General features: G+C 36.4%; 4 protein-coding genes across 4 annotated transcripts; 2 read left to right on the top strand and 2 right to left on the bottom strand.

Annotated features, from left to right (window-relative positions):
* The first annotated feature begins 13,203 nt into the window (after positions 1-13,203).
* LOC119986844 lies at positions 13,204-19,782 on the top strand. Its single transcript, XM_038831538.1, has 7 exons — positions 13,204-13,359; positions 13,536-13,628; positions 13,711-13,926; positions 14,034-14,192; positions 18,851-18,904; positions 19,020-19,157; positions 19,411-19,782. Exons 1-7 carry the CDS (start codon positions 13,204-13,206, stop codon positions 19,780-19,782), a joined length of 1,188 nt encoding a protein of 395 aa, XP_038687466.1.
* A 2,573-nt stretch (positions 19,783-22,355) lies between these two features.
* Positions 22,356-24,025, bottom strand: LOC119986843 (RING-H2 finger protein ATL73-like). Its single transcript, XM_038831537.1, has 3 exons — positions 23,947-24,025; positions 23,267-23,462; positions 22,356-22,629 (listed from the first exon to the last, which is right to left on the bottom strand). Exons 1-3 carry the CDS (start codon positions 24,023-24,025, stop codon positions 22,356-22,358), a joined length of 549 nt encoding a protein of 182 aa, XP_038687465.1.
* Positions 24,026-44,155: 20,130 nt separating this feature from the next.
* On the top strand, positions 44,156-48,170 carry LOC119987334 (protein IQ-DOMAIN 14). The gene is made up of 4 exons (XM_038832213.1): positions 44,156-44,721; positions 46,230-46,433; positions 47,046-47,123; positions 47,201-48,170. Exons 1-4 carry the CDS (start codon positions 44,266-44,268, stop codon positions 47,936-47,938), a joined length of 1,476 nt encoding a protein of 491 aa, XP_038688141.1. The 5' UTR covers positions 44,156-44,265; the 3' UTR covers positions 47,939-48,170.
* A 139-nt stretch (positions 48,171-48,309) lies between these two features.
* Positions 48,310-53,009, bottom strand: LOC119987335 (RHOMBOID-like protein 2). The gene is made up of 5 exons (XM_038832214.1): positions 52,494-53,009; positions 50,133-50,296; positions 49,777-49,940; positions 49,170-49,420; positions 48,310-48,587 (listed from the first exon to the last, which is right to left on the bottom strand). The coding sequence occupies exons 1-5, from the start codon at positions 52,790-52,792 to the stop codon at positions 48,476-48,478; spliced, it is 990 nt and encodes a 329-aa protein (XP_038688142.1). The 5' UTR covers positions 52,793-53,009; the 3' UTR covers positions 48,310-48,475.
* Positions 53,010-56,807: the final 3,798 nt, after the last annotated feature.

Genomic DNA, 56,807 nt, shown 5'->3' with positions numbered 1-56,807 from the left:
TGAACAAAAAAATAGAAAAAAATATATATGGTTTGCAGAACGAAAAATAGAAAAAAAATATATGTGACATTGCTTACATAAGACTTGAACCTCGATACTAGAGCTATCAACTACAAAGTATACCACCGTTGAGCCAACTACAATTTTGTGCTAGGCTTGCGAAGCATATATGTATATGTAGTATATTTTTTTAAGAAATCCAGGGGGGGCACTTGCCCCCCTCAGGACCAACGTGGCTCCGTCCTTGATTATTGTGAATAAGTAATAAAAATAAAATATTTTCAAAAAATTTGTATTTATTCTTGAGGTGTATGCTTGTCTAAATGGTTTAGTATGCTATATTATACACAAATCATGGCACGGGAAAGAAGTTCAATGGAGGAGGAATGAGAACCACTGTATAAAACCCAAAACTAGTCACTGACTCTCAATACAGCTCTTCTCAATTAAAGATTGCAAATCTTGGAGACAATATAGAAGTTTGATGAACGATCAAAAAATTTTTTTCTTTCATTAGGAGAATAATTTTTTTATCATTATATAACCTAGTTCTTCATAGTTTATTTCAATATACACTTACTAACTAATTTAACTGGTCGAGAGTCTACTCAATGAGAAGATAGTTTAGACATAATTTGTTTGATTATTCATTATTCATTTTTCTTTTAAATAATTTTAAATGTTAGTTATAGTTAGAGTAATAGCGTTTGAATTAAATTCTTTTTTTTTTAAATTTTTTTAGAATAGATGGAGGTCTACTAAATTATTGTTGAATTCTTTCTTTCTATATTTATTAAGCATATTCTCTCATTATGTCATCTCACTATTACTAATATGTGGTTTCAATAATTTCTTTAGGTGAATCCTAGTCTTTACAAAGACAATCGTACTCGACTTTATATTTATACAAGAATAAGTAATCATCTTTCTCAAACAAAAAAAATCACTCATATATGTCATTTACGACTTTTAAGTACTTCCCATATCTAATACGTGTTTCTTTTCCCATTTTTGACGAATAGGCAGGTGCATCACGTTGTTTTAATACACATTGTCCTGGATTTGTGATTGTTAGAACAGATATGCCCCTTGATCAGATTCTTGAGCCATATGCTCAAAGGGGTAAAGACATATACGGAAAAACCCTCCTAATTTATCGGGTAAATATTTATTTATGATAAGAAATCGCAAGCTTTCACTACAAGAAATTGGCTTTTTTGTGTCGAAAATTAGTGACGAAAATATTTCCGTCACAAAAAATTTCATTAGTGACGGAATATCTCCAATTTTCCGTCGCCAAAGTCAATTTTAAATTATGACTATGTTGTGACGGATTTAGTGACGGAATGTTCTGTCACTAAATTTAACCGTCACAAATTCCATCACAAAATTTTAGCTCCATCACCCGCCAAAATTAGCGATAGATTAGTGACGGAAAAATATTTCATGACTAATTCTGCCACTAATAGGTTTGCATTTTTTAACAGATTCTCTGAGTGACAATTTTGCCACGGATGTAATTTATCGTCACTAAATTCAGTGGCTAAAAAAGCTTCTATCAGAACAGTGTGTTAGAGAGACAGTTTTTCTGTGATAGCTTTATTGTGACAGAAGTATTTTTCCCTCGCTAATTCCATCACTAATCTACTGGAAAAAAAAAATATTTTCACGTGATGTTAGAGACTAAGTTTTTGTGATGGATGATTATTATCCGTCGCTAAATTTAGTGACGAAAATATTTTCCGTCACTAAAGCCGTGGCTAAAGAAAAAAAGTTTTCTCAACTCAACATGGTTTAGACTGACAGACCTTTCTCTTTACCTCCATCACATTTGCTTCTTTCTCTCTCATTTCTCTACTTTCTCTTCCTTGCTACCTCTTTGTACTTGTTCCATTCACATTTGGTTTTATATTCATCATGGAAGTGTTTGAGTCTCGTATATGGATGTACAATAGAGTTGGACCCAATCGAGTTGAAATTACTGAAGAGTTCTTGAATGGGGCTGAGGATTTCATTGATTATGCATGTCGGAATAGTTTAGAATCTCATAATACAAAAACAATAAGGTGTCCATGTGTTAGGTGCAAATGTATAAAATATCAAGGGTTGGATGATATAAGGATGCACTTATACTAAAAAGGTTTTCAGCCCAGATATCACTACTGGACTAGTTATGGTGAAGAAATGCCAAATATTCCCCATGCGGCGGCTATCGATGTACAAGCAAATGCTACAAAGCAGTGATCAAGACAATTTCAATCCATACGAACAGATGGTAATGGACGCTGCTGAATTGTCTGTTGGTGAAGAGCTCTTATAAAAAGATAATTACAACCCACCATTCGTGCCAGAACCACCTAATCTCGAAGCGCAAAGTTTCTTTGACATGTTGACTACTGCCCAAGCTCCACTGTGGGATGGATGCGAGTCACACTCGGAGTTGTCAGCTGTAATGAGGCTTTTAAGCATTAAAGCTGACTATAATATACCGTAGGGTTGTTTTGATGATGTCGTTCATCTTATGAAAGAGACTACGCCTGCAGATAATAGGATGCCTATAACTTTTTATCAAGCCAAGAAGTCGGTCTCTAAACTTGGACTTGGGTATCAGAGAATCAATTGTTGTACAAATGATTGTATGATATACTATAAGGACGACGCAAATTTGACGCACTGCAAATTTTATGAGACAGACCGTTATAAACCTCAAAGAACTGGACATGGAAATTTCAAGGAGATTCTGATTAAACGTATGTGGTACCTACCACTAATTTCCAGGCTTCAAAGGCTATTTAGTTCAATAGTTACGGCAAAAGAGATGAGGTGACATTATGAGCATCAAAGAGAGTCCGACATCATGTGTCATCCATCTGATAGAGAAGCATGAAAATATTTTGACTGAACATATAGAGATTTCGCTTTAGACCCACATAACATAAGATTGGGTTTGTGTGCAGATGGTTTCACTCTTTTCAGACAATCTGGGAAGAACTACTTATGTTGGCCTATCATTTTGACTCCTTATAACTTACCACCTCTGATGTGCATGAAAAGGGAGTTTATGTTCCTGACAATAATCATTCTGGGTTCTCAAAATCCGAAGAGCATAATCGATGTCTATCTTCAACCCCTTATTGATGAGCTAAATCAATTGTGGTGTGAAGGTGTCATAACATATGATGTGTACATGAAATAAATGTTGTTATGAGGGTTGCATTCATGTGGACTATCAACGACTTTTTTGCCTATGGTATACTATCTGGATGGATTACTTAGGGGAAGTTAGCATGTCCTTACTGCATGGAGTGTTCAAAGGCGTTTACGTTGAAAAATGGTAGGAAAAATTCATGGTTTGAATGTCATAGACAGTTTTTGCCTACGATACATCCGTTTAGGTGAAACAAGGATGCATTTTTCAAGAATCAATTGGAGAAGTCACAACCACCTTCACGTTTGTATGGCAAAGCAGTCTTGGCACGAGTTTGGAACTTTCCAAAGATTACTGAGACATGGCCATTATCCTTGTCGGGAAATGGCCAAGAACATAATTGGACAAAAAGGAGCATCTTTTGGGATCTGCCTTATTGGTGCAACAATATCATGCATATTGAGAAGGACGTGTTTGATAACGTTTTCAATACTTATATGGGTGTTAAGGGAAAAACAAAGGATAATGCTAATTCCGGTTGGATCTTTCACATTATTGTAAAAGCAGAGCTTTAGAGTTGGTGGAGTATGAAAACGGTAAATCCTTCAAACCAAAAACACAGTTTTGCCTCAACATGGAGCAAAAAATGGCGGTTTATTCTTGGGTTTCCAATTTGAAGCTGCGAGACGGTTATGCATCAAACCTATAAAGGTGCGTAGACATGAGGGAAGGAAAGATGTTTGGGATGAAAAGTCATGACTGTCATGTTTTCATACTACTTTCGATTGCATTTCGAGCGTTGCCCGAGCTGATTTGGGCTCCCCTTACTAAGTTGAGTCACTTTTTTAGAGATATATGTTCAACTATGCTACAAGATAATCAATTGAGCATAATGGAAGAAAACATTCCTATGATCCTTTACAAATTTGAGCGTATATTTCCCCCGTCTTTCTTTGACTCCATGGAACATCTCCTTGTACATCTACCGTTGGAAGCAAGGATGGGTGGGTCAGTACAATACAGATGGATGTATCCTTTTAAAAGGTATTCTTTACTTAATATTCTTGTTAATATCTTAAATTATTTAATTGATTTAACGACACGTTAAATTTTTGCAATAGGTGTTAAAAATAAAGCTCATGTGAAAGGATATATTTGTGAAGAAAATATAGTCGAAGAGACATCAACGTTCGCTTCATATTATTTTGAACCACACATGAGCACTCGATGAACCAGAGTCCCAAGAAATGATGATTTGGGTACATTCAACCAAGAATTCCCTAGAATTTCTATATTCAATCAAACTGGTCGTCTTACTGGTGAAGCTGGTAGGTGCTACCTCACTGATAGAGAATATAATCCCATTGTATGTGTTTCTGAATTGTGACATTGTCCAACCTTTTATAAAGTAAACTATTACCTTTTTATGATGCTATTATAGAGTAATCATATTCGATGTAAATTATGGATGTCATTTGTATATGTGCTGCAGCCTGTATATAGATTTCGTGAGAGCAATATCACCTACAATGAGAGATGATGCAGTCAACTATCAGGCTGTCGGTTGCTCCCCGTCACAGCAAATTCCGTCGAGCGTTCCTATGGTTGACCAAACATTTATACGACCATATCTTGGTTCAAGATAAGTGCATTTTTCCTTTTTATTATTTTATATACATTAATTATAGAAACATTTACTTCACCAATATTTTCTCATTATTTATTTTGTAGATTCTAGCCTTCTGACGTTCACAGGGTGATGACTACGATCATTAAGAGCAAGTTCAATTATTACACGAACACATGGAAGGATATTCCTGATGAGATCAAGGGTATTTATTTTCAAGAGTTCAAAATGTAAATATAAGTATCTTACAAAATTTTTCAATTGTTCCACAAGCATTGGTTTTCTGTTTACTAGTTCAATAGTAATGAACTATGAACTACTCAAGTAGCTCATCACTCAATTGCACGTGTTTTGATTTACTTGAAAATGTTCTTTTAAAATTGCCCATATTTCATTTGGAAACAATGTCCAAGTAAAGTTGCCCAAGACCATGGTTTGGTGTCTTTATGCTTATTTGTTAACTTTGTTCAGCATATATATGATTTGTTGTTAACTTCTAATGTTGAGATGTACTCTGTTGTTAATGGAAATATGTTAACTCCATTTAATTTGGGCTTTCTCATCTCCTAAATACTATATTAGAATTGTTTTTTTTATTCCAAATGTTAACATATATACATATTTGGAGACATTTTTTTTACTGGTCTCTTCTATTGTTTTACAAAAGATATAACTTGGATACATATGGATATTTCTTAACAAATATGCATATATATTAGTTAACATGTATCACAATTATTTTTTACAGAAGAGACATAGGTGGGACCCCACCGATGATCATGCGGTAATGTAAGCATGGATAAAAAGAATGGAGGATTAATACGGGGAATGATGAAGAAGGTTCGACAAAAGAATGATATAGGTGATGGATTAAAAAGGAAGTTCAAGATAGTTTGAAAAGCTTCGGGCGCAACCAACTTATATGGCGAAAAGGGAGAAGACAAAGAAAAATCGAGCGTCTGAAACTGGAGGGTGCACTAATACTGGTGACTCTATTCCACATCGAAACTATTTTAAGAAATTTGTAAATTTTATAATTTTGTTGTCAGTTTTACATTTTCAATTGCTTATTGCCTTTAAGATCAAAATTTACTTCTCTTTTCTAACTTAAATTGTAGCAAGTAGAATATGGTCGAGATCCCAAAAAGGCTGAGGTCTTTCGTTGTACCCATCTGAAAAGGGCTACTCATGAATTCTTTGACCGCCGAACATCCACTACATACGTAAGTAATACAAATGTTATTAAATTTGAAAATTAATATGATATTTAAATCATTATGATATTTGACATTATATCTTTTTTAATTTTGATACAGGATGATCACATAAAGTTGAAGGAAGTCTAATCCATTCAAGTATCGACCACTAGAGAGTCACCTTTTGAGCTGCTTGATGATGACTCCTTGTTCTTTAAGGCGACTAAAGGGATCAATAAGAAAGGTCATGCCTACGATTATTGAGACGATGTTCGTTGTCTGCGCTTTTCATCTTCCCATAGCACATCATTTGGATCGCATCCTCAATATTCACAGCAAGAGATAGAGGAGCGTGTGGCTCGGATGAACTTCGAGTTACATGATCAATTGACAGAGGAGATCACTACCTTGCGATAGCAGTTGCAAGAACAAGCGATGAGAGAGGTTGAGCGAGACCAAATGATGGAGGCTATACTTGCTCGGTTTAATATGCAATGCTTCGATTTTAATCTTAGTCGTGATGAGGGTGAGGGTGGGGTGAGGAGGAGGAGGATGATGATTAGACTTGTGTTGTAATAATTTGACAACAAATTTCTATAATTTATTTTGTTTCAGAAATTTCTATAATTTATTTTTGTTTGGAATATTTTTTAATCGTAGAATATAAGTATCTTAATTTAATTATGACATTTATAATAATTAGAAATTTTAAATAATTGAGAAAAATAAATATAAATTAAAATACATTAGTGATATAAATGATATATTAGTGATGGATTATTCTGTTGCAAAAGTCGTGACACGTCAGTGATGGAATATTCCCTCACTAATATAAATTTCTTTTTTTTTTTGATTTTTTTGTCGTGATAATTCCGTCACTAATATCCGTCGCAAATTAACCATCACAAAAGAAGTCGCAACTTTGTCACAAATTTTCCATCAAAAACCGTGGCTAAACTTTAGCGACGAGGGTTTTTGTGACGGAAATACTGCTGTCACAAAAGCATGTTGCCACAGAATTAACTTCGTTTGTGATGGAAATTTCCTAAAAAATAGCATTTTCTGGTAGTAGTGTTTTGACTCATGTAAATTTTAAGTTCTTAAATCACTCAACTCTTTTCAAGTATGTTGATAAGATGCAAAATGTCGATGTTGATAATTGAACTATGGTATCTTAACTAACATGATTTATCTCAAAGAACCTAAACCATTGAAGGGTTAAATTAAGCTCAATAATCTTTTGTGTTTTTTTTTGTCTATTTTATATTCTAATTCATCTTTTATGATAGGATCCTCCAAATGGAAACTGGTCGCTTGATGTTGGACCGAATATGACTCAAGTTGGATTTTAGCCGAAGCATATGTTCATAGGGTTGGCAGATCTTGCAAACTATGTAGAATGGGGAGGGAAAGCATACAGTCCTCCAACAATTCCTAGTCCTCCAATGGGCGCAGGGGCGGTGTTGTATATGGATGTATACGAAGATTCATTTGCCAAAGATATAACCACTATAAAGGAAGCTTCCGAAATTGTTGATGCTACAGAGACCTCAACTTTTGCAGATATCAAAGAATAAAGTTATAGATAAAGGATTTTATAATACATAATTTAGGCATCTTATCATTAATGGTGGCGATGGTACTTATGTTGGGAACTATATAGGATTTCTATAAGATGTATTTGTCTCTGTTCAGATTGCTCTTTATTCTAATAAAACTTAGGCTCCAAACTCCAGCGCTTTAAATTCCTTCAGTAGTGTTTCTGCTTGAGTATTATGACTTCTACATACTTCTAGTGCTCCTAAGCTTTCCAATCTTGTAAGCCAACCACATCGCACAAATTCCTAAAGTCTCAGTCCCCACCGACAAATGTAATTGGGAAAAGATACTCCCTGCCTGAAAGCAATTTATTGTAAGCTAGCTTCACTAACACCTCTTTGATATACATTATTAAGTGTGTTCAATCTCTAACAAATTAAACTATCTTTAACATGGCCTTTACTCTGTCTACTTCTGCTTACGATACTAATAGCTTTTGCCAATTATATATAGTGATGTATGTATCATTAGCTATGCTAGTTTGTAAAGAAAAGGGAAAAAATTTGCGATGACCTACAATGGTTTTAATTTGTATTGTGATGACCTACAATCTACGGTAGTCATTTTAGGTACAATGGTTTTAATTTGTGAGTTAGCATCTTGCAATCCTTTACAAATAGAATACATTTTTTTCAATGAAGATTAGAGTTTAACTTCTTATATAAAACTTACTAAGGAGTATAAAAATTATTATTATATTATTTTATATTTATTTTAAAATTTAGTAAAATCTTACGATTTTACAATTCGATCTTGCGGGCTTTCAATCAATCTTAGGTAAGATCCCAAATATGGGCCTCCTTGGACCCTCAACATGTGTGGCCTACTGGGCCATCACCAAATCCAAATATAGCCACCTAGGGGTTTGCAATTTGATTGCCAGCAATATGGGAGGAGTAGAGATACGACACTTCTCTTCCTTCCCATATGTAGATCAAAATTTTTAAATTTGTTTTGTGATGAATAAGGTCTCTTGTTGGATTTCTTCATCGGTTTGGATCTAGATCTCCTCCAACTATCATGGTTTACTGATCATATGTTTTCAAATGTGGTCCAACGACACAAATCTACGGTGTAAAGTAATGGTACTCTTAAATATGATGGAGATCGATTTCTCCAACGTCAAATCTAGATGAAGGGGAAGTCAAGGCACTTGATCCAGATCATTTGTGTTTGTTTATTTTATGTTTTGTTTAGTTTAGCCTATTTGGGTTCACTCAAGACAATGTTATCCGATTCTTCTCGATGTAGTTTGGATTCATCTTGGTGTTATTTTTTCATTGTTCTAGGGTTCGTTTTTTTTTCCTACGTTTGGGTATGTAATTTTATAGGTTGCTAATGTAGTGTTATGTATAACTTTTTATTTTATAAATGACTTGTTGGGGCACCTTTTCCTTAAAAAAAGGTAGAAGTTACTACTTCCATGTGCTGGTAAAAACAAAAATAGGTGTTAAAGTAGGAATCAGACCAAATGTCTCTCTAAGATTTTCATTACTATTAGCCCGTTTGGTAAACAATATTGCACCATCATTTATTGTTTGGCTCAACGAAACAACAATTTCAGAGCTCGAAACAAAGACAGTTTTGGGACCATTATGAAACAATTCTCAAATTGTTCAAAAGTGGACAATTATGAGACCATTCTGATATAATTATACATTTCTTTCTTAATTTATCCTCACTCTTTTATTGAACCAACCATATTACCCTTATTGCTTTTTGGGCTCCACTACTAAAGAAAAATGGAATCAAGTAGTTGCTCTCTACACGTGAGGTAGAAGAGTCTTTGTATTTCTCAAGAATTGTTATTACAGTACAATTACTTATTTAATATAATGAGATAAGAGCTCTTTATATGTGTGTACATCTACAGTGAACGTTGGAGACTAACGTTACAAAGTTAACGGTCATATTGAGACTAACGTTACAAAGTTAACGGTAATATTGACTTAGAAGCTTGAGAAGTGTGACAGTCAGAGTATGTCTTCTACTAGGACTGATTTGTCTTCTATGATTGGTTGTCATTTTCATGCTCTTCACTTACCAATGTTGCTTTGTCGTTACTGCTATTAACTACTACACCCAATTCTTCACCATCGCGACCTCCGTATCCGGTGCAGCTTCCGCCGTGGTTCTTCCTCACATATCAAATCGAGTGTTTCTTCCTCACAGAGCAAACAGAGTATGGAGTTGAGAATTCGATTAAGGCAGTAAAATACTATGAACATCATCAGTAGCAAGATAGACATGGTAAAAGACGATGCAACCAGACCCATTTTGGGAGATAATTTTGATTTGGATGAAGAATTAATCAATTGATGGAGTGAAGTTCTGGTTGATATTTGAAGGCCAGTGAAATTTGTTGATTGTTGACGGGAATACTTGATTGCTAGCAAGAGATTGGATTTATTAAAAAAATATGTAAATAAATTATAAGATTAATCTTAAAATAAATTTATTAATAAAATAATTTAAATAATCTTACAATAAAATAAATATGTAAGGAATTATTGTTATTATTTGATTTTAATATGTAATATATTTTATTTGAGGTAAAATGCAAAATACCCCTATATGTAATTTGTCACAACAATATATGTTATCAACAAAAGTACAACCAAACACCTACCAGCATTTCAGGAACTATATCTGCTATCATTTATTACCACCATTTATCTTGATGTGTTTCGTTTATCTATTGGGTGGAGAAAATTTCCACATGATTTGCTATTTTGCATTGGTTTTTACCTACTGCAATCAGGACTTTTGACCTTTCCTTCAAAAAAAATTCAATATACAATGAAATCACTTTTTTATAAAAAAAAATATTTTTAATTAAACATGTAAGATACAATGAATCACATTTTCTTTTAATTTTTTATAGATTTTTACGAAAGAAATTGTTTTAAATCAAACATTCAATTTTTAAATTTTTTGTGAAAAACAAAAATGCCACATGTTAATTATATTAACATGAAGACGATGTGGATGTACCACATGGGTAACAAACAGGAGATATAATCTCATATAACAATCATGTCTTATGGTGGTGTGTAGTTAGCACGTCCACCCCAAAAACCAAACAACAATAAGACTCCAACCACAACAACTCATTCCTCAACCACAATTCAGTCCATTCATACATACAATCAACCATACATCATAATGCATGAATTTTCAATAAATTTTTGATGCATCCAAAACGAATCAAAACTAATTTAGAAAATTATTTGTTTTCTAAAAATATTATCTAAGACACTACAAAGAGTTTAAATCAAATTAAACATATTTATTGGAATTTTTTTAAAAAAAACTTTGTAAAACCCCTACATACTAGGAAAGCAATCAAAATCAACAAAACAACATGCAAGTTGCACACGAGTCCAGATAGCTACAATAGATTGCTAATAATTCCTAATGTACATGGCATTAACAAATTTAGCAGGCAACAAATAATAAGGAAATTAATATCCCATAATTTATACTAAAATGAAAGGCTTGATATTAGAGGTCAAAGATATCAAACCCCTACCTCAATATCAATACAAAACAAAATATGTGTCTACTACATCAACTATGTCATCTCGATCACCTATACATATATATCGATACAACGAGTTATTAAGTTGTCCAAAAATTATTAAGCTGTAAAAAATAATTTTGCCAGTCTATTTATTCATTTGGCATGTACGGGCTTACTTATTTATTAGGTGAATTACACTGGTCAAATTGGTCAGAGTCAACTATGGTCAACACTTCTAAAAAGCTGGTCAAACCTTTACAAAATTCCGTTCAAACTATTCCATTTGACCAAAATGGGCCATTTTAAAAAATGACTTAAAATACAATCTTGGGTCAAACTTTGTGAAGTGGTTTAAAAATCCAATTTGGGCTTAAAATCTTTATTGGGTCAGCATTTATTAAGTGGCCATATGGGCCAAAAATCAAAATTGGCCTAGGCCTCTCACGGTCCAACAAACCAACAAAGTGGGTCATTTAATAAGATCAAAATTTTTTCGCCATTTTTCAAAGGCCAAAATCAAATGGATTATGCTCTACTCAAGGCCATCCTATCAATGACCTAGGGCTCGGCATCGGGCCGGGCCGGGCCCATAAAGATCGGGCTTCGGGCTGGGGTCTCGGGCCGAGCTCGGGCTTCGGGTCTTGATTTTTTTTTACTTTTTTAAAAAAATACATATTACTTACAATTGATTAATATCATAATTGTACTTTAATTTTTATACAATTGAACAATATTTTATAGAGGGTGAAATATATACGTATTATGTATATATATATATACACATATATATTATATATTATATATCCATATATATATATATATAGATATATGTATGTATACGTATGTGTATATATATATATATATACATATATGTATACGTATATATATACATATACACTGTCTGTGTATGTGTGTATATATGCATATATATATGTGTGTGTGTGTATATATATATATATGTATGTATATATATAATATATGTACATATATACATATTATATATATATATATAAATAAATAATGTCGGGCTCGGGCTCGGGCTCGGGCCGGGCCAAAATTAGCCCGAGGTGTTGGGCTTCAAAAATGGAGCCCAGGCCAGCGGGCCAAATGGTGACCCCTTGAATGGCCTAAAGCTCAAATTTTTAGTTAAAGTAAATTTTTGGTCACTAAAAGATATTTAAAATTTCATTTTGATCACCCAAAGATCAAACTTTTCAAGTGAGTCACCCAAAAATTATTTTTGCTACACTTTGACACTCGGACAGATATTGGAGATTTAGTGCAATCAATTGTCCTACGTGTCACTTTGACTGTTAATTTCAACTTTTTTTCTTATGTGGCGTAACAAAATCCAAAATGGAAATAACTATTTAAATTTGTTTATCCAAATGGCAAAATCAAACCGCCAAAATGTGTGCAGCAAATGAACTTGTTGTATTTGGCGAAACATACGCTGAATCATATATGTGCTAAGGGTTTTTTTTCAAGTGAGGATAAAACATTTGTAATTTTTGTTCACATAGTGGATTATTTTGAAGATTTGTCACTTGATAGACTCGAGGTTTTCTCTCAGTTGGGTTTCCTCTTTAAGTTTATTCATGCACACCTAATTTCAGAAATGTAACTGAAGACGGTTTTTAGCATTAATAAAAATGAATTGAAGGAGTAGGGAAAATACAAAAAGAAACATATGAAAATCATTTAAACAATTTGTAATAATTAAATTACCAATATATAAATATTTTCAATATATAGTACTAAATTAAGAAACATAGAAAAATCATTTTATAATATTTAAATGTAATTCCTTAAAAAAGAAAAAGAATTAAGCATAAAGGAGAAAGAATAAAAATTTTAATTAGTATTTATTATAATACCTAATAATTATTGATGCGCTTTCTCAGTTAATAAGGGAAGGGAAAAGTTTTTTGTTCTTATTGGCATTTTAAGGATTTGATTCTATAATTAATTAATTCAAAAAAGAAAATAAATTAAATTCATAAGCACCATGGCTAATTTTTCCTTAGTTGACTATACCTAACCTACATAAGTGAGATTAAAAATATGTATATAAATACACACTCATAAGTGAGGTTGTGCATAGTTCAATATGGCGGCCTCAAAGTTTGCTCTACTATTATTGTTTGTGTGGTGTTTTTCTGAGTTTCATATTGGAGTCGGAGTACAAAACTTATCAAGAGAAGAAGGTATTGAATTGAAGAAGCAACTCAAACTTTTGAATAAGCCTGCTGTCACAACTATCAAGGTGAAAATACTTCTTTTTTTTATATTTATTTATTTTCGAGTCTTGAAGAATTAGTTTAAAGGTTAGCATTGCATACATAATTCAGAAAGCTATTCAAATATGAAATTAACACATGATTGAGTGATTCATTGTGAAGTTGACGGTTGAATTGATAGAATGTAATTGTATATACACAGACAATATATGGAGAAAAATATGATTGTGTCGATTTCTACAAACAGCCGGCTTTTGATCATCCTGCATTGACAAACCATAATTTTCATCCTGAGGTATGCTTGCAATCCTTATTTTCTTGACGAAAGAAATTCAAAAGTTCAATATATATTTTGAAGTTGATCAATTATATTGCAGATGAGACCGAACCAATATCCTAAGGGGAGAATATATGAAGATTCCTTTACGACTCATCAACCATTCATTAATATATGGCAAAACGGTCAAGGATGTCCAACCGGTACTGTTCCTATCAAGAGAATAACTAGAGATGATTTCATCAAAATCCAATTGGTCAGAGAAATATATGCTGAAACATATGAGCCCCTCACAATTCAAGAACCAGGCACACATGTTGCGCCACATAATATGTGGATTATTGTGAATAAATAATAAAATATAAAATATTTTCAAAAACTTTATATTTATTCTTGAGGTGTATGATTGGCTTCATGGTTTAGTATGCTATATTATACACAAATCGTGGCACGGGAAAGAAGTTCAATGGAGGAGGAATGGGAACCACTGTATACAACCCACAACCAGTCACTGGCTCTCAATACAGCTCTTCTCAATTAAAGGTTGCAAATCGTGGAGACAGTATAGAAGTTGGATGGACGGTAAATAATTTTTTTTTCTTTCATTAGGAGGATAATTTTTTATCATTATTTAAACTAGTTCTTCACGCTTTATTTCAATATACGCTTACTAACTAATTTAACTAGTCGAGAGTCTCTTGAAAAAAAAAAAAAAAACTGGTCGAGAGTCTGCTCAATGAGAAGATAGTTTAGACATAATTTGTTTGATTATTTATTATTCATTTTTCTTTTAAATAATTTTAAGTGTTAGCTATAGTTAGAGTAATAACGTGTGAATCAAATTCTTTTTTTAAATTTTTAGAATAGAGATGTAGGTCTACTAAATTACTGTTGAATTGTTTCTTTTTAGATTTACTAAGCATATTCCATTACTACATTTTGCTAATTAGAATTTTAATTTCACTAATTTTAAACATTTACTTTTAATTTTTAGGGTTTTATTGAAAAATGACCCTTGCTAATATACATTTTTCAAATATAACCCTTCTTTTTAAAACACTTAAATCTGACCCTTTCAGTCAAGGAAAAGACAGAGATACCCTTTCACGTCTTTTTATGCATTTCCCTCTCACTTGCAACCCTAAAAATGTTTTCCCTCCTAAAACTACTTCCCTCTCTCTGTGAAACCTCTCTCTCTCCTTCAAACCCAGTAAAATCACCCCATCTATACCTCTTTTCCTTCAAACTTTGTCACATATCTAGTGAAATCCATATGCCCAAACTCAAATCTTCAAGGTTGAAGTGTCGCGACGTCAAATCTCCGTAACCTGTCATAGCGATGTCGCTCACAATGCCAACAAGCCTAAAGTCAGCAATGCAAGCTTCGTCTTCGTTCCCGTTGAACATAGAAGTGCTCACCGTCGTCGATAAGTGTCACGCCCTTCGTACAAAATATTTCGTTGATAAATGCCTGTTTTTTTCGTTGAGAACTATATTTGTTTTCGTTGATGTGAGACAAATTTTTCGTTGGAAACTTCGTTTGTTTTCGTTTAACTCAGACAATTTTTTCGTTGATAGTATCACGATTTAAATGAAGGGGGTTTCTCAACCAAGGACTTTAACCATGGCCAGATGCATAGCACAGAACATGGTTCGACCAGTCAAAATGAATGGGATGGTTATTACTTAAGTTTTGCTAAATGCTTAAATGGAATATTGAGGGATGTTCGAAACTTACCTATTACAAAGTTGATGGATCATCTGCAGTCTTTATTACAACGATGGTTTCATGAGATACGATCAATCATTGTTGAAATGAAAGACGAACTGATTAACTATTATGATAAAGTTTCAGAAGAAAGAAGGGATAGGTATATAATGTAATTTATTTTTCGTTGATAACGTTGAGAATTTTAGTTGATGATCTATTTATTTTGTTGGGAATTTTGTTATTTTGGTTGACAAACTTTTTTGTTGATAATTATCATTTTCGTTTACTACTTAAGTTTTTTCGTTTATAGTTAGTTTAATAGTATTTTCGTCGACAAATGATTTAGCTTACGTTATAATTTTGTTTACTACTATAATTTTATCGTTGATAATTAAAGTTTTTATTAAATTGACAGGGTTAGAGTCATGACTGTGGATCTATTTAACAAGTATCCATGGGGTATTTTGTCCTACAAGAAAACAATTCAGTCCCTGAACAATTGTGTTGTTGGTAGATCTGAGAAATTTAAGGAGAAGAAAAATGATTATAAGTGGTACAATCTCTTGAGTTTTCCTTGGGCTTTTCAATTGTTGGCTTATGAGGTTAGTCCCAGTATTGCTGAACATTTTCCCAATGGTCTTGATGTTAAAATGATGCCCATAATGTTGAAGTGGTCATCAACAAAGGCACCAAAATCCAAGACAATCAATGATTTATTGGAAGACGAGGAGGTAAATATATTTTTTCTCGTTGATAGTGAAAATGTTTACGTTGTTAATGAGAATGTTTACGTTGACAATATAGATGTTTACGTTGCTAATGTAAATTTTTACGTTGCTAATGTAAATTTTTACGTTGATAATTACCATATTTACGTTGATAATATATTATATTTTAGTTGATAAGTGTATTATTAGGTTGATAATGATTTACAATATAGTTTATTAATTTATATGATTTTTTTCATCTTCAGGTACATGTCATTGAAATAGTTCCCACACATTCAGAGTGTGACCAGAATTATACTACTAATATAGATGAGAATGTTGAATTCATAGTGAACATGGCAAAGAAATTTAAGTAATCCAAGAATAAGCCCGAAGTTGAACCTGATGTCACTTCAGCTAAAAAGTTGGATGATACAATTGATATTTTCGTAAGGCTCAGTTCAATTGAGCAGAAAATTTTGGCCCTCAAATCGACTCAGAATACATACAAAAAGGAAGAGAAGAAGAGTGTAGAGGAGATTGTTGAAAAAAAAGAAGAAAAAAAGAAAATGAGGATGAAAAGAATGAAGAGATTATTTATATTGATGATCAGAAAAATGATATTATATTTAACTGTATTTAATTTATATAACTCTAATTATTTAATTTCTATGTATGATATATTATATTTATCAACGAAAACAATTATAGTAATAAACGTTACAAACAATAGTTATCAACGAAAAATTAGGGACCCTAAGAAATAACTATCAACGAAAACAGTTACAATAATAAACCTTATATATAATAGTTATAAATGAAAAATTAGTGACCCTAACAAATAACTATCAACGAAAACAATTACAGTAATCAACGTTACAAATAATAGTTATCAACGAAAAATTAGTGACCCTCACAAATAACTATCAACGAAAACAGATACAATAATAAACCTTACATTTAATAGTTATCAATGAAAAATTAGTAACCCTAACAAATAACTATCAACATAAACAATTACAGTAATCAACGTTACAAATAATAGTTATCAACCATAATTCTCATGGTCCTGACGTGTTAGGGTGTAAAACAATGGGCTCACTACAAGTTTGATGGTTGTGACAATCTTGTTTGCAATGACTGCATTTTTTTTTTATATTTGCTCACCGGAATATGATATTCAACGTTTCCTTGGTCTCCCACTTTTCTCCTGGTTGCTGGTGGTAGCAGAGCTCTCACTTCCTCAATCAACACATTAGTGTCTGTGTTCAAAATAGGGTTGATTGGTTCTGCGTATGTTAGTAGAAACATATCAGTACGGTAATAAGGCGACCACAAGGAAATTGTTGGTAATTTCCGAACTTTACATGCTGCAAATGCGTGGACGCAAGTTATCTGATCAAGATCAAAAACTCTGCAGGAGCAAGTCTTACTGGCCAAATCCACTTGTCCTCCAACATCACGGTCTTTCACAAGAAAAATATTTATACTAATAGGCTCCACAGTCATGACTCTAGCCCTGTCAATTTAACAAAAACTTTAATTATCAACGATAAAATTATAGTAGTAAACAAAATTATAACGTAAACTAAATCATTTGTCGACGAAAATACTATTAAATTAACTATAAACGAAAAAACTTAAGTAGTAAACGAAAATGATAATTATCAACAAAAAAGTTTGTCAACCAAAATAACAAAATTCCCAACAAAATAAATAGATCATCAACTAAAATTCTCAACGTTATCAACGAAAAATAAATTACGTTATATACCTATCCCTTCTTTCTTCTGAAACTTTATCATAATAGTTAATCAGTTCACCTTTCATTTCAACAATGATTGATCGTCTCTCATGAAACCATCGTTGTAATAAAGGCTGCAGATGATCCATCAACTTTGTAATAGGTAAGTTTCGAACATCCCTCAATATTCCATTTAAGCATTTAGCAAAACTTAAGTAATAACCATCCCATTCATTTTGATTGGTCGAACAATGTTCTGTGCTATGCATCTAGCCATGGTTAAAGTCTTTGGTTGAGAAAAATCCTTCATTTAAATCGTGATATTATCAACGAAAAAATTGTCTAAGTTAAACGAAAACAAATGAAGTTTCCAAAGAAAAATTTGTCTTACATCAACGAAAACAAATATAGTTCTCAACGAAAAAAACAGGCATTTATCAACGAAATATTTTGTACGAAGGGTGGGACACTTATCACGACGGTGAGCACTTCTATGTTCAACGGGAACGAAGACGGAGCTTGCATTGCTGACTTTAGGCTTGTTGGCATTGTGGGCGACATCGCTATGACAGCTTACGGAGATTTGACGTTGCGACACTTCAACCTTGAAGATTTGAGTTTGGGCATATGGATTTCACTAGATCTGTGACAAAGTTTGAAGGAAAGAGGTATAGATGGGGCGGTTTTACTGGGTTTGAAGGAGAGAGAGATTTCATAGAGAGAGGGAAGTAGTTTTAGGAGGGAAAACATTTTTAGGGTTGCAAGTGAGAGAGAAATGTATAAAAAGACGTGAAAGGGTATCTCTGTCTTTTCCTTGACTGAAAGGGTCAAATTTAAGTGTTTTAAAAAGAATGGTTGTATTTGAAAAATGTTTATTAGCAGGGGTCATTTTTCAATAAAACCCTAATTTTTATTTGATGCCACCTGTTTAATTTACGAGTTCTAGATTATTTTCTTTATAACTAGTCGTGTAGATAAGACAGGTATAAAATTATAACAAAAAAAGGTGATAAAGTACATATTTCTCTCATTATGTCATCTCACTATTACTAATTTGTGGTTTCAATAATTTCTTTAGGTGAATCCTAGTCTTTACAAAGACAATCGTACTCGACTTTTTATTTATACAAGAGTAAGTAATCATCTTTCTCGAACAAAAATTTTTTTTTCACTCATATATGTCATTTATGACTTTTAAGTACTTCCCATATCTAATATATGTTTTTTTTTTCCATTCTTGACGATAGGCAGGTGCATCACGTTGTTTTAATACACGTTGTCCTGGATTTGTAATTGTTAGAACAGATCTACCCCTTGATATGATTCTTGAGCCATATTCTCGAGTGGGTCACAACATATACGGGAAAACACTCCAAATTCAGCGGGTAAATATTTTTTGATGACAAAAAGTTGCGAGTTTTTGACTTATGTATATCTTAGGTTCTTAAATCACTCTACTCTTTTCAAGTATCGTGATAAGTTGCAAGGTGCCGTTGTTGAGAATTGAACTCGGTGTCTTAACTAGCAAGATTTATCTCAAATAACCTAACCACCATTGGGCGGTTATATTATGTTCAACAATCTTTTGTGTTTTTTTTTGTCTATTTTGTAATATATTTCATCTTTTAATTATGATAGGATCCTCCAAATGGGAATTGGTGGCTTCAAGTTGGACCAAATATGACTCAAGTTGGATTTTGGCCGAAGAACATTTTCACAGGATTGGCAGATCTCGCAACTTATATAGAATGGGGAGCAAAAGCATACAGTCCTCCAACAATTCCTAGTCCTCCAATGGGGTCAGGGGAACCGATGATTACTGGGGATGTAACAAGAGATGCATTTGCCAAAGATATAACTACTATAAATGAAGCTTCCCAAATTGTTGATGCTACAGAGACCTCAACCTTTGAAGATATCAAAGAATATGAAGTTTTAGATGAGGGAATTACTACAGAATATCGACATCTTATATATTATGGTGGCGAGGGTACTTACGTTGGGAAATAGGTAGGATTTCTATGAGATTTATTGTTTGTGTTCGAATTGCTCTTTAGAATTCTATTAAATAAAGCTAGTACTCCTGTAGTTTACATCTTATATATTATGGTGGAGAGGGTACTTACTAGCGGTGGCTTGGTTGGTAATCGATTGGGTTACACAATATGTGTGCCTAAGGTTCAATTTTAATAAGAAGCAAATTTCTTAATGTATTTCAAAAAAAAAAACAAGTTTACATATATTCCTTTCAAACATGCCTTACGTGTTTTCGCCCATGCTTGCATGTATTAAACATGTGCGCAAGAGCTATTGGCCTATTGGTACTATTGTATAGTATATTTTTTATGCAATACAATGTTTGGTTTGTTATAGACATAGGCGGAGCCAGGATTTTATATGAGGGGGCCTAATGGTTGATGGGGTTCGGGGGCAGTGCCCCCGAAATTTTGTTAGGGCTATTTAATGAAAAATTACCCAATTTCTCATTGTTTATAGTATAATCAATGAGAAAAACGTATCACTGAATGCATAAAAACCGTGTACTTATAATAAAAACATAATCACCACACGATCAACAGTCTACATATGATATTTTGTGATACATATCAGAATTCTACTTTTTAATCAAATATAACATTTGTCCTTATGTTAAAAATATTGAGAATTTGCAACAGTATATTCAAATTATATAACAAATATGGGGTGTGGACTTAATATATGGTATACTTTGTATTAATAACATATATATTAAATAGTCCTTTTTATAAATATACTAAATGGTCTTAAGTATAAAATATAAGAAATGAAATTAAAATGTTTGTTTTCTTATCAAAAAAATAAACGAAAATCTAATTTGAGTAGCTGTGTAAGATATTCTTAATTGATAAGAACGAACTTAAAGAAGAAAACACAACAATTATAATAAAAAAAAAAAAAAAAAGAGAGAACAAAGCGACGTCGTCTTATGTGACATCGCCTCTGTCGGTGTCTTTTGATCATCGCCGTTCCGCAGATGCATGAATTGTCTCTCCTCTTCCTCTCTATCTGCACACCTCTTTGATTCTCTTTCACAATCTCCTTTGTCCGTTCCATTGCTTTTGCTGTCTTTTAATCCTCGCTGTTTCGCAGATGCATGCATCTTCTCTCCTCTTCCTCCCCATCTGCACGCCTCTTTGATTCCCTTTCATTTTCTTCAGAAGCTGTTTGTCATTCTATTGCTTCCAGTTATTCATGTGGTTAGTAGCTGAATTTCGAATCGCTTCGCTTCTCTCTTAGAGTGATGTATTGTGCCAAACTTTGTCATTTAATGTATTACCTCTTATTTTAAGTGCTCCCGCAGTACAAAATTAAAACGTATTGGAGATGTTTTAATATTAATACAGTATGCACCATATAAGAGCCTCATTTTGTATAAAGTTATATGCCCTCCTCCATATTGTGACCACAAGCTATCACCATATTACTCTTGAACCTTCCGTACTACCAAGAATTCAAAACCATATTCATTTCCAAGTTCTCACACAGTCTGTTTACAAGATAAATTGCAATCTCAATCACGTCGAAAGGTAGGTGATCGCGGGAGCACCTAGGAGTTCGGAGTATCTCTCGTGGTTCTTCCACGTATAGTTGTAGGTATTTAGCTGCAATACATGTTAACAACACTATCTTGCAGTGCCATATACTATTTTTGTAGAACGAAGCATAAAATATTATCCCCTTCCAAGCATAAAAGCTTTTGCAAAGCGAAGAGAAGTCTAGAACCGACAATATAATAGATAACATAAATTCTCAATGAATCACCAGTGCAAAAGAATCCCATATTTATAGCTAATCACTAATGCTGTCAAAAATGTAATTTAGGATCCAAAGTATCTATCTAGTTCATTAATCTGAATGAAAATCTTTGGAAATAACCACACGAGTATCACTTTTAGACTTGTATCAACATTCTCTTACACTTATCTAAGATGCAAAAAGTCGAACGCGCATAAAATGTAAGCAAAGTAACAGAACAAATATGAAATTCAATCTTCTGTCTCCTGTGGAGGTAGATTTCTTAACCTTATAAACTTCACCAATAATGGTGATTGAATTCTAGGATGCAGAAAGTCGGACGTGCATAAATTGTAAGCAAAGTATCAGAACAACTATGAAATTCGATCTTCAGTCTCTTCTGGAGGTAGATTTCTTAAGCAATCAAGTACTTCATCTGCTTACATGATGGATGCTTGATCTTAAACGACTTATATAATAGCATTCATAAAAGCTCAGCCATTGAAGGAGAGAACAGTTCGATAGCAAACTCAGTACATGATTCTTAGATTTCAAATCTACTGATACAGAACCACCCTTGCGCACTTATTCGCGAAAAAAAATGGGGAAAATGTGGTAAAGATGGAGATCAGTTTTTAGTTCACTCGCAATTAAAAATCGGAAAATGTGGTAAAGATGGAATATTAATAAAGCTAATTCCAAGAAAAATTTCACTCGCAATTAAAAATTGGGACAATATATAGCAACTGTAATAATTTGAAAATTTATTTACATTCCGATTCAAATAAACCTAAACCTACTAAATATGTCTAAGTCGTACTAGCACGACATATGGGACATCCTGTCCCCCAAGTCAACCACTCATCCATGCAGCGATAATGGAACACATGATCACACTGAAGAGCGACTAACTCCTCTCCCTCTATGAAATCATTGAGGCATATGATGCATGTATCATACCTCATGTCAGAAAGATATCTGACACGAGGGAGTGATATAATGGCTCGCCCAGCCATCTCTATAACCGGTGCAACAGCAACAGGTGGGACTACCTGATACTGCTGTGGAACGTCCCTTCTCACGCTATAGAAATAATACAAAACCAACAAAATCAATCGAGTTAGTATCAAAAGACAACCAAAAATAATACCCAACTCGAGCTCTGATGTCCATGAATGTGAAACGAATAGCTCGGTGGCAGGCATCACGATCACGATACTAAACTAAGATAATAATTAAACCTGCATATAACATGTAAAATATAAAATTTAAGTTAGCAAGGTTTCTACAAATCAAAATTAAGAAAATAATTTTAAAAAATTTCAACTACTCATTAAAAATCAATATCAAATGGAAAAGTTGTTTTTATGCTTTTTTTTTTTGTTTGGTCACTCAGCATTGGCATACATGCAGAGCATAGTGAGCTAATTTTTTACTCACTTTTTTTGATAAGCACCACATATATTATAGAAGAAAACGTAAGCAAAGGAACAACAGGGTATCTAACGGATGGCCTGGGGCAAACAAAACAGCAGCAGAAAGAAATTAAATCCAACAAGATAGACTAATACAGGGGAGTGAAATAGGACTCTCCATCTATCAGCCAGAAAACAAAATCAGAACTTCTTCCAACTCCTGCTTTAGCTCATAATAAATCTGCCACTTGATTGCCGTCTCTTAGAATGTGATTTATCTCCACCCTTGGCAGCTGGAGTTTAACACTTTAACCCTCTCTATTGCATTTCGAATTTGAGTAAGCTTCCAAGGCACCTCACTCTCCCTTGCAGCCCATGCAAACACATTTTTTGAGTCCGTCTCTATAATTACATGGCTTTGAGCTAAAGTCCGGAATGCAGTGGACAATTGTATCGCCTTATCCAAAGCCCGAAACTCCGCCTCATTAGACTCACACACACCTATATTGCATGAGAAGAGACATAGATATTCACCTTCTGAGTTCCTTAAAACTCCCCCAATGCCAGCTGGACCTGGCTTCCCCACCGCTGACCCATCCACATTCCATTTAAATTTGCCTTGAGGAGGGAGGCACCATGATGAGAGAGCCCTTGACTTCTTTACTACCCGCAAGTTACAATCTTTCACAATGAGAGAAGAGGTGCTCAGTTGATAGCAAGAGTATGGGACTTATGGCAATAAGTATTTTATCCGTAGATGAAATCGAACAAAAATCACTGTCAAAACCAAACCCTAGTCAACTTGCTTATCTCTGAAAACAACGTCATTCCTTTCCTTCCATATTGACCACACCACTACAAAGAAAAGAATGCTCCAAATCTTCCTTTGTGAACCCCTTTTACTAAACTCTGCCACAGCTCAAATAAGTTAAAAATATCTCCAGAGATGCACCATGATAATCCCCACCAATTCATAACAAAATACCATACAGAAGAGGGACCAACACACTGGCAGAAAAGATGGCTTGCTGATTCTGAAGCTGCTGAGCAAAAAGGGCATACATTCTCATTCCTCTGAATAATTCCTTTGTCTGCCAACCTTTCCCTAGTGTTTATCTTCTTGAGAAGTAGTAACCATGTAAATAATTCCGCTTTTGGTGGAACAAAGCTCATCTAGTCCTTTGAACATATGATGCTTGCATCTGAGGGGGAGGCTAGACTGGGAGATATAGTCAGATGATAATATAATGAATTGACTGTAAACTCCCCTTTGGTAGTGAATTTCCTACAATTCTATCACACATGTTAGGATTTAAAATAACATAGGTCACTTGCTGGGTAAGCTCCCGCAATATTCTCTCTTCCCAAGTAAATAGCCTTATCCTCCAATGAAATTTTCACCCCCAATAAGCATTCATCCAAGCAACCATTTCCTCTATTGTGACGGTTTGCTGCAAGGACACAATGAACTGTCTTGAGAATGCATTACAGAGTGGTATGTCCCCTATCAAAATATCTAGCCAAAATCTGGTTGATCTACCATTACCTACAGAGCTTCCTATCTTCTTAGTGGGGAGTTGAGATTTGCAACCAGATTGTGAATAACATCTTTCTAGAGCATAGATGGAGAAGAAGCAATAGGGAGTAATGATTACTGACTCCTGCTGTAATTTCGTTCTATAACCAATTTCCACAAAGACCCATTCTCAGTCATAAATCTCCACACCCATTTAAACAGAAGTGCTTGATTCTTAATACATATATCAGAAATTCCAACCCCCCTGCCTCTTAGGTTTGAGAACCTGCTGCCAGTATACACAATGGATCCTCCTTTTGTACTCACTTTTTCCGAATATAAAATAAATTCATGGCATGATCACTAAGGAGGAGAGGGCACTACAGTCAAGGGACATCAATAGTCTCTATAAAGGAACCACAATTACATGTATTTGAATTTAAAAATTAAAATGTCAATGAACAAAGCCGCTAGCCTATGATGCAATAGATGACAACACACTCAGGAGACCATCATCTCTGTAACAGAAATCAAAATAATAAAATAACTAAAGTTTCTATAGAACAAATAGAGCGAACCAACCTTTGGGTTTAGAAATTGGATTCAGTCAGCGTCACTACTTCCTTTTGATTATGTCGTGATGCTTTCGTTTCCTGTGAACGCTTCCAAAGGCGAGCTGTTCGAGTTTCCAGCTTCTTCCCCCTTTCGACGCCTACCAAACGACCATCAAGCAGCTCGCCCTACCAAAGATTCACTCCGCCCGGAGACTAGGAAAGAAATGGGCGACGACCAGTACATAGCAGTTGTATCTGTGAATCTCTTCCCGGTTCCCATTTTGAGCCTCCTCTTACTACCTACTCTGCAGTCTGCAGGTCTCTATTTCTGGCAAATGATGCAGCCGTGTAATGGCACGATTTTACCAAAAGGTTTTAGAGATCGTACTTATTTTTAACTAAATGGGCTTTATCACTTTATGAGCGAAGGATAATGGCTTATGGAGAAATAAATAATGGGTTAATAGACAAATGGGCCTATAATTATGGTCCTATGGGCTTATGATTGTGGACAAATTGAATGGGACCCATCGATTACAATTTTCAATTTACAACTCACTACTCAAAATTACATAATTAGTCTCCAATCTCCACCCTCCAACCACTCCACTCCTTCCCTAGTTAGTAACTGAGCAAAAATATACATTTGTCCATCAACTATGATTTCATTTTTGTCCCAATTGGCATGATTTTTACATCTGCCATTCTACTTGGTTTAAATTTTACACATGTTATCTCACAAAATCACCAAAATACGTCAGTCTTCAAAATTTCCAAACTATTTTGTTATATAGTTTAAGCATTAAAAGTGTTATATATTAATAGTTTAGGGATAATATCGTTCATGTTTGTCAAAATTTGCCAACTACGATTACTCCGATATGCCAACTAGATGTCACATTAGATTTTTCCGGCTACTCTCTTACTTGAAGGATGAAATAGCTTCCTTTCAATAGTTGAAGAACGAAGTTAAGAGCAAAAAATGTTTAAGGACGAAAATGAAACTAGTAGAATACTTGAGGGACCAAATGTTATATTTTGTCATGGGCCTAACTATGCACTAGAAAACCGGCTTACTAGTGATAGGTTTGCCCAATCTTATAAAGCATTCACCCTCCCCACACTTGCCCGATGTGGGACTCATGACAAACCCCACCCCTTCAAGACCAACGCCCACGTTGGTCGAGCACCATGGCGGCCTGCACTCTGTGGGGGGCTTTCACTGGGCTAGGGCCTCACCCGTACCAGATCCACAGGTAGCCCTTTCCATGGCCATTTCAGGATCCCTGGGCCTGGCCCAAAGGGCCGGTTAAGTGTGGTTTGGCTCCGATACCAAATTGTCATGGGCCTAACTATGCACTAGAAAACCGGCTTACTAGTGATAGGTTTGCCCAATCTTATAAAGCATTCACCCTCCCCACACTTGCCCGATGTGGGACTCATGACAAACCCCACCCCTTCAAGACCAACGCCCACGTTGGTCGAGCACCATGGCGGCCTGCACTCTGTGGGGGGCTTTCACTGGGCTAGGGCCTCACCCGTACCAGATCCACAGGTAGCCCTTTCCATGGCCTTTCCAGGGTCCCTGGGCCTGGCCCAAACGGCCGGTTAAGTGTGGTTTGGCTCCGATACCAATTGTCATGGGCCTAACTATGCACTAGAAAACCGACTTACTAGTGATAGGTTTGCCCAATCTTATAAAGCACTCACCCGCAAGTTACAATCTTTCACAGTGAGAGAAGAGGTGCTCAGTTGATAGCAAGAGTATGGGACTTGTGGCAATAAGTATTTTATCCATAGATGAAATCGAACAAAAATCACTGCCAAAACCAAACCCTAGTCAACTTGCTTATCTCTGAAAACAACGTCATTCCTTTCCTTCCATATTGACCACACCACTACAAAGAAAAGAATGCTCCAAATCTTCCTTTGTGAACCCCTTTTACTAAACTCTGCCACAGCTCAAATAAGTTAAAAATATCTCCAGAGATGCACCATGATAATCCCCACCAATTCAAAACAAAATACCATAAAGAAGAGGGACCAACACACTGGCAGAAAAGATGGCTTGCTGATTCTGAAGCTGCTGAGCAAAAAGGGCATACATTCTCATTCCTCTGAATAATTCCTTTGTCTGCCAACCTTTCCCTAGTGTTTATCTTCTTGAGAAGTAGTAACCATGTAAATAATTCCGCTTTTGGTGGAACAAAGCTCATCTAGTCCTTTGAACATATGATGCTAGCATCTGAGGGGAAGGCTAGACTGGGAGATATAGTCAGATGATTATATAATGAATTGACTGTAAACTCCCCTTTGGTAGTGAATTTCCTACAATTCTATCACACATGTTAGGATTTAAAATAACATAGGTCACTTGCTGGGTAAGCTCCCGCAATATTCTCTCTTCCCAAGTAAATAGCCTTATCCTCCAATGAAATTTTCACCCCCAATAAGCATTCATCCAAGCAACCATTTCCTCTATTGTGACGGTTTGCTAAAAGGACACAATGAACTGTCTTGAGAATGCATTACAGAGTGGTATGTCCCCTATCAAAATATCTAGCCAAAATCTGGTTGATCTACCATTACCTACAGAGCTTCCTATCTTCTCAGTGGGGAGTTGAGATTTGCAACCAGATTGTGAATAACATCTTTCTAGAGCATAGATGGAGAAGAAGCAATAGGGAGTAATGATTACTGACTCCTGCTGTAATTTCGTTCTATAACCAATTTCCACAAAGACCCATTCTCAGTCATAAATCTCCACACCCATTTAAACAGAAGTGCTTGATTCTTAATACATATATCAGAAATTCCAACCCCCCCTGCCTCTTAGGTTTGAGAACCTACTGCCAGTATACACAACGGATCCTCCTTTTGTACTCACTTTTTCCGAATATAAAATAAATTCATGGCATGATCACTAAGGAGGAGAGGGCACTACAGTCAAGGGACATCAATAGTCTCTATAAAGGAACCACAATTACATGTATTTGAATTTAAAAATTAAAATGTCAATGAACAAAGCCGCTAGCCTATGATGCAATAGATGACAACACACTCAGGAGACCATCATCTCTGTAACAGAAATCAAAATAATAAAATAACTAAAGTTTCTATAGAACAAATAGAGCGAACCAACCTTTGGGTTTAGAAATTGGATTCAGTCAGCGTCACTACTTCCTTTTGATTATGTCGTGATGCTTTCGTTTCCTGTGAACGCTTCCAAGGGCGAGCTGTTCGAGTTTCCAGCTTCTTCCCCCTTTCGACGCCTACCAAACGACCATCAAGCAGCTCGCCCTACCAAAGATTCACTCCGCCCGGAGACTAGGAAAGAAATGGGCGACGACTAGTACATAGCAGTTGTATCTGTGAATCTCTTCCCGGTTCCCATTTTGAGCCTCCTCTTACGACCTACTCTGCAGTCTGCAGGTCTCTATTTCTGGCAAATGATGCAGCCGTGTAATGGCACGATTTTACCAAAAGGTTTTAGAGATCGTACTTATTTTTAACTAAATGGGCTTTATCACTTTATGAGCGAGGGATAATGGCTTATGGAGAAATAAATAATGGGTTAATAGACAAATGGGCCTATAATTATGGTCCTATGGGCTTATGATTGTGGACAAATTGAATGGGACCCATCGATTACAATTTACAATTTACAATTTACAACGCATTACTAAAAATTACTTAATTAGTCTCCAATCTCCACCCTCCAGCCACTCCACTCCTTTCATAGTTAGCAACTGAGCAAAAATATACATTTGTCCATCAACTATCATTGATTTCATTTTTGTCCCAATTGGCATGATTATTACACCTGTCATTCTACTTGGTTTAAATTTTACACATGTTATCTCACAAAATCACCAAAATACGTAACTCTTCAAAATTTCCAAACTATTTTGTTATATAGTTTAAGCATTAAAAGTGTTATATATTAATAGTTTAGGGATAATATCGTTCATGTTTGTCAAAATTTGCCAACTACGATTACTCCGATATGCCAACTAGATGTCACATTAGATTTTTCCGGCTACTCTCTTACTTGAAGGATGAAATAGCTTCCTTTCAATAGTTGAAGAACGAAGTTAAGAGCAAAAAATGTTTAAGGACGAAAATGAAACTAGTAGAATACTTGAGGGACCAAATGTTATATTTTGTCATTAGTAACCTATGTATGTAACCTAGGTCAAATCACTCGCCATGACCATAAGCCCATCACGCTCTCTTTGCTCTCCAACAAATTGCAAATCTCTATAGTTCAAAGTGATGTACATGAAATCACCATTGTAAAGTAGTCTTATCGAGCATTGTTCCCAACGAGCAACTTGAACCATTCTTCTGTGATTTAGACCAGCAACTGGAGCCATACTTCCATCCTGACGACGATGACGAGCAACACTTGATTTTAGCAACATTATGTGAATTATTGTGGATGTATATCATGTATTGTGATGACCTACAGTCTACGGTAGTCATTTTAGGTACATTGTTTTTAATTTGTGAGTTAGCATCTTGCAATCCTTTTCAAATAAGAAAGTACATAAACATAATATATTTTTTTCAATGAAGATTAGAGTTCAACTTCTTATATAAAACTTACTAGGAAGTATAAATATTATTATTGTATTATTTTATAATTATTTTAAAATTTTTGTAAAATCTTACGATTTTACGATTCTATCTTTCCGACCTTCCACTGATCTTAGGTCAGATCCCAATTTTGATAACCTTGATCAATACCTCCAATCCAACAAAGATCACGCCTCATGATAGTGTATAGCTAGCAAGACCACCGCAAAAACCAGACAACAACAACAAAATTATCACAACCATCTGTCTCACATGACTTCCCATCCGAGACAACATCCCATCAAACTCCTCAATCACAATCCATCTTACAACTCCGCAACAACTCATCAACCGTCAATAATCACAAGCCATAATGATGAATGGATTTTTCTATAAATTTCTCATGTATTCAAAACAATTCGAAAACTGATTTAGAAAATAATATATTTATATATTTTTCTAAAAATATTAAACAATGCTCTACAAAGAACTTTATTCAAACTCAAACACTTTAATTTGAGTTAAATCATTTTTTAAATATTTTCATGTAAGAAATTAAAACTTGAAAGAAATTTAATACAAAATAATTTTATTTAAATTTTTTACCGACCCAATTTCTAAATTTGCGCATCTACACTACATATCAAACAAAATTTAATCAAAATCATAGAATTGTGAATCTATGACTAGGAACACGAAGCAATTCAGTAGACAAATAAGCAAGCACTTGACACGCAAGGAAGAAGAACCACTACATACTATGAAAGGAATCAAATCCAACAACACAAGATACAAACGCTATACGAGTACAAACAAATACGAAAGAATACTAATAATTCCTAATGTAGATGACATTAAGGGCTTTAGTGAGCAAAATAAGGGGAATAATATCTCATAAATTATACCAAAATAGAAGGTCATGTATTAAAAGTCAAAGAGATCAGAACTCCTACCTCGATAGCAATACTGCAAAATAAAAATACGCGCCTACAATGTCTCTACGGTCTCCTAAAAATACACCGGCATATAAAAATTATTAAATTGTCTAATATAATTTCCCACTAATCTAATTATTTAATTGGCCTACTGAGCTTTGAGAGCACTTATTTATTAGGTCAAACTTCAAATTCTGATCAAACCTTTTTATTTTACAAAAAGAGTCAGGCCCAAATAAAACTAGATTTTAAAATATTGGGCCAAAGGAGTTGAGACTAAGATTTATTCAAGCCTTAAACGCGCGCCAACTCTTTAGGCTTTTGAAAAAAAAAATGACTACGTTTGATAGAGCGATTAGGAAGATTTTCAATAGGTGTGTTTGGCGGGATGTTGGTTGGAGCGGGCCCGCTTTCTCAGCTCGCCCCACCAAATGGATCATATAAGCTAGGTGGTATCGCTCGCATAAGCTGGGCGATACCGCCCAACAAAAACAAACTCCGAATGGGAGATTGTTTAAAAACTTGTAGCTTTTGGCGTGGGTCAGCTACAATTTTTATTTTTTTATTCTTTTTTTTAGCGTAGTACCTACATTCATGAAGTCAAATTTTTTATTTTTTATTTAAAAATCGTACGACTCACCTGCTTTACATTTAAATAATATTTATATGAAATCAATTAAATTCTTAGTAAACTACAAAACATATCATTAAAGTAAATTAATAATTTTTGTAATAAATTAGTAATTCTTATAATGAATTAATTATCCATTATGAATAAATATTAAAGTAAATTAATAAATATTATAAATAATAAATTAATATTTATTCATTTATAGTTGTAATAACTTATATTTTTATAATAAATTATTTTTATTCATTAATAATAATTAATACAATCAAAAAAAATTTACATAACTTAACCGCTAACAATAGTAAAAGTTTCACCAAATAGCTCACAGTTTATTTCAAAACTTTAAGTTCATCTTTTTTCCACAGCTTAACCCCTAGCGTTGAAAATCAACACAGCCGCTTTACAATACTAGCACAATACTAGCACAAAAACTATGGAAAAAGTTGAGCTTTAAGCTGTGTAATATGTTATGAAGTGTTTGACGAATTAAAAGCTGACACTAGCAGAAAAGCTGTGAAATTAAAGTATTATTTTAAATTTGGTAATATTTGATTTTATGATTTTTATAATAAATTTTGTTATTGAAGTTAATCTTAAATTTTATTTAATAAATATAATCTATTATTAAAATTTAATTTTAAGTATAAATTATTAAAATTAATTTTAAGTATAAATTATAGTAAAAATATTTTTTGAAATAATAATATAAAATATTTTTTAATTAAATTACTTGTATTAAAAAATGTTAAGATAACAAATATTTAGTAAGAAAATGTTTAAGTAATCATATGAAAGTTAGTTTCTTTGATAAAGTTATTGAATTCATTTGCATTACGTGGGACCATGTTGGTTTATTTTTAAAGAAAATAAACAATTGATAAAGTTTGCAATTATTACGTGCGACTCACGTCAGTTTTTTTGGAAAAAAAAATTAAACATGTGTTTTCGCATAAGAGAAGCTCCATATGCATGTGTGTGTTTGGTAGAGCGGTTGTGTTGATTTTTAATGTTGGCGGTTAAGCTGTGGTAAAAAAAACTGAGTTTAAAGCTTTAAAATAAGTCGTGAGATGTTTGATAAAGTTGTGTAAAATATATTTTATTTGTATTATTATTTGGTAAACATTATAATTACTTTAATTTAATATTTAAATAATAATTTAATATGTATAATATAAATGAAAAAAATGTTTAAATAAAGATTATTTAAATAATTTAAATAATATGAATATATAAATTAATTATTATAAATGAATAAATAAGATTTATTATAAATATCAATCATAATAATTCTAAATGATTAAATAAAAAGTACTAATAATTTAATTATAATATTATTAATCGATAAATATAAATTATTCTTAATTTATATTTGTTATTAATTTACTTTGATATTTATTAAGAATTAAATAAAATAATAATACAATTTACAATTTCTTAAGAGTTTAATTTATTTCATATATATTATTTAAATGTAAAGTTGGTGAATCCACCATTTTAAAAATAAAAATGAAAAGGTAAGCTTTTGTCGGTTAAAGTAGGTGGATCTCACCGTTTTAAACATTAAAAAATGAAAATGTAATAAACTTTTACAAGTGGCGACCCATGTGAAACCCACATAAAAAATATTTTTTTAAAAAAAGAGAGGAGTTAACTATTTTTTTTTTTTTTTGAGTACAAGTACAAACACAATATACGACACACCACCAGATCAAGCCTATGAAAGTACAGGTGTCAACAGGCCCCACGCAGGAGGCACAAATCAAGCCCACGCAGGGGCAAACTATCAAGCCCACGTAGCCCTGTTTTATAATGATAACATCCAATAGTATTCATTAACACTATGTTCGGTAAAGCGGGCTCATTGTGCAGCCCGCTTCCCCAAACATAGCCCTGCTTCTCATATGTCAACCGAACTCACGGTGGTGTTTGGCACAACGGATCGCTAACGAATTGGCTTTTCATTCCGCTATGTCAAACAGGTAAGCCTTTTTAATGGCCCAAGGCTTACAGTGAGCGTCACCGTAAGCCTTGAGGCTCAAACCATCAAACACAAGTGACTAAAGAATATCATAAATAGCTGTCTCGCATTGGCCATCAAACACAAGCGACTAAGAACATCATAAACAGGATCTATACAAGGAAAAACCAAGACCTAGAGCATCTTAGCATATTTATGGGGAGAATACCGGCCACACAAAAAACAAAACAAAAGTATCGAAGCAGAAAGTATATGCAAACAGTTAATCGAACAGCTATAGTAAACAAAGATCATCAGGAGCAGGAGAAGCCAAAGGTTTCCTCGCCAGAATATCATACCTAGAGAGCTTGGAGCCGTCAAAACTAGAGAGCTTGGCTGAAGAAGGGAACTGTGAAACGCCGGGAGGATCTTTGGCCGTGGAAGAGAAGGGATGATCTTTGGTGGTGGTGATTCAGATGGAAGGCATCGGAGGGGGTTTGCAGATGAGGAGGAGAAAGTATGATTTTTTGACCTGACAGAGTAGATGTAAAAGGACCATGAAGATAATTCGAGAAAGAAAAGTGTGTATAGTTCTTTTGGATTAATAGCTTGTGTTTTTTTCTTAATTTTGTTAATTGTGTTATCGGGTGGAAATTTGTGTCCGATAATGACCTAGTAACTAACATTGTTTCCCATTTAAGTATATGTATTAGCCCACTTGACTCTTCAGTCATTTGGTATTTCCTTCCATGGCAGCATTGTGTTTGCACTCTGCAATGAGTTATATACTAGTTCTGCTAAGTTTTGACATGTAACTTTGTCATAACTTCATGTTACGGGTGCAAAGATAGTAAGTGGGACCATATTAGTTAATCTTGCTCTTACTAGCAAGCAGCAGCATGTGCATTACATAATGATAAGACGTGTACATTCCATGACTTAATTTTGTGTTTTTACAAGAGTCAACAGCATTTTGCATTTGAAACCTGACTTGCTTGTCCCTTTATCCCTTCTGGATCATATTTGATAAGATCGGAGATTCAGCTCTCTGCTTGGGTTTGCTGGCCTTATTTATCGATCAATTAGCAGGTTAGTAGGTTCTCCCAAGGGCATAGTTCTCTGTTTTGAGGCTTTGACTTTCTTTGATGTCTCAATTTTATCTTCCATGTCATGTAGATATGCGGTTCTCAATTCTTCCTCTTCCGTGGGTATGTTGGGGTTTCCCTCCTCAGCCCTGCGATGCACAATCTTTGGATTTGGAGGGTACAACTCACTGATGCTTGTCTAATTTAGACCAAGAAGAACTGATTATCCTAGATCATAACCTATTTAATACAATTTGCAGGGCACTGGCAATGCAAACTTCTACTTTGCAACTGCAATGGCCTATGCATGCTTTCAGGTTCTTGCTTGTACTGTGTTATTTTTAAACAAATTTATGATATACCGTGTCTTACATAGCCTGTAAAAAATTTATGAAATATCCTGCTATTAGGGCATCTTAGTGAACCAAACTAAGCTAGTGCTGTCAACACGTTCTCGCCATCATAATTTGATATTCTTTTGGCCCATCACAAGCATAGGTGATGAGAAATTATTTTTGAACTGCTATTGGTATTTGTCAATTTGCTATATTACACTGTCCATTAACCTAGGCTTAAATGTCAACAGATTTTTGACTAGCAATTAAAATATATTGATGATTTTGATTTGAAAGTTTTTTTTTTTGTTGGCAAATTTGGGGCATGCCATTGAGTCTTTGAAGCAAACACTGAGGAGGAGGGATTAACAACTCTAGGTTATACAGGAATCAGAGGATATTTTACTGACTAGAACACAATATTACAAGAACAGTAACCAGTTTCTGGAAATCACTTCCAGAGGAGGGAGAATCACACTCCCGAATTTTGGACTATAGCTAGTTTCAGTGCGAACAGTACCCAGAGGAAAAAAAGGACATAAAGAAAGTTGTCTTCATCAACCAAAAGTGTCCCCTCTTTCTTAGCTTCCACCCTTTAAGGCAAACTAAGATGAGACAAGGGACAGGGCATAAACTTGGGCCCTTAAACATTATACTTCAGTGGCCCCAACTGTTGGGCCTGGAACTACCTCTTGCCCTGCACCACTTGCACCAATTCTCTCCCAATTTGAAGAAGACGCCCCTGGCGATAAGTTGGCAAGGAATTGTTCGAGTAAGCCTGGGCACAAAGAGTGTAGTTGGGAATCAATCATTCATGTCGCTTCCGTCAATGGTTTGTCACGCCATAAAACAAGGAACTTGTCATACCCACCACAACGAGTAGAGACAAATTGGTGATCCAAGATTTCCGCCGGAAGCTCAGCTTGGGTCTACGGAGGTGGTAAATATGGTGCCGACAACGTTTGGACGGTGAGGGGTGGACTGAGGGTAAGGTCCTCAATATTAAAATAGAACTAATCTTCAACGTGTCCGGCAGGTCGATTAAGTAAGCATTAGGGCCCAATTTCTTCATAATATGGTAAGGCCCTGCCTTACGTGCATGGAGCTTATGGTATACACCAGAAGGAAAGCGCTCAAGCCACAATCTGACTAGAACCCACTCACCCACTTGGAAGTCCTCTTGGCGTCGATGAAGGTCCTTGTGTTGTTTGTATTTATCATTATTCAAGATGATATTTCGCTTAACTTCCGCATGAACTGACTTGATATGGTCTGCGAATTCCAAAGCCAGTTCGCTAGGACGAAGCGTGCTAGGAAGAGAATGGAGGTCCATGGGAGTTTTGGGTTGGAGACCATAAGCAGCTTCAACAGGGGAACAACCAATAGTGCGGTTGGTTGAGCTATTAAAAGCAAATTCGGCCACAGGAAGAATACTGTCCCACGAATTGCCTTGATCATGGATCAAACATCTCAAGAGGTTGCCCGAACTACAATTAACGACCTTCGTTTGTCCATCGGTCTGCGGATGGAACGCACTTGAATATTTCAGCGTGGTACCCAACTTGATTCATAAAGTCTTCCAAAAGTAGCTCACGAACTTGCTATCTCTTTCAGAAACTAAGCTCAAGGGGAGCCCGTGTAATCGAATGATCTCTCTGAGAAACAAAGAAGCAATGCGAGAGGCATCATGGGTGCGATTACAAGCTACGAAGTGTGCCATTTTAGAGAAACGATCCACTACCACCATAATAGAATCATGGCCTACGGCTGTCCGAGGTAAGCCCAACACGAAATCCAAGCTCAAGTGTTCCCATGGGCGGTCGGGTACCTGTAGGGGTATATAAAGTTCGGTGTTGTGCTTGCCACCTTTATTCAACTGGCAGGTGCGACACTGCTTCACAATCTTAGAGACATCACGCCGCATATGGGGCCAAAAGAAACGATCCCCCACTAAAGAAAGAGTCTTATCAATCCCAAAATGACCTGCTAATCCCCCCTCATGTAACTCCAGGATAAGAAACTCACGAATAGACCCCGCAAGGACACAAAGCCGTAACCCTCGAAACAAAAATCCACGTTGGAATATATAGTCACCCATGGGTGATGTTCCCCCATCTTGAAGAATTCTCCAAGGTTCTGCAAAGTCAGGATCAGTTTCATATTGATGAGGAAAGGCCTCAAATCCAGTAACAATGGCTTCAAAAATAGCAAGTATATGTGCTCGACGACTCAGCGCGTCAGCGACCCTATTGTCTTTGCCGACCTTGTGTTTAATCACGAAGTTGAATTGCTGCAAGAAATCAAACCAGCGGGCATGCCGGGCATTGAGTTTCCTTTGAGACTGAAGGTGGCGCAAGGAGTCGTGATCGGTGAACAAGATAAACTCACGATAAACTAGATAATGTTTCCAGTGCTTGATTGTTTGGATCAGGGCATATAACTCAACATCATATGTAGAATAGCGCCGGCGACACTCGTTGAGCTTCTCACTAAAGAAAGCAATCGGGTGCCCACCTTGGCTAAGCACTCCCCCAATACCGATGTGTGAGGCATCGCAAGACACTTCAAAAACTTGATCAAAGTCAGGGACCTGAAGAATGGGTGTTTGGGTCATCAATTTCTTAATAACACTGAAGGCTTCATTGGCGACTTCGGTCCATTGAAAAGTGTCAGACTTGAGACATTCAGTTAATGGTGCCACAAGAGAGCTGAATCCCCTTATGAATCGACGATAGAAAGTAATTAAACCATGGAAACTCCGAACATCAGAAATACTCGCTGGAATAGGCCACTCAAGAATGGCACGAGTTTTATCTGGATCCGCCTCAACCCCATGGTTAGAAATAATGTAACCCAAGAATGACACACGCTGTTGGAGGAAAAAGCATTTCTTGCGATTGACAAACAATGCCTGATCCTGCAAAATTTGGAACACAAGCCGCAGATGCAAAAGGTGATCAGCAGTAGTCTTACTAAAAACAAGTATATCATCAAAATAAATGACGATAAATTTTCCTATATATGCCCGGAATGTGTGGTTCATTAGCCTCATGAAAGTGCTAGGAGCGTCGGATAACCCGAATGGCATCACAAGCCACTCATAGAGTCCATCACGGATTTTGAACGCGATCTTCCATTCATCGCTGGGTCGAATTCGCACTTGATGGTACCCCTTTTTGAGGTCAATATTCGAAAAAATCTTTGCTCCGCAGAGCTGATCAATGAGGTCATCAAGCCGCGGAATTGCGAATCGATACTTGATAGTGAGTTTGTTGATAGCCCGACTATCCACACACATTCTCCAAGTCCCGTCTTTCTTGGGTGTAAGAAGAGCTAGGACAGCGCAAGGGCTACTGCTTTCTCGAATGAAACCTTTACACAAAAGTTCCTCTACTTGCCTCCGTAGCTCAGCATGTTCTTTGGGGCTCATTCTGTAAGCAGGCAGGTTTGGCAAGCTGGACCCAGGCACAAGATCAATGGCATGTTGAATGGTTCGCATGGGGGGTAAATTATTTGGGAGATCGTCCGGCATCAAGGACTCAAATTCTTGTAGAAGCTTGACCAAGTCGGCATTAGGAATCGTTTCAACAGAAGTTTGGGTATTGGCCCCATGACCCACTATTAATAAACACAGTTGGGACTCATTACAAGCTTCCTCAAATTGGGGTAAAGTCAAGAGTTGAGGTTGAACTGACAGCTGGGTCGTGGAGCTCAGTGGCTTCATCGGACGTAGAACAATCTTCTTACCGCTGTCTAAGAAAGTATAGGTATTAGCCCTCCCATGATATGTTACATCACGATCATACAGCCATGGCCGGCCCAGGAGAAGTTGGCATGCTGTCATAGGGAGAACATCACACTGAACCTCATCTTTAAACTTGCCCAACGAAAAGTTAATCACACATTGGAATTTAACGGGTATGGGGGTGTCATTCACCCAACTAACGCGGTATGGTCGTGGATGAGCAATCATAGCTAACTTCATTCTCTTCACAAGGCCTTCATCAACCACATTCATGCCACTTCCATTGTCAATGATCACATTAATTGCCCCCTTGGCAAACTCCACTCGAGTATGGAAAATATTAGTTCGCAACCAACTAGTGTCACTGTCCTCCTGCATTGTACTCGTGAGAATTCCCCGAATGACACAACTAGGAAGAGTAGATGCCTCTAGCTCCTATTCTTCTTCAGTTTGTTCAAGCACTAATGGGTCTGGTTCCTCCACTTCCTCAGGAGGCAGACGGAGCAAATCACTTTCGCACACTAATGCCACCTTTTGGTTCTTAGTTGGACACAACACAGCATAATGCCCCCGACCATTACATTTATAGCACCGGGGACCCGAAGAATCCATTACCTTCTCAATGGGTTTACCCGAGGCGGAGGTGCGTAATGGACCAGTGGCAGGATTTTCTGGCCTACTCCGCATGTTTCGAACATCACCAGGCCTAGAATCCAGCACGTTGAAATGTGATTTGTATGAAGAAGACTTCAGTTGGGTCTCTATCTCCTTCGCAATCTGGTGGGTCTCTTCCAAAGTGTTGATGGACAATTGCATGGACAGCATATGACGCTTGATCTCATCATTGAGGCCGTTAATGAAACGAGTTAACGTTTGCTCTTCATCTTCGGTAACACCACTACGCACACTGAGATCATGAAACTGGTGCGCATACTCGTCCACAGTGGAACGGTCTTGTCATAGGTTAAGCAAAGCACGGAATTTTAATGCCCTGTAATTCTTAAGTAAATATTTCTTGCTCAAACGGCCCTTCATAACCTCCCAATTGGTGATAGGAGGTTGTTGATTTTGGTAAAGCTGCTCTTGGACATTCATCCACCAGACTTTGGCCGCCCCCTTCAATTTTGCTTTCACCAGCTGGACCTTAGCCCACTTCGGAACATGATACCATTGGAGATACTCCTCAACAGTAGTCAACCAGTCTGTAAATTCATTGGGCTCGACATTGTCGGAGAAGTCGGCCACCTCTAGTTTTACCCGACGAGACACATCAGCGTGAGGGTCGTAATTTTTAGGGAAACTGACGGAATCAACATGATCCCTGCCTTGGTAAACAGGGTTGAAAACACCTCCTTAGGAAGGGATGGAAGTATCCCGAGGGTACTCTGGTTGAAGGTGAGTTGGAGGTTGGGGATAAATATGATGTGGAGGGGTTTAAGGGTGCCGGTAGGGGAGGCGATATTGGAGGGGAGGTGGATACTGTTGTAAGGGCGGTGGGTAGGGTTGGAGAGGGGGTGGGTACGACTGTATGGGAGGTGGTTCAGGATAGCATGGAGCGGTTATGGGGGGTCGCGGAAACTGGGAATGAAAGTGTGGTGGTGGGGGTCGAGGAAGGTGGTTGGTGGGACCCATATTGGCAGGGGCAAACGGTGGAGGTGGAGGTGGAGGTGGAGGTGGGGGAGGGGGTGTATTGACAGCCAGAGGATCTTCTGGATCTGCCAAGCCTGCTGGACTAGAGGCTCTGCTCCCTTGATATGGGGTAGTACTTGTCTCAGGAAGAACATTGGCACCCTCCGGTAGAGTGGGATCTGGGGCAACTCCCTCAGGACCATTGAGATCCGCTGGAAAAACATGCTCCCAGAGTGTGTCCAGTTTGTCCGACATTAAATCCAGACGTTGGACCATCGATTCCATGAGTTACTCCAAGCGGGATTCTGGGGCCCCATATTGTCGACCGCCGCGTGTAGTACTCATAGCAGACACACGCTATGCTCCGATACCAAATTGAAGCAAACACTGAGGAGGAGGGACTAACAACTCTAGGTTATACAGGAACCAGAGGATATTTTACTGACTAGAACACAATATTATAAGAACAATAACCAGTTTCTGGAAATCACTTCCAGAGGAGGGAGGATCACACTCCTGAATTTTGGACTATAGCTAGTTTCAGCGCGAACAGTACCCAGAGGAAAAAAAGACATAAAGAAAGTTGTCTTCATCAACCAAAAGTGTCCCCTCTTTCTTAGCTTCCACCCTTTAAGGCAAACTAAGATGAGACAAGGGACAGGGCTTAAACTTGGGCCCTTAAACATTATACTTCAGTGGCCCCAACTGTTGGGCCTGGAACTACCTCTTGCCCTGCACCACTTGCACCAGTCTTGGCAGCTATTGATCTAGCTAATAGACCTGCCAAATACATTCCCTCATTACTTCCTAATGTTCACCGACTTCCTTGGTAGATCATTTTGGTGGTTGAGAGTGTCAATGCGACGCTGAACCATGACAGGAGGCTAAGAAAGCTATCTACCATGAAGCTTGGTGATGGCAAATCTTAGAACATTTCCGGCAACCAAAGTTGCAAATTTCCCATCATCAGCTGCTCAATTTGCTCCACGGTCATTAGCTTCCCGATCTCTTAAGCTAAATCAGTTCTTACATTAACCTCTTTCTGCCATTGTCAATTGGCATCATCTTCATGGAGTGAAGGTGGACAGATTTCATCGCATTGCATCTTGGCCAATTTTCGGATAAATTTCTGCTGTATCACTACAGAGGTTGCATTGCATATGTATCTAAACAGCTGGATATACAGTTTTTTTTTTCTTTTGGCATTTAGTTTTTTGCTTAAATATAGCATAAGTTAGGAATGGTGAATATATTCCTAACTTATGCTATAGAACTGGATGCATATAGAACAAAGTGCTTTTTGGCAGAAAGCTTATTTGATCCATAAGCTAGGAATGGTGAATATATTCCTAACGTATGCTATAGAACTGGATGCATATAGAACAGAGTGCTTTTTGGCAGAAAGCTTATTTGATCCCACTGTTCTACACTTCTATTGCCACAACTCACACGGTGGCAGACCAGTCATACAAGAACCATGAAGAAACAAGTACCACTAAATAATGCTAAACCCTCAACCCAAATCTTAAATTATAAACCCCAAACACTATAACCTAGACTTGCAATCCTAAATTTTAAACTCTAAATCATAAATTCTAAACCGTAAAACCTAAACTCTACAGAATCCTAAATCCTAAACCTCAAATCTTAACCCCCAAACATAAAACCTGAACTCTAAATCCTAATTTTTTTTAAGTGAATATTGCATCAAATAAAGAGAAATATATACAAAGTAAGTCTTAAATACCCAAAACCAATGAAAATTACAAGCAAAAGAAAACAATGACTCCATCTCAATGGGAAAACAAATCCCATAGAAATCACAAAGAAATCTCCATCCTATACAAAATAATAGAAGAGACCGTCTTGTATGGTTCAAAAGCCAACAACCGCAGCAGTTGGATCCTTTATTAGGACCCCTGCCCATGCGATGAAGCTCGTTTCCATCGAAACTAAGCAATAAGCACTAAGAGCTGTGCAAAAAGTTCTTCGCCCAAAAACAGGCCCATGCCCAACAATGATATAAGCACCATACAGTAGCAAACAAAGCCCAAAGAAAGCCTTAAAGGGTGCCCCTACCCATAAAAACAAGTTTGATGAGCTTTATCAGCGCAGTTGGGCCTTTGATAATTTTCTCCATGGAGAGCTTATCAAGCTCAAACTTGAAAAATTTTCTGGTATACCCCATCATCTTTGTCTCAATAAATTTCTGTCTCAAATCTCAATAGTCAATAGGAGATCCTATATAAAACAGCGAACTAAAACGTCACCCCCCCCTCCCCCCCCCCCCCACCAAAAAAAGGGCTTTGACCGTACGATTGAAGCCGTATGGGGCATCACAATATTGAAGTTTTCATTCCTATCTCATACACGGGTCAGCATCCAGTTTCCTGTGGGACCCCTGTATCCCTCACATTAAACCAAACATTGACCCGAATGTCAACTTTGTGATCCACGAGCGTTGGAATTATGTACCTGAACTGGCCAATTGGTCAAAGAACTTGCCTTAGTTGACCAAGTCTCCTACTACTCGTCAAATCCATGTGCTCCGCTCCGGGCCAGGCCATCGAAGACATATTTATGCCACGTGTAAAAACGAACTGCCATCAGATAATACAAAACACCGACCAGCTTTTTTGACAAATGTTTGACTAACGAGTTCCATGCTCAATGATCCCTTTGTACAGATTCTTTGTTTGGAACACGGCATTGCAGGCTATACCTGCTACGATCAATCCCATCAAAATCACTCGAGATTTCTGGACGACCTGATGATACCCTTTGGATATGTTTTCAGTATGCAGAGAGCGGCTACGTCTGCAATCTTTTTCAGTTCCGTGCTGCACAAATAGCTCAAGTCTTGGACTGCCACTGCATGTGACTAGTGATTGCCTTTCAGACGTTCAAAAGACCTAAAAAGTACTAGCTCTTAATAAACTTGGCTTACTATAAAATTAATTATATGATTAATAAGACATAATGAAACAGTTATTCTTGTAACCAATCCCCTAATCCAATTCCGGGAATTGGGTCTGGGACCCAAATTGTAAAGCAGATACTTCAACTCCCTATGAGGTATGACGACGTCGTTTTCTCATGATATTTTACGGTCAATAAGGTAATTATGTTGTCAAACCAACGTCTTATTTTCTGAGATTTAGTTACAACAACTGATTTGTTCAGTTACTTTGATTCCGGGGGTTTGCATCTGCTCCGATGGACTTCTCAGCTGCTTCGTTCAGTAATCAGTAGGTAGTGAAAAAGACGTGCTTTGACAAAAAAGCTTCTACAATTTTACACAAACTTCGTTATCTTTTTGGAGAAGTATCACACAAGTTGTGTACCTTGTAAAACGGATCGATTGAATCATCTTATTTTTTTTAGTCATTAAAGCTCCTCTACTTGTAAGAATGGGCTCCATTAGCCCTTGTATGATTTGACAAAAAATAATTATATGGCTATTAGTTTAAGAAAATATATATGACTTGTAATATGTGAAAAATATATGACTTGTCATTAGTGATAAAAAAAAAAGAGTAGAAAATTTAGGTAAGGTTTTCAATAGCCAATTCAGCTCTGTTATAATGGAAGTTAACGTGAAGGGTATGTTTAGCCCATTTTTTAAAGTACGAAGGCTTGAATGACCCGAAAAAGTGTAAAAAGGGCTCGATCGATCTGTTTTGTAAAGTATATGAGCTTCTGTGATACTTCCCCTAATAAAAATATACAAAACACATGTTTTTATTAGGGGTGATAAAAAAATCAATTTCGTGTCAGATAACAACATGTGTTTACGAAATATTTATATGTCTGAATCGTAATCCAGATTGAATTTCAGACATAATCAATTGAACATATTCGAATTGGTTTAAATTTAGATAAATAAACCGGATAATAATCTAATCCGAATTAGTATTCATAAAAACAAACCGAATAAAAATGTTGTGTTGGAACTCAGATTTTTTATATATAATTTATGTTGAAACTTAATTTAATTTAAATGGGACAAATTTGTTTTTTTTGGACTTTTGTCACTCTTATTGTAGTCCTTTTCGATTGTAATTGACACGTCCTCACTTAAATAGAGCATATTAACGATGCATGTGAAATGCACGCTCTAGAGGGCGATTTGTTTTTCACTTTCACCAGTATAAAATTCGATGGTAATTGCTTTCGCAATCGTGGCCGTATAGATAGATTTCCGTATTTATATGCACAATCTTCTTGTACTTCACTGCCAAACCGAAGCCTTGTTCACACTTCATAGTCCTCTTTCTCTTTCCTGTGTAGAATGCAGCACTAAAACCATTTTCTGTCTATCAGCGCCACTAACCGGAAAATGGGCAAAGCCACCAGGTGGTTTCGGGCCATTTTGGGCCTGAAGAAGTCCGACACGCCGTCTTCACAATCCACCACTGCCCGTTCCAAAGAGAAGCGTCGGTGGAGCTTTGTCAAATCATACCGGGAAAGAGAAAACCACATCCACAACAACGCAACTGCCAAAACAGGTTCTCTGTACGCGCCAGAGGCTGTGACAATCCAGGAGTACGAGAAAAAGGATGAAGAGGAGGACGACGCGAACAACCACGCGATCGCAGTGGCGGAGGCGACAGCCGCGGTTGCGGAAGCTGCTGTTGCCGCGGCACATGCGGCGGCGGAAGTAGTTAGGCTTACCAGCAGTGGCCGGTGCACGACTAACAATCACCTTATGTCGTACGCTAGCGGGAATCTCGGGGTCCCAACAGGATTCGAAGCGTCGGCCGTTAAGATACAAGCCGTTTTTCGAGGCTACTTGGTAGGGAATTTGTTCTCTATTTTTTTTTTCTCTTCATTCCATTATTCTCTGTTTCGAGTTTCAATGCTCTTACTGGATTAACACCAGGCTCATTTTAGCACTCTGAACATTACTTCCCCCGTTGACACGTGTCCCTTCGTCTACATTTGGCCTCTGGTTCACCTTCCACATCACGAGCTTGCCTAGATCTTTTATGTGCTTGTTTATTTGCTACATTTGTTGTTCCTGCAAGATTCTAAGGGCATTATCGTATTTTACCAGTTTTATCATCTGAGTTGTTCAGTTGTAGGTTTTTCACTTTTTGTCAATTACTTACAGTGCCGTGTAGTCTGCACTAGTAAATGGAGAAGTTACTGTCGAGTTTCCTATTGGAGAGGTCACTATTATACATCGGGGTGCGCATTGCACTCTCAATCCCAAAAGCATGGTTGCCTGGTTGGCCTGATTTCCTTTTTCGTTGCCATGGCTTTTTCAACAATTAATGTATAGAAATCAGTTCTTGTACATTTTAAGTACATTTTACTCACAAGAGTTGGCTCTATTGACAAACGACTGTCTTCGGCATATGTGTGCTTGATGTTTTATTACAATGAGAAACATATCTTCACATGGCTTTGGCCTAGTCGGGCCGGTGTTTTGATCTAGTCCAGGGGTCTCAAAGTGTCCATTCGGTTAGAGATTTCTCAGGTTAACAAAAAAAGGTATATTATTAGATGTCACATGTCATGGTTGCTGTTATTTTATCCCGTCTGTGAGGTGGTTATTGTAATTACATACCACTTGGTCTTTTAAATGTCGGTGAGGCTGTTGAAGAAGATATGTTATTAAATAAAGATAATTTGTTTGTATGCAGAGGTAGATATCTTACCTACTGGGGACAGCAGCTTGATTTGGTTCTTGGACGTACTAGTTTTCCACTTTAAAGCATAGTTGGCCATAATAATTAAGAAAGTAGATTCTTTTTGTAAATTTTCACCTTTGGTAATATTTTAGCTTTCTGTGGAAGATCAGGATCACAATTTTTGGTGGGTGTAGGGGCTAAAAGCTGATTACTGGGGTTTGTTTCCTTCCTTAAGTGCAAATGCATGACTTTTTGGAGATAAAGTTGCGGGTTGGTTGGGGAATGGGGAGTGATTTATTTAATGTTGCTTCTCTCTAGTCCCCATTGAGATGTCTTTGTCTTATTGATGCCCAGTTCAGACTTCCATTGGAACCTAGAATTGATATATATAATATCATTACTTAACTTAAAGGTTACTGTTGCCTTTGAATTCTGATTGTGTTGTATATACAGCATTGGGTGTGAATAGTTATATAGTTGTCTAATGGGTTGTGATTCAACTTTTGGTCACTTTTATTTTGGTCAAGTAAGTCGTTAGTTGCGAAATCTGCTTCAATTAATTTTGATGATTAACAATGCCAATTGTTGCTTAGTGTGTTAAGTACATCGTTGATTGGGGATTGGTTTGAATGCTATGGATGCTTACTTAGTTTCCTGAATTTTGAAGGCAAGGAAAGCATTGCGAGCGTTAAAAGGATTGGTCAGGCTTCAAGCGTTAGTAAGAGGTCACATTGAGAGGAAACGAACTGCTGATTGGCTGCATAGGATGCAGGCATTGATGCGAGCCCAGGCACGAGCTAGAGCAGGTCGAGTCATGACAGTGGTCGAGTCCTCCCATTCAAGTAGCAAGTCGTCTCATTTGTACCAACCTGTAAGAATTGTTTAAAGTTCTCTCCAAAAGTTGAATTCTCTCTCAAGTTAGCTTTCATAATTTACATCTGTGGGCTCCTTTTACTGTATAGCTCCATCTAATCCAAGTCTTATTTGCTCTTCCTTTTTTTTTCTTCTCCATGCTTTTAGTTTATTATTATATATAGATGAAGTTATTGTCAAACAAAAATTGTAGAAAATATTTGAAAAGATTCTCAGTATAATGTCCTGATTGAAACATTATGTAGGCCCTGTAGCATTGCGTGTGCGGGCAGGATTAGTGGCATTTCTTAGTTATTTTTATGGGGTCAAAGAAATGCTTAAACTATAACAACACTGCTTTTTCTTCGCATATATATATATATGGGATGCAGTATGCACATGGAAATTCAATTTACTACGCATGATTTAAATCTATAACCAGGACCGTTTGAAAATTCCGCCTCTTGCTGATGTATGCTTTAAAGTTGCCATTACAATATATGAAGGTGCCTATAATGCTTAACAGCAGTTTATTTAAGATAATTTCACTCTTTAATTAATGGTCTCTATTAAAATTGCGATTATTCAATTGTTTACTTGCTTCATTATGCTGCTATGGCTGTTGGCGCAGGGTCCACCAACCCCTGAAAAATTTGAGCGTCTCCTTCGAGCCAAAGGGACCAATTGTGAACGGCCATCACTGCTCAAGGTATGCCTTTACTCATTCTCTTCTCGTCTCCCTAATCATGAGTAATATATTATGAATTTACATTGGCATATCTGCAGAAGAATGGGTCAAAATCTACTGGAAGGGTCATTGTTGATCAGGACAAACCACAATCAGCTCCAAGCTGGTCCGATCAGACGGATGAACGATTATGTGACCAACGAAGGACCTCAACAAGATCCAAATCAGTGGATGATGAGAATTGTGACAAGATCCTTGAAATTGATCATCTAAAATCCCACTTGTCGAAACGCAAGAACCTCTTCCATTCTTCTCCTCACTTAGCTGTAGCTTCGGAGCAATATAGTCGTAGCTTCACTGCTTCGAAAGACACCACAACCCATCAAACTGTCCAAAGCTCATCTTCTTGTGAAGTTCAATCCGTAAGCTCCATGAAACTCCCCATCCATGACGTGGACGAAGGCGAGTTCTGCACGGCTGAAAATAGCCCCCAGTTCTTGACTGCATCATCAAGAGGTGGTTGCTCTAGAAGCCCATTCACTACTCCAACTAAAAGTGATGCTTCTATTAGCTACCTGAGTGAGTTCTCTGACCATCCTAACTACATGTCCTATACAGAGTCTTCGAAAGCCAAAGTGAGATCCCTCAGTGCTCCCAAACAAAGACCTCAATATGAGAGATCAAGCTCAACTAAGAGGTACTCAATTCATGGTTTTGGTGAATTAAGGTATAGTGCCCAGAGGACTTCTGCCCTGCAAGCAAATTTTGCTAGTAAAGGATATCCTGGATCGGGCCGCCTGGACAGGCTTGGAATGCCTGTTGGATACAAATACTAGAGAGAATGTTGTAGGATTTCATTTCTTTCTGTTTGACCTAATCTTGCTAACCATGTACTTGAGATATTAGGCCTGTTTCACCTTTGTGTTTGTGTTCATACATGTCAACTGCTCCAAGGTTACAAGAATTTATGTCAACTGAGGTATCAGGCCTGTAAAATCTTTCAGTGGTTTGATTTTGCTTTAACAAAAAATTGTTGATTTGATGTGGTTAAATTAGCTGTTTGAATGAATCTCTTCGAGCACGAGCATGGAAGGTTGCAAGTTCTAACACATAATACTCTGGCGTGATTTGGGGTTTTTTCCGCACTGACATAAGCACGGTAAACATGCCAGGGTAGTCGCCAACAAGAATGACATAGACAATGATATTGGTTACCAGTGTAGACACAAAACATATATACCAATGTCAGAAAATATGCATGTACACAACCATATGTATAAAGTGTGTATATAAAATGTACACAACCATATGTATAAAGAATTTTAAACCAAGGTTGAGACAAAGTAAACAAGGATGTCTGAAATTCTCTCTCATTAGTTTCCGCACTTCCATCTCGAGGTGGGCACGCAGCTCAGGTAATGGCACCAACTACAGTGATCATTCCCGTTCACTCCTCTGAACAGCAACACCAACCCAACTGTGAAACTGCATTGTTTTAAGAAGGTAATCTTGAATTTTAGTTTTTCCCATCCCAACCAAATCCATATATATGCTCATCAATTTGTACCTTAAAAAAACTTGCGAGGACAGAAGGAATAAATATGATAGCAACATATCACACAACTTGGGACCGGAAGATTAGAATAACCGAGAACACAATAATTAGACGGATGAAACTGATCTACCAAAGCTAATTTATTCAACAACTGAAATGATCATAGGAATGACAACCCAACAATTTTCTACACATCTACCTCTCTTGTAAATCCCCACCTACCGACATGACCCCCAAATATGTTGCTTCCAACTGGAAAAAGACATTTTATTCCCTTCATATGTTCCGTTCCCTCCCACCTGGTCCTCCCTAACCAGTTACCTCATAATTCTCAACAAATTAATCAATAATGTAATGGCTCCATTCTAAAGGGTAGATGGACGTTTAGGCACCCTCAGAGCGGTAATAAACCAATGGTGTTTCAAATTCAAGAGTGACAGAAACTAAACATGGATAACTTTATTCAGCAAAATGCCCAAATGCTCAATTAGGACGAGGGGATCTGCACTTACCCAACAATTAGTAGAACCACAGCAACCACCCAGAGCACGTACTGATAAACTGTGTACTTGGATTTGATGCGAGCATTAGCAGGAAGATTGCGGCTTTCTGCCCACCCAAACTGAGGACGCAGCAGAAAAACGAAGCCCAAGAGAAAGCCCGACAAGAATCCTCCAATGTGTGCGAAGTTGTCAACATGAGGAAGAATTCCTACAGCTAAGTTGATAGCGATGATGATAATGAGTGTTATTAGCGCAGCCGCCTAGAAGAGAGAAAAAGGAGGAGTTAAGAACAGCAAAAGACATAGAAGAATACTACCAGCACAGAGCTGCATGTGAATTTCTTTCACCGTTGAGGCGAATAGTATAATTCATCTAAAAAACCATGTCTCCAATGACAAAGGTAAAAATTTATATATTTGTTCATCAAGGAGCCGTAAACCTGTTTACGATAAAGAAGAGAGAGGGAGGGAGAGAGGGAGATTTTAATTAAAAAGATTGCTTTAGTCTCCGCCCCACTGGTTTTTTGTCTGACGGTTACTTATGAAAGTACCTCAGTTCTTCCTAAAGCAAACTTACAAACGTAATATTTATCTTAATAGAAACAACGGATATTCACCTTATTAGTATAGATGGTCCAGTTGGTAAGAAGCTCTGATAACATTGCTCCAAGAAGTCCAAACAAGGCACCCGAGGCACCAACAGAGATATTCTTTTGAATGAAAAGAGCAGATAGTACGCTTCCACCTAATCCCGATAACAGGTAGATTATCCCAACTCGTACTGCAAGATGTATTCCAAAAAACACATCAGGATGGATGAAAATCATGACCGGCGACAAAACTTAGGTAGAGCACATTTCAAGAACAGTTGAGTAGGCATGTACATCATGACTTCCACAAAAAAACTATAATCATTTTGACATATGCACCGATTACAGTTTCAGCCATGTAAAGGAAGAAAAGGCAAACATACCGAAACCAAACTGTTGTTCAAGGCGAATCCCAATAAAAACCAAGCTCAACATATTAGCAAGCAGATGGATAACACCCGCATGCAACCAAATACATGTGATGAGTCTCCATCCTTGATTACCATGCGCAACCTTGTTCCACTCCAAAGCTCCCATTTTTTCCAATCTGCACAGTTAGAGTAGAACAGAACAATAAGAATGCCATTATTACGAAATAAAAAGCGAGAGTAGGAAGTGTGTGGAAAGGTAAAGGACACAAACTCAACCATGCTTTCGGCGTTCAAACATTCAACTAAACTGAATAGGTGACAACCGACACATTTGTCGACAAAGGTGAAACAATTGTTTAGTAATTTAAGTGGTTATAGATAACATAACTAGATTTGAAGTGTATATGACTGCTGTTTTGTTTTCAGAAGATATTTACCCCATGACTTGGTCAGCTTCTCAGTAATATGGAATTTGGGATGATATATGTGCCTCTAGATTCTTTCATTGCAAAAACACAGCTATCAGTAACAATCAGTCACTACAAAGAATTATAACACCTGCTGAATCGTCTTTTTTTGCACCGAACAGAGAGTCAAAGAATCCACAAATGTAGTTCACATGTATATTAAGAAAAAAAAAGTTGATATGACCTGGGCAATCATCCCATTTGATATTCATATCTGAACCACCAGACTATGCTCTTTCTAATTTCCAAAAACATGCAGGCCACTAGTTTAAAAACACAGATATGGGGTGACAAACTAACAGGCGCTAAAATTTTGAGCTCATATAATTTCGAATTTTTTCTGAATAAAAAGAAAAATACGACAATAATAAAAGTAAAAGCTTTTACTAAAACCTTGATTTTGTTTTGTTTAGATCGTATAAGGTGCGAAGGGGATGCCACCCAAGTACAATATTATCCATCCAGATCAATCAAAAGTGCCAAGAAAATTCGAAGATTGAAATCACAACCACAAAAGTACTAAAATTTGAGAATTTTCAAACTCTCAAAAACATATTTATTTCTCTCAAAGCCAAATGTTTTGGCGAATAGCAAAACAAATCACTGTCAATAATTTTGTTCTCCATTTATAGATGTAATGAAAAGACCACACTTTAAGTTCAGTATCCAAGTTATCGAACATAACCCAAGACACCCCCCACCCCCATAAGGCTTATATGTACATTCACAAATTCCCCACCCCAACCGCAATGAAGGAGGTGAGACATGGGACATTGTAACACAGCAGTCCAACCTATCCTCCGAAGATGTTTATATTCATAAAGGAATTTTTTTCCAACATGGAGAAAGAAATCACTGGATTTGTAGTTTTATACGCTTTTTCAAGAAAATCACCAATGCCCAAAGTTTCAAAATCTTAAATGAGAGCCCTTTAATAGCCTCAACCTAAAATATACCTCTCATGGTGGCCTTCAAATGAACTAATCGTAGATGTATAAATCATCTCCCACAAAGAACTCATGTGATTGATCTTCCTGGAGGTATAATACTGTCATAATCTAACTAGTTATTGCCAGGAGGTTAATTTAACGTTCATGTCAATTCCTGCCAGACGGTTGGATCATTTGCAAATTTCAGTCTGGTTTGATTCACATCTCCATGATCTTAAGAAAATGAGGATGAAGAGAATCCAAAGAATTTATAAAAGTGGTCATTACAATGGGGCAGAAACAAAAAGAATTTTAGTGAAATCAAAACTGCAATGGACACAAGGATTTTTGTTAACCAAGAGACAAATCAAATCATGATATCTCAACAAAACAATAGAGAAACTTGTTTGATTCCAATTTAGATTTACACACAAACTAAAGCATTAGAGTTTTTTGGAATGTGAATATCATGACATCACAAAGGAATGCACATCCAGGTGAAACATATTTCCACAAAAAACTGGATTAAGAAGACGACAACAAAAGGCAATCAGGCTCCACAATTCCACATAAACAGCTGTAAATCATAAAATCAAATGGAAAAATAAAAAACAAAAGCAAAACAGAAGTACAGTCTCATAACCACCTAATAGCTAATGACAACTAATATCGTATAAAAACCAACTATCACAATAAAAACAACCAAGAGGGAAAACAAGAAGTACTAATTCTCCTAAAATTAACAGGCTAAAACCTCGATAATCCACTGTTCATTCACAAGAAAAACAACCAAGAGGGAAAAAACAAAAGGTACTAATTCTCCTACAATCAACAGGTCAAAACTTCAATAATCATGAGAAACACACAATATACCATCTCATAATTAACATAGGAAATCAATTCAATCCAATTCAAACAAAAAATCAAAACAAAACCCATATCAAATTTTGAGTTAGAAACATTAGAAGTTAACTCACGTGGAAGAAGAGGGACCAAATAAAGGGTTCTCCTTGAGAGGCTGGAAAGATAGCCTGCCAAGGAACTTGGCCACACAATTACCATCAAAACCCAGATTGTTCTTGGGGCAATTGTTCACATACATAGCCACAATTAATACAGCAACGTTTGCCACCACAATCATTGGCACAAGCCACGATGTCCATTGCTTCTCATGGGTCTCCACATAATAGTTCCCAGTTGGGTATCCGCCATTACCGTTGTAGTTGCTTCCTCTGCCTCCTCTTTTCGCTCCTCTCTCAAGATCGCCGCTTGCCATCAATTCTTGAATTGATGAATTCTCTCGCTACAGATTTCTCCTCTCCCTCTAACAATGATTAGAGATTGAAGAGATTCTGGTCTATATTGGATGAAAAAGACCGTATAACTGAAAAAAAAAAACAGAGAAGTGGCTTGGAAGGGAAAGAAATCGAGGGCAGGTAATGCAAAGACGACTTTTGTGTGTGATCGGTTTGTTTTAAGGTTGTAGATTTAACCGTTGAAGTGAATTTAGTAGTTAGTACTGTTCCTTGTCGTAACAGGGTTTTTGGTTTTCCAATTGCAGTTTGTTTATTCACGCGGTGACTTGTTCCGATAAAGTTACCTCCAAAAGACACATTACCTCCAAAAGACACATGCAATGTGAATTTACAATAAAGCCCCTATCTGTTCTTTATTAATATTTTTCTTTTTTTCCCCAAAATAAACCATATGATATCTGTATTCGCTTCCATACAAATTTTAACCGGAGTTGCGCACATCCCAGCATTTATCATCTTAAAAGCATCACAGTAGTGTATAACACTAATTCATTGGGTGTGGTTACATTATAACAAAGACTCCATTGAAAATCACACTCAATCAATGATTGTCACACACGGATACTATATTTTTGGGACGATACCTTTTGAGATCTTTATCATTTGTCTATTTGGTACATTAATATAAAAAAAAATCGAACTTGGTTCCCATTTAAGAAAAAAAGTTCCCAATCAACTCATTTCTTGTCAGATGGTTGAAGGCCAAGTCTAATTAGTAATCAAAAATAACACCAGACAAGTTTGTCATTTGAACATTAGATATTGACTTAAATTTACTCAAGTCTGTGCTAACAGAAGTTTTTCACTTAGCGAAAGGGTAAATTGAGTCAAATCTTATCGTGCGGGCGCAAGTGTATTGCTCTCAATGAGAATAAAACTCAGGACCTCCCAAGTACATATGATTTACCCCAGAGAGATTCACCAATTAAACTATCACTCAAGTGGTTTAGTTCGACAAATACATTGATTAATAATAACCAAGTTTACATTGGAGAATTTGAGAAGGTATTGGGTTATTTTAGTCAATCAACACATCCATCATTTGAATCAAACATTGACAATAATTTTTTTTTTACCCTAATTGCGAGGACGCCATGAGGCCCATGACAATAACATACTAAGCTAGAAGCCAAAAAAAAATGTCACCACTTATATATATATATATTTTATTTTTTTTTCATTTATCAATATATAAAACCTTGAATATGCAAATTGATTTGATTTTTAATGTTTCATCCCACCTAAACCATAATTGAAATTGAAGCATGACATGGCGACGCGGTTTGTACACGACACAAGACTACGAGCTACGAGTACAAATTAAGCAACATACCACCAACACAACATTCATTTTCAAAAGCATTCATACTTTTTTCAAAATAAATTATCTTTCAGAAAATCGTTCTTTCAAATGTTTTCTTTTCTTTCTATCTTTAAAAAGGAATCTGATTAATTCTTGGAATCTTTATTGGGACAAGACTATGAAAAGGTGATTATTATATTTTATATGATGCAACATGATCACTATATATATCTACTCTTTTTTTTTCTAAAAAATGATACCCTTCTCTTTTTTTACGAGAATCTCAAGAAGTCTTTTGTTATTTATGATTTATGAAAAGGTAATTATATGAGGCAAAGGTCAATATCTATGTGTACATTTGTTGTAAATCCACACCCCCATACACACCAACAATATTATCCGCTTTAGGTTGTCCGGTTCCCGTGGATACATCGGGCTCGCACGGCTTTGTTTCTCCTTAGGCCCTAGCAGGTGGGCTAGGCCCAACCCACTAAAGCCTAGGAAAAGGCCTTGTTGGTGGTAAGAGCTGGGCTTAGCCTTATAAACAAGGCATGAGTGCCCACATCTTTAGATGTGAGACTTTTTACACTCCCCCGCACTTGTGGGCTGGGTTTATGCCAGACCCAACAAGTGGAGTAGAGGTCATGTCCAATAGGAACGAATTGCTCCGATACCATGTTGTAAATCCACACCCCCATACACACCAACAATATTGTCCGCTTTAGGTTGTCCGCTTCCCGTGGATATATCGGGCCCGCACGACTTTGTTTCTCCTTAGGCCCAAGTAGGGTGGGCTAGGTCCAACCCACTCAAGCCTAGGAAAAGGCCTTGTTGGTGGTAAGAGGTGGGCTTAACCTTATAAACAAGGCATGAGTGCCCACATCTTTAGATGTGAGACTTTTTACAACATTTTTTTTTTCCCGAGTAATTTAGATGACATTCATGTGTGTGGTATTTCATAGAGGTTTCGAATTCGAGCCTCTCCATCCCCTTCCCTATAATCTTTTTTAAAAAAACACCTTTATACTTCAAGCCTCTAAAAAAAATGATACTTTACTTATTCAAGGAAGAAGTTGGAATTACTTCTTGTTAGAGAGTTGAATATGACTAGGTCAAAAGAACAGCTACTTGACAACCACCCTCTCCACCAACAAATAAACCAATTTTAGTAACCACTTTTTTCATTTGTCATGAATCAATTAAACTGATAAATTGTCAAAAATTTATGTATAAAAAATCACATATAGTGGTGACGAACATACATATATATAACAATCTCACATACAACATCGACCTCTAATCTCAACCGTTGAATATGACCAAACATTTACATTAAAAATGATAAAAATTAAAACTTGTCAAAATTACTGGTGGGTTTGTTAGATTATCCACCTCAAACACTACAAACTAATATTGTCTACTTTGGGTCAGAACCCACATGGCCCATAAAATTCCTTGATTATGTGAGAGGGAGATGATTTTTACTTATAAACTCATCCATTGGGTTATGCCAAGTGATGTGGAATTACAAGTTTAACACTCCATCGCACTTATGTATTGGGTTATGCTAGACCCAATAAATAAACACCCGTCCAATTAGACCGAGACATTAGTCTCATACCATATTAAAAATCTCAACCTGCTCAAATTAATAATATTGTCCACTTTTACTTTACTAGTACATTGTGAATACATCACCAACTAATGTAGTGTACAAGATGAACGCGTCAAATACAAAATGACACCGGTTATGTGATCGACAATTGTGTTATGAGTTGGCAATGACAGGTATAGTTGGTGTGTGTGGAAGGAAACACATTCTTAGAAGCTACTCTCCCTCTCTCTCTTTTTGGGCTAACTGTCATTTGGCAGAAGAGAAACTCCCTCTAAGGTCAACCTCACCCACCAAAACAATCTATTTTGACAAAGACATGCCCTACATTAAAAAAAAAAAAAGAGACTCTGATCTGATCAATACAAACACTAAAAGTGTCATGGTATCTAGATTGGACTTTTTCTTTGTCGCAAGGAAAAATAATCCAAATAATAGAAGCACATATCTACTCTATTTCATTTATCTTCATATTTAATATTTGTTGTTTGGTTCCTCACTTTGGCATTTGGAAAATGCTAAACTGAATCACCAGGCAGCACAAAACAGACCACTAAATGGGCTGGACCTCACATGGTGGACCCATTTGTGGGGATTGTGTTAGGCCCAAATTTCTTAGTACTGGTCAATAGTCAGCCCACTAATGAAATATGTATCAATTTATTGGATTTGCCCATTTAAGAATCCTTTTGGGAAGTGTGATATAGTTTATTAGCAGAAACGACCTCGTATTTCTCTTCAGTCTAGAGTAATGATGAGTTTTTGGTGGTGTTTATCATTTATAGAAAAGTAAAAACACAATGTTTGGATATGGGATTAAGCAAAGACCGATCCAAGAGGATGACAAGATTTGCACTTAGAATAATCCTTCTGAGATTATATCCATCCTATTCCCTGTGGTTGGGACATATTATAAATTTTTTACAAGAAGTCCCACTGTAATAGCTATAAAGCCATCAAAATTTTTATTTTTTTCTCCAAAAAAAAAAAAAGTGTTTGAATCGAGCCTTTGAATCGAACGACATATTTTTTTTGTTTCAGACAAAAAATAAAATCAAAC

This window comes from Tripterygium wilfordii, chromosome 20 (assembly GCF_013401445.1).
Source record: "Tripterygium wilfordii isolate XIE 37 chromosome 20, ASM1340144v1, whole genome shotgun sequence".
Classification (NCBI taxonomy): domain Eukaryota; kingdom Viridiplantae; phylum Streptophyta; class Magnoliopsida; order Celastrales; family Celastraceae; genus Tripterygium; species Tripterygium wilfordii.
Note: the sequence above shows the minus strand (reverse complement) of the source record. Positions and strands in the feature narration are given on the sequence as shown.

Excerpts from the sequence above, each read along its gene's own strand:
- LOC119987334 (XM_038832213.1), top strand. The coding sequence starts at position 44,266 with ATGGGCAAAGCCACCAGGTGGTTTCGGGCCATTTTGGGCCTGAAGAAG. Across the intron at positions 44,722-46,229 it reads CCGTTTTTCGAGGCTACTTG|GCAAGGAAAGCATTGCGAGC; the intron begins GTAGGGAATTTG and ends TGAATTTTGAAG. Across the intron at positions 46,434-47,045 it reads CGTCTCATTTGTACCAACCT|GGTCCACCAACCCCTGAAAA; the intron begins GTAAGAATTGTT and ends CTGTTGGCGCAG.
- LOC119986843 (XM_038831537.1), bottom strand. The coding sequence starts at position 24,025 with ATGTATGCCCTTTTTGCTCAGCAGCTTCAGAATCAGCAAGCCATCTTT. Across the intron at positions 23,463-23,946 it reads GTTGGTCCCTCTTCTGTATG|GTGTGTGTGAGTCTAATGAG; the intron begins GTATTTTGTTAT and ends CATGCAATATAG. Across the intron at positions 22,630-23,266 it reads GCAATAGAGAGGGTTAAAGT|CGTGAGAAGGGACGTTCCAC; the intron begins GTTAAACTCCAG and ends TTATTTCTATAG.
- LOC119987335 (XM_038832214.1), bottom strand. The coding sequence starts at position 52,792 with ATGGCAAGCGGCGATCTTGAGAGAGGAGCGAAAAGAGGAGGCAGAGGA. Across the intron at positions 50,297-52,493 it reads TTTGGTCCCTCTTCTTCCAC|ATTGGAAAAAATGGGAGCTT; the intron begins GTGAGTTAACTT and ends CTAACTGTGCAG. Across the intron at positions 48,588-49,169 it reads GTGGTTCTACTAATTGTTGG|TTTCACAGTTGGGTTGGTGT; the intron begins GTAAGTGCAGAT and ends AAAACAATGCAG.
- LOC119986844 (XM_038831538.1), top strand. The coding sequence starts at position 13,204 with ATGGCGGCCTCAAAGTTTGCTCTACTATTATTGTTTGTGTGGTGTTTT. Across the intron at positions 13,360-13,535 it reads CTGCTGTCACAACTATCAAG|ACAATATATGGAGAAAAATA; the intron begins GTGAAAATACTT and ends GTATATACACAG. Across the intron at positions 19,158-19,410 it reads AAACACTCCAAATTCAGCGG|GATCCTCCAAATGGGAATTG; the intron begins GTAAATATTTTT and ends TAATTATGATAG.